We start from the raw sequence: 72,089 nt of genomic DNA, 5'->3' as shown, positions 1-72,089 counted from the left end.
TTAGTGTCTCTATCAACATACCAATGCTTTTGTTTGGTAAGTTACATCACCTTTGTTTTTAGATATATTTTTCCCACGTGGACTGTTTCCCTCTATTATATATATATTTAAAGTTACATAATGTATCAGAAAAACAGACCCCCTACTTTAAGGGGAAAAAAATGCATTTATGCTGAGTAACACTGTCTTTAGCAGTCTTGGCTAACAATTCACAAATATCAGTCACAACACAAATCCAGTCAACAGATGCTTGAGTACATTACCCAGCACCTTCTGATCTCTTGCAAATTGACTGGTCCAGCAGGGTACAGCCATACAGGAGTGTGGGGAGTGGACCTGCCATCATCTTTCAGCTTCCTCCTTAGAGTTCTCATGACACACTCCAGCAAATAGGTAACTTCCTGTCTAGCAATCACATCAAAGCCTGAAACATTGTTTTGAGTACTAAATATGCTGTTCAATACCTCCTTCACATCACACAAGATACATTCTCCTTAATGACTTTTCAAACTGAATCAAACAACTTTGTGACAGTCTTTTTGTTGTGCCTATCTCCAACTCAGCATCTTCACTATATGTTGAGTAGCAATTTTCCTTTTCACAATATTGTAACTTTTCAAACTCGCTTATATGGGATTTATGTCAGATGAAATTAAAAAGTGTTCAAATATGAAACATTAATAAAAAGAGTTAAAAGCAATTTAAAAAATGGACTATCAAGGTATTACACCCAGATATACTGAGATACTAGTCCTAGTTTCTGCAGTACAAATTATGAATATTGTTCCATGTCAAATTTGCAAAAGGATCTATTCATTAAGTCTCATGACATACATGTATCAAATTCGAAAACCCTGATATATTGCAGAACACAACTATGTAGTGTATCATAGACTTTGTCTCAGTCAATAGACGAGACAAGGCTTTAGAAATCACATCATCTTAAATCCTAAATTCCGGACAAACAAAACATAATTATCTAGTCTTATGCATGTGCAGATAGAGTTAAACTCAGTCAATGGATATGATAAAACTCTGGTAACTACATGGTCTTACATACTAAATTCATGACAATGGAAAAAGATAAAACAAACAAAAATTAGATACTTACAGATCATATCTACATGCTTTCAGTTTAGTGATACTGCGTAATTTAAACAACTTCGTAAATTTAGGATACAAAAGTCTGTATGCATTAGGATGTGGATTTTCAAGAATTTCAAATGGTGCAATATAAATATCTAAAACTTTCTTTATCTCTGATGTCAACACTTTAGATTTCTCTTTTACTTTCACCAACACAAGCTCTCTTACCTCAAACTTAGAAAATCTACCTTTGCCATCACGTCTCTGCTTTCTCCTATCACCCTGCTTTTTCATCATCCCCCTAACACATTCTTCTCTCTCTTGTGGCAACAGAATTTTACTTGGTGGAAACTCCACATTTTCATAAATAAAGTTAGCTGGTCTATGATTAAACATGATTTCAAATGATGAAAACCTCTTGAAGAATGTTGTAACCTGTTTATAATATCCTCAAAATCACTGACATAATCTATACAACTAGTATGATTCTTCCAACAAGACATTCTAAACAGTCTTCCAATCTCTCTCATATATCTTTCTGCTGAGTTGCTTGAAGGACAGTAGACTAAGGTTAGACTATGCCTTATTTTCATGCAATCAAGAAAATCTTTCCAAGCTTGAGGTGTAAACTGAGAACCATTATCAGATAAAATTGTTTTAGGAATACCCACCTGATGAAAGTATTTGTTCTCAAATTTAGAGATGATTTGCTTGCTGGTAGCTTTCTTTAGAGGAAACAGCTTTATGAACTTTGAAAATACATCAACCACCATGAAAACATAACAAAATCCCTTCTTAGACTTAGGTAACAATCCATAAATATCCACAGACATGAGATCTACATTACCATTAGGCAGTATGTTTTGCATGTGGCCTCTACTTGTTTGGTTACTTCCCTTCACTCTTTGACATCTGTTACACATGGCAATCTTCTTCTTGACTCTTCTTTCTATATTATAAAAGTAGATGTTTTCCTGAATCTTTTGTGTGCATTTGGTTGATCCACAATCCAAAAACTCTCATGTGTATAAGTAATTAAAGTGTCAATACATTGTTATGGCCAACAGTTTCCAATCCTCTGAGTCAGTCTTACGTCTCCTGAACAAAATACCTTTTTGTACCTTATAATACTATTCTGTCTTTTCTCCTCCTTTCTTACTCAACATGCTCCTAACTAATTTCCAATTTTTATCATGGTTTTGATACCTCTGGTTGTCTTCGCAAATTTTCAAGATCTCTCTTTCCTCTTTCACACCTCTCAAGTGCATAATTTTAAACACTTTTTCTCCTTCACGAAAGTCATTAGGTGATTCACTTAGTAAAGGTAGCCTAGACAAAGTATCAGCAACTACACTGTCTGTGCCCTTAATGTATCTGATTTCCTAATTGAACTATTGTGTAAACAAAGCCCAATGAGTAATTCTGTTATATCACAGTTTACACACCTGAATATAACATAATTATTTGTGATCAACATAGATGATGACGTGGTGAATAATTTTTAAATTTGTGGAATGCCCAATGTACAACCAAAAGTTCTTTTTCAATTACAGTGTATGTCTTTTCACGTTTCTGCAATATTCTACTAGCAAATGCAAAAGATCTTTGGTCAATAACACCATCAGCTTCAACTGCCTGAAATAAATGAGCACCCAATCTAACATCACCACTATCATAACACAAAAAGGAAGAAACAAATCTGGTTTGAACAATATCTGTCTTTCACACAACTGTCTTTGATCTCATCAAAAGCATCCTGACACTCTTGATTCCAAACCCCAACGGTATTCTCCTTCCAAAGTCCACAAAAGCATGGAGCATTCAAAGCTTGACTGCTACAAAATTTTCTATAAAATCCAGTTAACCCAGAAAAAATGATGTAAGCTGTTTTTTATTATGAGGTGGAGGAAAATTACCAATAGTATCAACTTTCTCTTTATCAGGTGCAATTCCTTTTCAGATATAACATGCCCTAAAACTTTAACTTCTTCCACACCAAATTTACACTTACCTATTTTCAAAAGTCATGCCTCCTGATTCTAATTTTGGAAACACATATCTTAACAGATTCAAATGTTGTTCCCAAGTCTTTTGAGTGTCCAGAAGGTCATCAACATACACAATTAATTTTGAACTCACTTCATTTCCTAAGACAGAATCAAGAGCTCTTATGAATTCATCTACAGATACATTTGGCCCAAATGGCACTACACAATATTGAAAACACTTATCTCCATACAAAAATGCTGTACACTTCATAGAATTAATTTCAAGTGGGATCTGGTGAAATCCAGAAGTCAAGTCCAAACTACTCATGTATTTTACATAACCAAATTTGTGTAACAGCTCATCCACGATCTCAGGATGATCAGTCTCTCTAATAAGAAATTTATGAAGATGTGTAGAGTCCAAAACGATTCTTACTCCACCATTTCTCTTACCTACCACAACTAAAGATTATTGTAAGTACTCCCACTTCTCTCAATTACACCCCATGTTTCCACCTTCTGAATTTCTTTCTCTACATCTTTTATTTTTAAAAATGGTATATTATATGGCTTGAGAAAGACAGGTTGATGACCTACCACAACTAAAGATTATTGTAAGTACTCCCACTTCTCTCAATTACACCCCATGTTTCCACCTTCTGAATTTCTTTCTCTACATCTTTTATTTTTAAAAATGGTATATTATATGGCTTGAGAAAGACAGGTTGATGACCTCTAAGTAAAGTATGCACTGATGGCCTTTCACTTTTCCTGGTTTTTCATTAAACACATTTCTAAACTCTGATAAATTCCTACGCTGTAGCTTTTGTAGGTCATTAAGAGTGTAGCTTCCATTGCTTTAGAATCTACTACACTTCTAAAATCTTGATCCTCACTCTAATCAACATCTATATCATCTGGTACTTGCTTTGGTTCACAATGTATTGCAAATAGTTACAACTTTTCCCACAGTTTAAGATACAGAACTTAGTTTTCACATAAGTATTACTTTTAGGTTCAAAAATAAACAATTCTTTAGCATTAGATACAAAACAAGCCTCAACTTTCACTATCCAATGCATGCCAAGAATTATATTTTCTTCCAGACTAGAGATCACTAAGAATCCATGTTCAACGGTTTTGCCTTCTGTACTGAATGTTAAAAGTACCTGAGCTTTTATCAGTTTGCTTTGCTTACCTGTATCTCCTCTTATCTTTACACCTACAATGGGCATTTCCACCAAATTCTTACTGTACTGGATTTTGTCTGTAAACTGTTCAGATATATCACAAATAAGCCTATCAGTATCAATAAAACAGTTTCATTCCCACTGATAAATCTTAATCTTAATCTAAGGACATCCAAAATCTCAATCATCATCTCAGTTATTAGACACTTCATGTAAGAAATCACCTTCAATTTCATCAAATGCTACATCTACACTGTTTTTGTGGGGTTTTATCAACTTTACTGGTATCATAGCATTACTCTGGTTATTCATATTGTCAGGTAAAGATTGAACACAGTGAACGGATTAAATAACACAACTAACATCAGTTATTATAGGAGGAACACAAAGTATATTACTGTCAAAATTACATTACCTACTTAGATATTCTTTCACTTCATCCCATCAATTTGGATACAAATTTTGAATAACCACAGCTAACTTTCTCCAGAAAGCACATTTATCTTTGTTATCATCAGTCTGGCTCCAAACAAATCTCAAAAAGTTTTCATCTTTATTCTCTAAGCTTACACATAAATCACCTTTACTATTTGGATCATTACTCTGCATGACATTAATGAAAAAATGCTTTGACTGTGCTAGAATTCCATAACTCTCACTTACATCATCACAAACATCACTTACCTTACCTGTATTCACAAATAACTCTGAAACTTCATTATTCTTAAACTTTACGAAAACTTGATACTCATCATTATCATCATCATCCTCATATTCTTCCAAAATTACTTTATCAATAACATCATTAACAGCACAAGTCTCATCACTTCAAAGTCACACACCTTATCTACATTCATTTGCAACAAGCAGTCTTGGGCTTACCAGCCTCAGTTATTTCACAGTTCTCATTCAAATCTACATCAAAAGTATCACATAATTCAGATTCAAACAATAACCACCTGTTTTGCATATATCAATAATGCAATTGTCTGACCAAGAGTAGAAATTATTAGTATACACTACATCAAAATGCTCATTACTCTCACATTCTGGTTTGTGATTAGTATCTACATTATCACAATTAAACATAGTATTCCAAAACTTTTGATCTAAACATACTTGAGAAATCTGACATTCCATCTGTTCAACCTCAGGTACCTATACCACATTATTAATACTGTTATTATTGTGTGTAAATTGGGGGTCCTGTACTTGTTCTGTTTCCTTGCCCCAAAACTGCAGACTTTCATTGAGGTGGACCACCATTTCCTGAATGGTCACCCCTATGATTGTTTCCTTTATTAAACTACCCATGGCTATCACCATTATTCCTATTCTGCTGATGTTCAAAGTTTCTGTCTCTATTACCACTCTGATTGTGATAGAAGTTACCATTATCTATGTTTCTGTAGTTATCACTATGATCTCTTTCATTATTATTGTTATGGTATATGTTTCTTTCTGCTGTCCGATCCAGCCTGTCAAAATAAAGTAAAAATTGTTCAAGGGAATCATCAGGTCTGTGTACTAAATCTCACTGCAAGCTTTCTGGTAATCTCCTTTTTAGTGCATCAATCAATGTCATTTTGTCAAATGGCCTGTCAAAGTGTGTTAATTTCTTATGTTGATTCTTACAAAACTCTTTCAGTGTACAGTCCCTATTCTTATTATTTGGACCATTCAGAAATTCACTTTTAATTCTCCCTTGTTCAGCTTCTGACAAAAATTTATTTAAAAAAGTGCTTTAAAAAATATAATATGTTTCCCACTGACTTAAATTTATGTTTGTCCACGACAGAGCTTCACCTTCAAGACATACTTTAATGAACTTAATTTTTTTATCATCACTCATGCCCAGCACAAAACTTTCTCTGCAGTGGTGCAGAAAATCCACTGGATGTAAATTCTCTGATGGAAAACTTTTGATTTGAATATTGGACCACACAATACTGTTATTTGAATACACATTGTTGTGAATGCAATTTTTCTGAACTACTGAAATTTTTTTGATCTAAAACATTTACATCAGTTAGCATACTGTTTTTAACATTTAAGATTTTTTGATATAAACTACTGAAATTCTGTTCCAGTTTTTCCTCTGCAGCCTTCTGTTGAACTCTGACATCATTAACATTCTTCTCCTGATTTGTGGATTGAGCAACTAACTCGTTTTCTGAAACACTAAATTTGCTTTTTAATACACTGACATTGTGATTCACACTTGTTAAACCATCTAACAACCATTTTTTAGCTTTGAAACCTGATCACTAAGTTGGTCGATTTGGTATTGTACTCTGTCCAATTTATCTTTGGTTTCAGTTAATATTTCCATTAACGGATCAGTAACTGCACTCAATTTTGCCAAAATCAACTGAATAATGTCAGTTTTAACTGTTTCTCTGCTGCCTACATTTTTATTTGGTTTAAACATGTCTAGGTTACGTCCAACAGCTTTCACTTCGTCAATACTACCCTCGTCTCTATTCATTTTCCTAACAATCACATGAATTCTAATGGAACTGACAAATAGACCTCATTTTGGTATATTACACAGTAATTAAAGTTGTGTTGAAAAGCATTTACTTAATATGATTTTAGGGTAGGTGTTGCTATCAATAATCAACACAGAAATTGTTTGTTCTTTGTTGCTATGACTGTGATCATTGGTGAGCAATGGGATTTCAGCCTCTTGAGTTTTGGCCGCTGTTGACAAACAGCTCAAACTGTGGAATCCTGTATCATGATTTCATTAATCTAGTGATAATAAAATACCTGTGCCTTTTCTTGTTCCCAGAGCAACAAAGGAATCATTGCCTAGACAATGAGAATCCACATAGACAATGCAGACTCAGCTGTGTCAAGATGGGGCTCTATGAAGTAATATACACACATCAAAAATTTTTGATTCACCCCAGTTACCAGAACTCCTGAAAATAGACGTTGACCCCGGATATTGTATCACAGTCAGAGTCCCTTTGACTGTTAAGATATGTCACTAAACCAAAAGATGTAAACAACAATGTATGAGCAGCACCTATTAGACAGAGGGAGTCCAACTGCCAATCAGTTCCAGTCATTCCACCATGAAGGAGATACACAGCTCATGTTGTCTGTAGTTCAACTATGCCTAAACAGTCACTACCACGATTTGATCACATCCACATTATTACTTTGTGTTAGGAAGGGTTCTCAACAAGCGTAGTGCCCAGGCATCTCGGAGTGAACCAAAGTGATGTTGTTCAGAGATGGAGAAGATACAGAGAGACAGGAAATGTCAATGACATGCCTCGCTCAGGCTGCCCAAGGGCTAATACTTCAGTGGATGACTGCTACCTATGGATTATGACTCAGAGGAACCCTGACAACAATGCCATCATGTTGAATAATGCTTTTTGTGCAGGCACAGGACGTCATGTTACAACTCAAACTGCGTGCAATAGGCTGCATGATGCACAACTTCACTCTCGATGTCCATGGCGAGGTCCAGCTTTGCAGCCACAACACTATGCAGCATGGTACAGATGGGCCCAACAACATGCCAAATTGACCACTCAGGTTCCTGGCAATACTAAATCATATTGAAAATTTCAAGTCATCAGGAGAAAATCAGATAACAGCCAAATTATGGAAGTATACTAGCAAAAATACAATTGTCTTACTCCAGAAACGTTTTAGGAGATATGGAAGAAATGAATCATTCCATAAGAATGGAAAATGGCCCTGGTACACCCTCTTCACAACAAAGGTCCTCAATCTGATCCCAACAACAATAGAGGGATTTACCTGGTCGATGTGACCTACAAGATATTGTACAGATCTTTACCAGAAAGAGCAGAATCTCAGCTGGATTGCCAAATTGGGGAGTATCAAGCAGGGTTTAGGAAAGGAAGATCCTACCCTAAACAGATCTTAAACCTCAGAAGCATTTTAGCATATCAGAAGCAGAGGGTGAAACCATATATAGTGATTTTTGTAGACTTTCAAAAAGATTACAATTCCATAGACAGAGAATGGGTATTCAGTATTTTGGAGGAGTTTAACTTCGATGGGAAAACTCATGAATACGTCCTCTAAAGTCAGATTCATGGGTGAACTATTGGAGCCTTTTGAGATCAAAACACAGGTCTGACAAGGGTACAGTCTCTCACCCCTGCTGTTTAACTGTGCACTCAAAAAAGTTGTCAGGGAATGGAATGCAAGAATGAGAGGGGGAATAAGACTTAGAACAAAAAAGAAAGGAATCATGATTAAGTGTTCGGTATTTTCTGATGACATGGCACTGCTCACGGAAACATGGAAGGAAGATGAAGAAAAAATTGCCAAGTTACAAGAGCAGGCAGACAAGATAGGACTTGAGATTTCCTACAAAAAAATGAAGATTATGACAAGTATACTAGGCACTCCTAAGAAAATTAAAGTTGTTGTTGTTGTTGTGGTCTTCAGTCCAGAGACTGGTTTGATGCAGAATTAAAGTAGGAACTCAAAAAACAGAAGTGGTTAGGAGTTTCAAGTACCTAGCAGAATGGATTGAATGGGACAACCCTGAAGTGAAAGCAATGGAAGCAAGAAGGACCAAAATGGAACAACCTTTCCAGGAAACCAAAAGCACAAACAATAAGAAAGACCTCTCTTGGAAGACCAAAATAAGGCATTATAACACAGTCATTAAGTTGGAAGCATTCTATGCAGCAGAGACACTAGTCATAGGAAGGAAAGGGCAAATGGAGAAACTGGAAATCAAGGAGAGGAAAATTTTGAGGAAGGTCATGGGTCCCACATTCCAAACTAACAAACAAGTGTTCTATAGAGACAAAGCCCTCTATCCAAAGTTGAACAGATTCTCGGAAACCATGAGGAAAAGGTGGATTGATTTCTATTTCTGTGTACACATACTCCAAATGAATCCCAACAGACTAACTAAACAAATATTTGACTTCTTTTATAAAAAGAAAAGACTAAACCCTACTGGTTTAAGGAAGTGAAAAAGAATTAGAGAGAACTCCAGAACCGAAGTCATGTTAAAGAATGCTACAACCAAGACCGTGACCAAAGACAAAACTAAGAGGTTCCAAGTTAAGATCAACACCAGGAAACCGATTCAAATATCAGAGGAGGAAAGAAACAAGAGATCAGATAGAATGAAGAACTATTGGGAGGAAAAGAGAGCACAAGTATCTAAGAAGTGATTGATCTGACGTACCCCAAAGACAGGTGATTTGAAGTGAAAAAAAAAGTACTAAATTTCTTCAGGTTCTGGTTTTCTTTCTTCCTTTTATGTCAACCAGCACAGAAATTATAAATGATGTCTCCATTTATAAACACAGGCACACTGTGTCACCATTCTACATTTTCTGTTCAACTTCAAAAACCTAGCTGGCATCATGTCATGTGTGGTAGCACTTCTAAAATATCACAACATCTAAGGACAATTAAGCCCTGTATTTTCATTTGAAAGTTGCGTGTATTTCTTTGATAGGCATCTAACAGTTTTTAATTATAGATGAAGTTCACTTAGGGATGATAAATTTGTACTTAAACTGTAACTGAACACATTTATGGGAATCTGGTATTAATATTCATGTTACTCCACAACACTTTTCTTTCCTGAGTACAGTGTTGAATGACGTCTGCTTACAACAGAATAAGTAATTAAAGAATAGATTCTTGGGATCCAACAATATAGAATACAGTAATAGAATCTAAAAGGTAGTACAGATTTTGTATTTTGAATAAATAGTTTTCACCTGAATCATTCTACTGACCATGGACTGATCAGATAGATGGTGGGGTGCTGGGGGGGGGGGGGGGGGAGAGGGGGGGGGGCACATACATGCGATGAATTTTTTTTTTTTTTTTTTTTTTTTACAACCACCAGGGGTACTTTCATAATAAAGGAATTTGAGAAGTCAGCTAGCGATTTTTATGGTAATTTATCTCAGAAGAATTAAATATCTGAAAAGTGTTTAAAGGTATGCAAACTTAATGCAGCATATATAAATATTTTTATGCATGTGCCCTGGTCAGTTCTCAGAGATAAAATATCAATAGTGTCATTCAGCCAAAAGAGTTACAACAAGTAGACATCACCCGACAGCTGAAAGCCAGTTAGGTGAAAATGAGATTACTAGGAATGGGGAGCCAGTGTACTATAAGTAATCATCAAAGAATAATACTATTCACTTGCTTTTTCTCTCTTTTGTAATGGATTTGCATAAAAAATGTAGATCAATAGCAGCTCTTACCTTTTATCAGGGTAAGAAAAATGTGAACTGTGATTATATGTATAAATTGTTTGTTAATTTTGCTTGCAATGAAACATTTAACAATGACTTAGTCACATTATGTAAGTGAGAAATTTAAGCTTATATATGAAGGAGAGTGTAACATTGCATTTCTTCATCTAATAACATTCAGAAATATTTGTTCAATAGCTATTACATCAAAACTGGTTGCTTTTACAAGCCATAATATAGTTAAAAGAGAAATCTCGAATCCTCCTCAGGGGATACCACCTTAATATAGCACTGTCCGTGCGGGAAAGGAGGTTTGCATGCTCTGGATCTGGAGGACTATGGCGGCAGTAGTGTCAGCAGGGTCACCCATGCCAGACAGGCTGAAGGGGAGGAATTAGACCAAGTGTGTCCCACAACGACCTATCAAAAACCTGTCTCCTATCCTTTTCCTATCCCCAGCCCATCCTTTTTCTTTTCCTTTCAAATTCCCCCAATTATCCAATGCTGGCAGTTTAACCACATATAGGGGTGCGGAGGAAATGCCAAGACCATATGCTGAACATCTGGTAAATCATCAGTGCCTGGGTGATAATATGGCAGCCCCACCAAGGCAATCAGAAGTGGTGGGCCAATCACTCGCCCTTCTTAAATAACCTGATTACTGAAACTGAGACGAGAATACAAAACCTATGAATGAACTGGTGACAACCTTTGGCATGAAAGGGAAAACAAAAATTGGTTTTTGGAATATACGAACCTTGAGGGAGAGTAGCAAGCTGAAACAAGTTATAATGGTACAGCCTCCCCCAGGACTCATATGAAATGTCCAATACTACCTTTTTTTATATGCATCCAGATAGTTATCAGACAATTCAGTGCTTCCTAAGGCATTGTATGTGTGTCTATATATATATATATATATATATATATATATATATATATATATGACTTACCAAACAAAAGCGCTGGCAGGTCGATAGACACACAAATAAACACAAACATACACACAAAACTCTAGCTTTCGCAACCAACGGTTGCCTCGTCAGGAAAGAGGGAAGGAGAAGGAAAGACAAAAGGATTGGGTTTTAAGGGAGAGGGTAAGGAGTCATTCCAATCCCGGGAGCGGAAAGACTTACCTTAGGGGGAAAAAAGGACAGGTTTACACTCGCACACACACACATATCCATCCACACATACACAGACACAAGCAGACATTTGTAAAGGCAGAGATGTCAGTCGGGACGGAAGTACAGAGGCAAAGATGATGTTGAAAGACAGGTGAGGTATGAGCGGCGGCAGATTGAAATTAGGAATTAGCGGAGATTGAGGCCTGGCGGATAGCGAGAAGAGAGGATATGCTGAAGGGCAAGTTCCCATCTCCGGAGTTCTGACAGGTTGGTGTTAGTGGGAAGTATCCAGATAACCCGGACGGTGTAACACTGTGCCAAGATGTGCTGGCCGTGCACCAAGGCATGTTTAGCCACAGGGTGATCCTCATTACCAACAAACACTGTCTGCCTGTGTCCATTCATGCGAATGGACAGTTTCTTGCTGGTCATTCCCACATAGAACGCTTCACAGTGTAGGCAGGTCAGTTGGTAAATCACGTGGGTGCTTTCACACGTGGCTCTGCCTTTGATCGTGTACACCTTCCGGGTTACAGGACTGGAATAGGTGGTGGTGGGAGGGTGCATGGGACAGGTTTTACACCGGGGACGGTTACAGGGGTAGGAGCCAGAGGGTAGGGAAGGTGGTTTGGGGATTTCATAGGGATGAACTAAGAGGTTACGAAGGTTGGGTGGACGGCGGAAAGACACTCTTGGTGGAGTGGGGAGGATTTCATGAAGGATGGATCTCATTTCAGGGCAGGATTTGAGGAAGTCGTATCCCTGCTGGAGAGCCACATTCAGAATCTGATCCAGTCCTGGAAAGTATCCTGTCACAAGTGGGGCACTTTTGGGGTTCTTCTGTGGAGGGTTCCGGGTTTGAGGAGATGAGGAAGTGGCTCTGGTTATTTGCTTCTGTACCAGGTCGGGAGGGTAGTTACGGGATGCAAAAGCTGTTTTCAGGTTGTTGGTGTAATGGTTCAGGGATTCCGGACTGGAGCAGATTCGTTTGCCACGAAGACCTAGGCTGTAGGGAAGGGACCGTTTGATGTGGAATGGGTGGCAGCTGTCATAATGGAGGTACTGTTGCTTGTTGGTGGGTTTGATGTGGACGGACGTGTGAAGCTGGCCATTGGACAGGTGGAGGTCAACGTCAAGGAAAGTGGCATGGGATTTAGAGTAGGACCAGGTGAATCCGATGTCTGCTTGTTAACATTCAACATATATATATCATTCTATCCTATTTGATAAAAACTTGATATTCATTGCAAAGGTATGTGGAATATTCTAGAGGGACGTGCGTTGTAATTATCAGTGAATTGTTGTCATTGATAAAATTATGTACATATACTTTATTTTGGAAGCTATTGTTAAAATTCTATATAAAGTAATGTAGCAAGGCTGTGAGTGAGTTGTTGTTTTGTCAGTCAGTTTTAAAGTTACTTTTGGAAGTCAAAGAGATCAGTGAATTCTGTCAGTGTTTTGTTAACATGACGAGTGTGCAGTTTGGATGTTAATTAATGTGAATAACATTTGTAAAGCATGAAAAATATCTCATTCATTCTTCAAAGGACCAGGCAGAAGAAACTCAAGAAACATTCAACATGAGTTGTTACGTTTGGTAGAGTTGAGCTGGGATTGATGTTGAAATGTGGAAATATGTTTAACAAGTGACTGTTTCAGGTGAATGTAAAATGAATCCAATGCATAAAATGTTTTGAAAAATGCTGTGTTGTGGACAAGTAAAATGAATGGATGTTGCCACATGGGAAGAGTTGGTGTGGATAAAAAAGGACCAAATTCTCAGACAGCACCATCAACCATCAGATGAGTAACAGTTTATTTTCTTAATTAGTGTTTTTGTGAAAGTGACAAACATATGTGTGGGAAGTTTTATATTTTATAATTTACTATCACTGATAAAGACTACGTAAAAATGAGCAAGAAAAGAGTTAGTAGTGAATCTATAGAAAACACTTCGGACCTAGGAACAAGTATCAGTGAACTATTGCCCAATAGTAATCAAAGTGTAGGTCAAAGGTTTAATGGAGAGGATTCCAGTGAAAATGTCACTATGAGTACTCCAATTGCACAGGGAAGAGTAGGCGGAGATGATTTGTTAATGTTATTAATGCAGCATATGAAAGAAGCAAAGGAACAGATGGGAGAGATTAGACAGGATATCGGTCAGCAAAGCCAACACTTGAGTCAGCAATTAAGTGGAAATACTAATCAGATAAGGGAAATCCAGGAGGGTTAGGCAGCACTAAAAATTACTGTTGAGACAAGGCAGGGTGAACTCAGTACTTGTGTAGGAGCAGTAGAAGGAAGGTTAGAGATATTAGAAATTAACTTCACACAAGAGTTATCCAAAAATGAGGAGAGATTCAAAAAATTAGATAAACATTCTAAATTTAAAGTAGAGGTTGTCCAGACTAGGAGAGTTTTAGAAGAAAAAGTAGAATCTTACAAGAGGAACTATGAGTCAAAACTTACAGACACTACTAATCAAATGAGTAGTGTAGAACTGAAGTGTGATGAGAAAATAGATTTGTGTAAAAATAATGTTGTAGAATTAAGTAGGAAAGTTGTAGAACTAAAGAGGGTGTAGCTCAAAGAAATTTTGTTAGCAATAATAACTGTGTATGGGGTGGCATAACCTTAAAATGCTTTCCAGGAGATAGTAAATTACATCCTGTTGATTTTTTACAGCACTGTGAAGATAATTTTAGTAATGACATGACAGACAATGCTAAAATTGAATTTGTTAAGAGATTTTTGGATGGAGAAGCAATCTCATGGGCCAATCAGAATGTTAATTGTACTATAATGAATTTGAAAGAAAGTTCATAAATAAGTTTGGCTCAGAATCTGAGCAAGCTAGGGTTAAGAGTGAGTTTTTGAATGATCAAATGTATAGGGAAGGTGATGGTAGCTTGAAGTGTTTTTGTGAAAACCAATTGAGGAAATTAGTACACTTAGACAAATCTTTTGACAAACTAATACAAATAGATGCCTTAAAAAGGAGATTACCAAAAAGAGTACAGTGGGAGTTGATTTATGGACAAGACAACTCCGTAGATCAGTTCTTGAGGTATGTAGATAAGTTGGATAGAGTCTTTGAGAGAAATGAGAGGTTAAGTAATGGTAGATTTGGAGGCCAACCATCTAGGGGTGGAATCGGAGCAGTAATCAAGGTAGGAGTGACAATGAAAATCAGAATAATAATACTGGTTACAATAAAGTGATATTAGATGGATCAACCATGGAAATGGGAATGGAAACAGAGGGTAGGACAACAGGGAGAGACTTTGGGAGAATAATAACAGACAACTGGAGAATCACCAATCAAGACCAGGCAATTTAAATGGACAGATGCCTCATTGGGAGCCTGTCAGTTTGGGGCAAGAAATAAGCACCACTGGGCTGTGTGGACGAGCGGTTCTAGGCGCTTCAGTCTGGAACCGCGGGACCGCTACGGTCACAGGTTCGATCCTGCCTCGGGCATGGATGTGTGTGATGTCCTTAGGTTAGTTAGGTTTAAGTAGTTCTAAGTTCTAGGGGACTGATGACCTCAGATGTTGAGTCACATAGTGCTCAGAGCCATTTGAACCATTTTGAAATAAGTACCGAAATCAGGCTAAACACCTCTGGCCTAGAGATATCGAAAATAATTACAGAAGACAGAGTAATTAAATATATTGGAGTGGAAATGACAGAACTAATGTAAGAAGAGCACATCAGAATAGCAAATTACAGTTTGACAGTAAATTCCGGAAAAGTATGAATGAAAGTGTTGAATATAGAAGTAATAGCATCTGTAAGAATGTTGAAGAAGTTCTGTTAGAGGAGGACACTATTTCAAGTCTATATAAACAGTGTGACGAAGAAGTTTGCGAAGAAAATGTTGGTTCTGATGGTAATCTTGATGAGTTTGGATGAAGTAAATTAATGGAGGAAGAATCTATTACTGTTAAGCACTTAAGTGATGGTACTTGTACTGGTGTACTTGTCAACAATTCTGATGATAATTGTAAAGATATTGTAGAAGTGCCTAGTATTGGAGATGATATCATGTGTGACGATGTTGATAGTGAAAGTGACAGTAGAAATGTTGAATGGGAGGAAGAATTAGATGGTATGGTGTATATGAGGGTTAAAGAAGATTTAATTAATGGTGAAGAAGATAATGTCGGTAGTATTTGTGAAGAATATGAGAACCAGATTGTACCAATGGAAACTGGGAAGGTATCATCAGATAAGGAACATGTGGACAGACATTATGATTTAAATGTGATGCTAGAAACTTTATGGGATACTGACAAGGGATACAGAGACAGCGACAGAGTAAAATGGTCCATCAAGATTATGTTTGAAGAATTGCATTCCAACTGGGAAGGTAGAACCAATCAGTAGGCTTACAATGAGATCAGTTCTGAGAAAAGTAGACAGTGTGTAAAAGAGGGACAAGACATCAAGCAGTCATCTGATGTAGCTCTAAGTAAAATTCAGACAAGTATGAGAAATTTTGCAGAAAAAAATGATATAAATGACTAGGACAAAGATGAGGAAAGCAGGAAGGAAAATGTTTTGGGTTGCCCTTATGTATGTATAAAAGTTGCAAATTATGAAGGAGTTTGCCTATTAGACATAGGTAGTCCTATCTGTGCCATTTCTGAAAAATTTAGAGACCAGATAAGACATAGTGCTGACTTTGAAGAATATCCTGTTATTGGAATCAAAATTAAGAAAGCAACTGGTAGGCACAGCAAAGTTGTAAACAGGCAAGCCTTAATATCTTTCACCATTAATGATGTACAGTATAACCAATGATGTTTTGTAGTACCTGACCTCAGTGAAAACATTTTGTTCAGAATGAATTGGATACAAGGAGTAAATGCAGATTTTGACTGGAATAACAAAAAGTTAAGGCTTACCAACCCAAAGACAGATGTAACACATTTGACTGAACTAATCATCCAAAATTGCCTAGAGAACAATTTTCAAATTAGAAGAGTGATTTGTGCAAATGAAAAGATTAACGTTAACAAAGAAGACAATGAAGAAGAATGCAGTGAAGACAAGTATGCTGAATTAGTGGCCACCAAACTGAAAGAAGCTGGAAGTCTAGATGAAGAACAGACAGATCAGTTGTTGTGGTAATAAAAAGATGTGTTTAGCGAGAAACCTGGAAAAGTGAAAAACTATGAATGCAGACTTAAACTAAAACCTCATGAATCATTTTTCATCAAACGATATGGGGTACCCATCTCAAAAAGAAAAGCTGTGGATGAAGAACTACAAAAGACGGAAGAGTGGGAAGTAATTGAAAGGTGCAATAGTGCATACAATAACTCATTGTGAAACATGAAAATTTCCCATTCATTCATCAGTGAATCAGGCAGAAGAAACTTGAGTTAAGGAACATTCAACATGAGTCATTACAAAGTGACCAAGGAAATGAGTAACTATGAGCTTCATATCCTGGGATTGAGTGAAGTGAAGTGGCCAGAGTTTGGTGAAATGCAGACATCGGATGGAATTACATTCTTATACTCAGGATGTGAAGAGGAAGAGGAACACTGGAATGGAGTCGGGCTATTGTTGAACAAGGCACCAAAGAAAACCCTTCTAGAATGGAGACCTGTGTCCAGTAGGATCATGTCTGCCAGATTTAAGGCGAAGATCTGAAATGTGATGCTCATCCAACGCTATGCCCCCACAGAGACATCAGAGATTGAGAAGAAGGAGGAGTTCTATTACCTGCTGCAAGAAACTGTAAGGAAAGTGAGGAAGAAAATTATTCTCATTGTTATGGGAGATACCATGGTGGGAGATATCAGTGATGGGTTTGAACAGATAATGAGGGTTCATGGCTTGGGTGAAATGAATGATAATGGGGAAAGATTTAGTGACTTCTGCACAAGCCATGACCTTGTAATAGGAGGGACCTGGCTTCCTCATCAGAGATGTCATAAGATAACATAGGTATCCCCAGATCATATTACAGAAAATCAAATTGACCACATTGCAGTATCCAGGAAGTTCAGGAGGAGCCTGGAAGATGTGCAGAATAGAAGAGGAGCAGATGCAAGTAGTGACCACCATCTTGTTACTGCCAGTTTCTGAATGAAGATTGTGGCTTCCAGAAAGGAATTCAAGCCAAGGAATAGAAGATTCAATGTAGGTAAACTGAAAGATCCACAGATAGCTGAGGGGCTACAGCTGGAATTCCGGAATAGATTCCAGGCACTGAAACTGGAGAGACTGAGTATAAACATGGAGGAAATGTGGACAGAAATTAAGAATACTTTTGTGCAAGTGAGTCAGAGACAACTTGGCTTTAAAAATCACCTGCAGAGAGATTGGAGGTCTGAACATACCTGGAGGAAGATCACCCATAGAAAGGAGGCCAAGGGAAGAGTAACCCAGAACAGGCCCAGGCTACAGAAAGCACAGGCACAAGCTGATTATAGAACAGCAGATCGGAAGTGAAAAGGAGTGTGAGAAGAGACCACAGGAGATGGATAGATGAACAGGCTGATAGAGCAGAACAGGCAGCGTGGAGGGAGGCTGTGAAAGAACTATATATCACTAAGATGCTCTCAAAGAAAAGCTTCCAGAGGAACCAACCAGTAGGGAATAAGAAAGGTGAGATACTAACTACACATGAAGAACAATCACATAGGTGGAAGGAACACTTTAACGAAGTTCTAAACAGAGACTTTGGTAGTGAGGTAGAAGAACAAGAACAAATGGAATACAATGATCTGAGTCCCAGCATTGGTGTAAAAGTACCCACAAAAGCAGAAATTCAGATAGCCCCGAAGCAGATCAAGAATGGGAAGGTACCAGGACCAGATAACATAACATCTGAGATGCTGAAAACAGACTTGGACACCACTGCCGAGCTATTGTACATCCTCTTAGAGAAGCAATGGAGAGAGAAGAAATTGCCAACAGATTGGAAATGAGGCACTATCATGAAAATACCCAAAGAAGGAGATGTTACTAACTGCAACAACTGGTGGGAATTACCCTATTGTCAGTACCAAGTAAGGTACTTTCGAGGATCATTTTAAACCACATTAAGGATTCTGTGGAAGCAAAACTGAGGAGAGAGCAGGTGGGTTTTAGAAAACATCAAAGCTGTGTGGACCTTATCAATATTTTCAGAATTATTCTGGAACAAAGTGTGGAGTGGCAACACACCTTCTATCTCACATTAATTGCCTTTGAAAAGGATTTTGTCTCTGTCAGTCAAAGAGTCATGTGGGATACACTTGCAAAATATAGCATTCCAATGAAGATTATTAACATCATAAAGGAAATGTATGAAGACTATGAATACCAAGTACTACATAATGGGGAACTAACAGAGCCTTTCCAAGTTAATTCAGGAGTATGACAAGGGTGTATTCTTTCACCAACACTATTTCTTTTGGTGCTGGACCATGTGATGAAGAGAGTGATGGGGGGACAGAAGAGAGGTGTGCAATGGGGAATGCAGGATAGGCTCGAAGATCTAGATTTCACAGATGACATCTGCTTATGGCACAATGAAATTGAGACATCGAAGAGATACTGGTCAGGTTACAGAGAGAGGCCGAAGTTTCAGGCCCCAAGATAATGTTCGCAAAACCAAAGAAATGCGGATAAATTCGACCATCAAAAATAGGCTGGCCATTAATGGAGAGGAAGTAGACCAGGCCCAATCTTTCCTTTATCTTGGAAGTATTGTCACGACTAGAGGAGGCACTGAGGAGGACATCCGCGTACTCACATCTGCAGAGCTAATGGTGCGTTTGTTCAACTGTACCCTGTTTGGAGAAATAGGAACATCTCAAAGAAGACCAAATTCTGGCTTTTCAATAGCAATGTTTTGTATCACTGCAAAACTTGGAAGATGACTAACCACATCAAAAAACAGCTCCAAGTTTTTATCAACCACTGTCTCCAGCTTATTTTAAATGTGAGATAGCCAGATACAATGACAAATGAAGAACTTCGGAGGGAGACAAATCAGCAACCAATCAATGTACAAATCAAGGAACAAGAATGGAACTGGATTGGGCATACATTGAAGAAACTAGCTGGAGCTCTTGAAAGGGTGGCATTGGACTCGAACCGTCAAGGAGTTAGGAAACGTGGTCATCCCAACAGACTTGGAAAAGGATGAATGAGAGATAAGCTACAGGGGATGGGAAAACTGGAATGAAGTGAAGAGACTCGTTAGAAATCATACCAGATAGAGGAATTTTGTCATGGACCTATGTTCCAGAGGGAACGACAGGAACTAAGACAAGTCAAGTCAGCCAGAATTCTTGAATAATTTGTCGTAAGGTGATCACAATATTTGGCAAAAAACAATCCATCACTGCCACATGTAGGAAAACCAGTAGTGGAGCCACCAGACTGTTCCATCAACCCTCACAGATTCTCATAAGTCAGTAGGAACAGCAGTAGAATCACTGGAAGCAGAAAACTCAAAGCCTTAAGGATTTTTGATATTCTGCCTCAACAAGAATCCAAATTTAGCATAAGTAGGAGTACAGACCAGTCCCTCTCCCAATGATTTAAAATTTGTTAGCTACTCATTCCTCATTCTAAGAATGAATATTAATTCTCAGCTAAATTGATGTAGAAAAAACAAAGTTACTCAGCATGTTATGGTTTTAGAGGCCTGTCATCAATGTGTAATAGCCATTGTCTTTTAGTTGCATACAATTCATATGTACACTCAATTCTTAGTTATGACATTCTTTCCAGGGTTGTGCTCAGGAGGGTGCAAATACCAACCTTCATCCAGCCATACTGATTTAAGTCCTCCATGGTTCCCCTAAATTACTTCACCCAAATGTCAGGATGGTTGCTACTATAAGGGCATGGCTGACTACCTGTCCCATCCTTGCCATTCTAGCCCTATAAGTCTGTAAATGTCTGAATACGTGAATTTATTTTGTTGTTCTTAAATTATAATACCAAGACCTGCCGAGTATTCTTGTAAAAGAGATCTATAGATAAATAAAACTACTAATACTCCTATGAAATAAAACTACTGCTACTCCTATATTAAAAGTGATTGCATGCAGGAGAAACATCAACTATCAGCAAGACACACAAACAAAAAATAAGAAATACTGTTTTCTTCCAGAAGCTGCAATGGATAATAAAAGGTTTAAACCTACAATCTTTCTCATTGAACTATGCAGAAACTGTATATTTTCTTTGTGTAGCTGAGCATTTACTCAATAATGATGAAGTTGACTGTTTGTCCTTCTAGTCTATCACAGTGTTAATCATTTCTGCAGAAGTGACAAAAATGTGATGTCACTGTCTGTTTTTTGCCATAAACAGTGTACAGTGCAATCCCATACTTAAAACCAAGAAACTCAAATTATGATTTTTTTTAATATATAGCAGTAGAGATTAAATTCATCAAGCTTTTAATTATACATTGCTACTGATCATAAGATGGTAGCATACAAATACTAACTTTCACAACTTGACACAGTGCTACAACTCTATACAATTCAAAGTATCTTAATATTTAGATATGTGATGACCTTAATGCATTGTGTTTTAAAAGAGTCCTTACATAAGTAAAAACTAGTGAATGTGTTAAAATGCTATATATGAAAAACAAACCACAGACCTACAAGAACAAATTTTATACCTACACAACACCAATGTAATAAATATAGCAAGAAAGTTATCTTTAGAAATACAAATCTCCTGCAAAAGTAAAAAACAGTTGATTATATATAGTACAACTATTGACAATAAGTTACTATATGAATATTTAGAATGTATACAAAAATTCTCAAGAAGATTATTAGCAAAGCCAAGAAGCTGTATAACCAGGAATTTATGGTCAACTCTAGGAATAAACTGAAAACCATGTGGGTAGTTATCAATGAGACAGTCAGTAAGAAAGGAAAGATTAACACACTAACATCCATTAATAATGAGGAAAGTGATATACCTAACCCTAAAGAAATATATGAAGTATTCAATAACATCTTCCTAAACATTAGCAACAAACTTTCTTTTCAAATTAGTGCTCTTGTGCCCTATTCCTGATCAGACATGGACCTGTTCTCCAAAACCTTGTTTCTCAATCCAGTCACACCAGTTGAATTCTGTACTACTATAAGAAAGAAATAAAACTCACACTCATGTGGTATTTATTGCATATTGAATTACGTTTCAAAACCATCTGTCACCATGTGTCTTGCACCCTGTGAAATATAATAAACTGCTCCTTTGTGTTGGATCAGTTATCTAAAATTTTCAAAGCAGCAAACGCCATTTGTCTCTTATTAAAAAAAGAAGAAGAAGCAGAAAGAATAGATGTTAATAGCTAAAGACCCATTTCAATCCCATCAAGCATATCCCAAGTTCTTGAGAAAGCTGTACATGACTGTTTTACTCAGTTCCTGCAAAGCAACTGCTTATGAAACCATCATCACTTTGGTTCTTGAAAAGAGAGATCAATAAATGAGGTCTTATGTTCATTTTAAATGAAGTTTAGGGTGCACTTAATGACAGAAAGCAGACAAACTCAGTGACAGAAAGCATACAAGAAGAGAATTCCTTGATCTCACAAAAACATTTGCTTTTGTCAATGGTAAATTAGGCCCCCTTACATTATGGAAATAGGGGGAATTACAATGACTGGTATAGATTACACATCTCTCAGAAAAACTACAAAAAGTTGTAACTACCTCATAAAATGTTGGAAGCATACAGTCGAAGGAACAAATCATTAGACAAGGCATTTCTCAAGGTATCATACCTCACCCACTGATGTTTATTACATTTATCAACAATCTTTCTTGAAGCTGTTGAAAAGATCTACCAGTAATATTTGTTGCTGACACCACATACTGTGTTCAAATCACTGTGTTAATGAATTCCAGCTGGTAAATTGGTTAAACACAAACAAAGTGTTTCCAAAGAAGGACAAACCCATGTATATAGATTTTTGGTTTTTACATATAGTTTCAGCAAAGATAGATTATGTCAGATTTGACAATGTACCTATAAACTGAGAGGTAATCATTAAATTCCTTATAGTGTGGATAGATGACACTCTCTTGTGGGACATACATAAAAGAAGTTAGTAAACAGTTTGAGTAATCTGTGCAATGCATTTAATGTCCTGAGTAAAATCTGCGACAAAAAATATTAAAATGTGCATGCTTCGTACTTGTACGCTCTGAACTCATGCACTGCATTTCATTTCGGTTGTCTCACACAGACAGATATTTATTACACAGAAGAGAGTAATTAAGATAAAGAGACAAGTGCATCTCATCCCCATCACCAAACAACTATTTCTGTAGTTCAGTATTCTGCCAATACCTCATCTTTATATTCAAAATACAACATGTTTCATTCATGAAAAATTACATATTTATAAGAAAAATAAAGACATCCATCATTATCAGACCAATCTAATCCAAATGGTAATTTTTCTGAACAACAAGCTACTTGGAAGCTTAACATCTATATCCATATTCAGCAAACCATTGTGATGTGCATGGTAGAGGGTATGTCCCATTGTATCAGTTGTTAGATCTTTTCCCCATTACATTCATATATGGCACACAAAAGAATGACTGTTTGAGTGCCTCTGGGCATATTCTAATTAATCTAATCTTGTCCTCACCATCCTTGTGGGAGTGATATGTAGTGGGTTGTAGTATATTTTAAGACGTCAGTTAATGCCAGTATTTGAAACTTTGTAAGTACTCATAGGAATTCTCATGATAGTTTACATCTGTCTTCAACAGTTTGCCAGTTCAGTTATTTCAACATCTCTGAGACACACTCACAGTTCAAACAAACCTGTGACCATTCATGCTGCCTTTCTGTATATATATTCAATACCCTGTGTTAGTCATATTTGGCATGGATCCTACACAGTTGAGCAATATTATAAGACAGATCACATGAGTGTTTTTTAAGCAATCTCCTTTCTAAACTGATTGCATTTCCCTGTTATTCTACCAATAAGGCAAAGTCTGCTGCTGCCTGATTACCCCTCTACTGGGGTTATGTGATTGTTCCATTTCATGTCCCTATGGAGTGTTACATCATTTATTTTATGAGTTTGTCAATTCCAGCTGCAATTTACTGATTTTATAGTCATAGGATACTATTTTTTTCCATTTTATGAAAAACAAAATTTCACATTTTTGAACATCTAAAGTACGTAGCCAATCTTTCCACTACTTTGAAATCTTATCAAGGTCAGACTGTATATTTATGCATCTTCTTCTAGACTGTATTTCATTGTAAATCACTGCATCATCTGCAAAAAGTCTGATGTTACTATTAATGATGGTGCCTGTTTTGAAATTGAGTAAAACAAACAATGTATCAAATGCAACACATAATGAACAAGATGGAACACAGTCAAGAAATACCAAGAGAAGAAACAACACACATCAGAATCTACTCTGATGGTTTTGGAATAGGAAAGGCTGCAAAAACAAAGACTCTGACAACTCAAAAAAATATTAAAATTGATAGCATAATGAAACCTGGAGCAAGATTCAACCACATCCTCACCAGCACTGAAGATTGCAATAATCTGTCAAAGAGTGACTCTGCAGTTCCTATAGGTGGTTTCAGTGACGTGTACCATAATGACAGCTCTAAAGACAACACTGGGCAAGTTAATGAATGCAAATGTTATATTAACTAAAATACCTCACTGCTAAGATTTAATTGAATCATCATGTGTAAACAGAGAAATAACCAAAGCTAACAAGTATTTTGAAACAGTTTGCGAACATTTAAAAATGTAACACTTTTAGATATTAAGGAATGTCTCGGCTGTAACCATCAAACCTCTGACAATTGTAAGTGCTCGAGAGCTTATCATACAAGAAATGGTCAAGGCCTAAGTGAATTAGGAAAGACACTTCTGGCCCAGAAAATACTTACTATGGTAAATAATAAATTATCCCGTATCAGCAATTTAGAACATATATCTCAAAACTCAAAACCAGATCAGGGAAACTTATAAGGCTGACCAAGCCTGAAATGTGTCAAATTTGGTCAAAACTAGGAGCTCCATAACACAATACAAGAAACACACTTAAAGTGAATAATCAAACTAACCCCAATATAAGCAATGTACCATCTTGCACCAAAAAATGAGCTACTTCTGTTACATATAAGTGTACAATCCCTAAGAAACAAAGCCAGTGAACTACAGTACAGGCTGGAGGAAATTAATTGTGGCATTCTCTGTGTGAATCAACATTAGATTAAAAGTGCAGAAATGAGCTTATTTGTACCATTTGGCTACTGACTGGCAACAAGCTAATGTAGACCAAACAATGACCATAGTGAAGTGTCCATTTATACAAACAAAAATTTTAACCTAAAACATTCAGTTGTAGACCTTACAAGCTTGTCTGTTAGAGTACTTTTTGAAGCATCTGCCTTGGTTATACACATTCAGAAACTCATTATTGTAACACTTTACCAACTACCAGCTTCTGAGGAGGAAATATTCACAGAAAAACTCACTGCATTAATTTTACTGACTGCCAAATATAAGCAATATGAAACATTTATCACAGCAGACATTAATATAGATGTAAGAGTAAGGAGAAAAACTGTGGTTCAGAACCCTAAATATCTTAAGATCAATGAATTATTACTCCTTAAATTAAAAAAAAACTGATTATAATGGAAGTATTCCTTGATAATATAGTTAGCAACATGTGTAGGAATCAATTAGAGTGGGATACCATTAAATTAGAACTATCTGTCCATGATGGCATATGCCTCAAAATTGGATATTTGACACTTAATGATACTAGGTTGCTAACCACATACAGAGCTCTCAAGGAAGAGAACATTGAAATAATAAGAAATGAACTGAGTAGCATAGAATGGGCTAGAATAATAACCATCAACAAAGATATAAATGAAAGCTTTTCTGCATTCATATTCAACATAAAAATACATTAGTATGAGAAGTAACCTAGCAATATGCATAATCCACAACATAAAAAAGTGGTACACCCCACACCTCAATAAAATCAGAATCCTTTTACTCATGCTGAAGGAAAAAGATTGAAAGCAGTTAAGAAAACAAGAATAGATACATAAACTTAAGAAAAATATACAAATCTGAAATTAAAGCAGTAAAAATGAAAGCAAGTGATGAGTATATTTTACATTCTAAAAACAAATGTAGAGTTGCTTGGATCATAGTTAAAAGTGAGATAAACATGGGAAAGTAAAAAATCAGTAACCAAATTAATTGTAACACTCTAAACGCACACTTCATAAATTCAGTAAATGCCCATGCACCACCAAGTGGCAATTTAACTGATGCTGTAGTTATTCTTTTGCAGTCACAGAATAAAACAGATAAAAGATTTAACTGGCATTATATGGGGCCAACATATGCCACTAGTGGTCATGGAAGCGCGGTAACAGCTATACAATATGTGAATGCCGTCATCTGACCGATAGTGCAACTATATCCGCAGCATATTGGGGAGGCATTCGTCTTCATGGGTGACAATTCACACTCCCATTGTGCACATCTTGTGAATGACTTACTTTAAGATAATAAAATCACTCGACTAGAGTGGCCAGCATGTTCTCCAGACAGGGATGGATTGAAAAAGGCTATTTATGGACGTCGTGACCCCCACCAACACTCTGAGGGACCTACACCGAATCGACGTGTAGGAGTGGGACAGTCTGGACCAACACTGCCGTGATGAACCTGTGGATAATATGCCACAATGAATACAGGCATGCATCAATGCAAGAAGATGTGCTACTGGGTGTTAGAGGTACCGATGTGTACAGCAATCTGGACCACCACCTCTGAAGGCCTCGCTGTACAGTGGTACAACATACAATGTGTTGTTTCCATGAGCAATAAAAAGGGCAGAAATGATGTTTATGTTGATCTCTATACCGATTTTCTGTAGAGGCTCTGGAACTCCTGGGACTGAGGTGATGCAAAACTTTTTTGATTTGTGTGTATATCATTAATGTATTCTCTCTGCACTTCCTACTTTGAGGACCTGAATGCTTCCCCAAGGACTGCTGAGGATCGTTTTCCTGATGAAAAAACTTGCCTGAACACTTCTTCAACTTTGAATTTGTCATTCTCTTGGTGAGTCAGTGCAGAATCTTATGGAAATATGTAATTTTCAGTATAGGCTACTTATATACCCAAAAACAAAGCCATATTTCTTAAAGGGCTGTTAGTAGGCTACAGATTTTGTTAAAAGTAACTCAAAAGCTTTCTCAAGATCCTTTAACCTCAGACCCAGTGGTAACCCATATTCAGTGTCCATTTTCTGTAATTTCATTCATGATTTTCACCAGTTGTCCATGATGCTACAGTCACATTTAAGGCCATCTTGATCTTCAAATTTTCATTGACAATAAACTGGTTCACCCTTGTCTCCTACCTTCCAAACCACACAGAAGTTTTCCTGTAAAACTTGTGGGACAAGCACTCCTGGAAGAAAGGATATTTTGGAGACATGACTTAGCCACAGCCTCAGGAATGTTTCCAGACTGAAATTTTCACTCTGTAGTGGAGTGTGCACTGGTATGAAACTTCCTGGCAGATTAAAACTGTGCTGGACCGAGACTCAAAAGGCAAAGTTCCTTAGCTAGAGGCTCTGGCTAGATGTTTCATATCAGTACACACTCCACTGCAGAGAGAAAAATTAATTGTGGATGACTGTGAGTTGTTTTACATGCTCCACTGTTATTTGTTAGGAAATGCAAGCAGTTTACATGTGCATGACAAGCATTGCTTCAGTGACCTCCTGAAACATCCAGTTCCAGTAGTTGGTGATATACCATACTCACTGTATAATGTTGTATCATCTGTGTTACCTTTTGGTTTTGGACTGTCTCTACAACAGTTTCATTTACAGTGTGACGCCTGGTGTCTCCTTACAAGATTTATAAATCATCATTGTTCGTTTGAAATTACATCGTGAGAGAGGTCTATCAGTGTAAGATGTGAACCATTAAGTTCAAATGTTAGTTACCTGTATTATTACTGCAGTAAATAGTATGATCAGGTTTTTGTCCTTGATATCCAGATTAATATTATGAGTCAATAACAGCAAGTTTTCACTAATTAACTTGAAATATTTGCTATTTTCAATAGAGAAAGTGGAAAACTATTTATAAAATTCTTCATTTTCCAAATAACCTGCTGCACAAATACACAAAATGAGACAATCTTCAACTGTAATGATCTCACACAACATTTGTCTCAAAATATTTATATTAGTAAGTATACTTTATTCTTTGTCATCACAAGACTAACAGTAAGACTTTGGGTTATACTGCCTAGATGGATAGCCGTTGTGAGCAACATTTTTGAAATTTATATAAAATCAAATGCTGAGTTGGTGGCACAAAGGTCCAATAACAGGAATTAGTTAGCATTTTGAGGAGGAGACTTCCATCATTGCAACATTTAGGGCTGCACAATAAGGTGCACTGAATGAGGTAGCTCAAAAAACAGCACAGGAGTTCCAGCCTGGCTATCACAGCACACAGCAATTTTTGTTTGTTTGTTCAGCAATAATATACCAACATGAATTTATTTAATTCTCTATAAGGAAGAAGTGAAAGTTGAATAAACGCACACATACAATTGAGGTAATACTGAGTTTTGTGAAGAGAAAAAGCAGTTAGTGACTGGAATACCTTCTGAGACACAAGGCCACTGAGAAGAGTGCTAACAATATTATGAATGTTTTACTACAAGTTATTGACAGAGACATTCACTCACAAGTCTAGATTTCTTATAGACATTCACTGGAGATTTAAAAATTGTCTTAGAAAGTTTTCTCTAACAGAGAAATGTTGTCCAATGAAAAAGTAGCATTCAATATACCTCAAGGGATGTATGACTGGATTGATATACATAAGTCCTGGCAAATAATGCCTGTAAATTTCTGAGGCTGTTAGAGGCTGACACAGTTCTGTACAGGGGTGCACATCATTAGGAAATTATTATCAAGTACAGAGACACATGAATCTGGTGTACTGATTGACAAATGACACTTAATGTAAATAAATGTAAACTTATGTGCACAAGTAGATGAAAATACTTGGTACTGTCTGTGTGAGAAATAGTCTATCTCTAGACTCATTCACAGCCATCACGTATATAGCAAAATCCAGGCAGAAAAATTTGTGGTGGAATGACAACTTAAATTCTAGCTTCATACATGAAGGAGATGATTTTCATCTTTCAAGTAATTCTTGAATACTGTTTACTGATATGGCACCCTTTCCAAGTTGGACTAATGAAGAAGATTCAAAGAACTATGAACCTTATCATGGCTTCATTTGTGCAGGATGGGGGTGTCGCAGACATTATCAGTAAATACTGTGGGAGACATTACAAGGAAAGCATGGCGCATGATGGAGTACCTCGCTCACTAAACTCCATGGGAAGATAGATGGATAGGGAGAGAGAGGGAGAGAGAGGGAGAGAGAGAGAGAGAGAGAGAGAGAGAGAGAGAGAGAGAGAGAGAGAGAGAACTTCCTCTGACAAATAACTTATACAATAAACATAAAGTTAAAACTGAATAATTTGGGATTATTCTGAGGAGCGTCAACAATTCCTTTTCCCATGTGCCATATGTGAATGGGACACGAAAGGGGTTGGCTGCACGTGGTGGAGGGTGGGGTTGGGGGAAGGAGTAGAGGGAGTTGTGGGGAAGGAAAGGTCTTATGAATCTGGTAGTTGGCAGAATATGTATTCCCTTTAAGAATCTGCAAGATGGGTAAGAGGGAGGACTTGTGTCCCCCCACCCATGGAATATGGGGTAATGACTTTTTATTCATTACAGAAGTCTCATACATGCCTAGAAGCAAATGGCTAACCTTCAGTTCTCTGAGATATAATTTTTTTTTGTCACCTATAAAATTTAGTTCTTTTAGCATGATGAAATGTCTGAAAACGACTAGCTCATTTATATCAAAACGACAATTTTACAATCTTAACCCTCCCCCCATTTCATCTCGTTTTAACTTCTGCAAACATCCATGGCACTCTCCATAAGAAACTGCATAGTGTCTTGTGGATAACAGATGATTATTTAGATCCAACTACTCTAGATACAAAGGAACAGGAATTAAAAGCAGAATATTTGATCTCATATGAAAAGCAAACAAATTTATTCTGTGATGTATTTGCAGAAATAGGGTCTTATTCTGATAAGGAGGGAAAAGATCTCTATGAAGATTTACAGAAATTGATAAATGACAACTCCCACCAATAGGTGATAATGGGGGACTTTTTAAATGCAAAAGCAGGGCAGAAACTAAATATAATTTTTTAGTGGGAAATTCCAAATATGATGCCAGATATGTTACCAGAATTTACTGAGAAGAGTAATATGTATTTCTTTAACACAGCCTTTCAGAAAAACAAAAATAAGAAATGGAATTGTCATGGACCAAATTAAACTAAAAATGAGCTTGGCTATATGTTAAGGAAAACAAGAAAGCCTACCAAACATGTGTATAGTACATGATGTGATGATCCTTTCAAGTTGAGAGTAATCACACTCATGAGATGGAAAATGAAAATACATACAAAGGTAATAAGAACCAGTTTAATCAAGTTAGAAGTCTGGAATGTAGATTCTGAGAATTTGTTTAAGAACAAGGAGGTGCATCAGACTAAGCACGCAAGAAGTGCATCATCCTCAATGAATTCTGGACAGACATAGATGAAATGGCTAATTATTTAACAAAGATACTTATTTCCAGAATGAATCTTTCACTCTACAGCATAGTGTGCACTATTAAATAAATGGATAACCAAGGTGAAGTATGCTATGAAGTGATTAAATAGCAAAAATGGGAATATCCATAGTGCCTTAACAAATAAATATATTCACATTTTTAAAAGTTCATTCATATGTCTCAAATCCAATGCACTGCTTTCAGCACCACTGGTATGAGAACACAAGTATTTGAATGTAATTCAAACTGTGCGAGAGGTGGTTATAATCTGTTCCGCCAAACATGTATTATGGGTTAAGGAATTCAATCTACCAAAATTAACAGAAGATTCAAGTGTCTCAGTTCACAAGGTGGGTGGTTTATATGGAGACAAGAAAGACCATCAAAAGCTCTGCAAGCTTCCATATATTCAGCTTTATTTTCTAGTGTCATGACATTAGATGCTTCAATGCAAATGACGTCAGTGGATACTAGCATTCCATATCTGCTGAAACTGTGCCTATAAATGCACTGCTGAAGCTGTTGATGCTCAGTGCGCCAAAACAGCAGTTAATAGTGTTATATATCTCATAAATTCAGACACAAAGAAAAGCCTGTAAACAAAATACATCCATCTACATCCTTGTTATCCCCTCCATAGAAGAGAAAATATGTAAATGAAAAGAGTAGACAAGAGATCTAACCATTTGATCATGAGACTCTAATGATATATGGTAGGAAATATCCTACAGCTGAATTAGAAACATGTCAAGGCAAACCCCAAACTCTGTTTACATTTCCTGCTAACATCTCAAACTGCACTACTATTTAGACTGTGAACAAAAATGTCAATCTTAAGCAAGCTTCCTTCTTTCAGTATAATTTGAACTGTTACAGGGCATATGTGAAGGAATTGATTTTTTTAGCATAGGAAAATCATTGTGAATCTACATTCAGGATGGTCCTATGTTGAAAGATTATACTCTTTGCAAGAAAGACAACCTACATGATGAATGGGAAAGCGGGCTTTCAGAGTGTGTCAGAGAAATGTTTCATTATTAACTCCTCACCACTGCCACTGACTCATAAGTGGCTGCAATTTTATAATTTGCAGCATTTCAACTAATAGTAAACTTTATTTACGTTCCATTAGCAGAATCTATGGACCATAACACTCAAATTTCAAATATAGCTTCAGAGATGATGTCTCCACAAATTACTTATTAGACACACTCATCATCTATCCCACAGGATTGGGGATTGACTGTTACTGGCACAAGATACACTCTCGGGGGGGAAAAAAATAAATAAATAAATAAAATAAAAAAAAGTGGCACATCATGCAGGAATTATCTCAATGGGCTGGAAATCAGTAGATGTTATGTACATGTATAGACAAACAAATTATCACAATTTAAAAAAAAAATTGAAGATTTATCCTAGAGAAAGAGCTTCCCCAATTGAGGAAGTCAATAACACATCAGTCCATCTCTGGCCATTTTGCAAGCAGTTATTTGATTTGGCATTGATTGATAGAGTTGCTGGATGTCGTCCTGAGGTATATCATGCAAAATTCTGTCCAATTGGTACATTACATCATCAAAATTCCGAGATGATTGAGGGGGTGGGGGAGGGGGGGGGGGAACTTGCCAAAAATGCTCTGAATATTCTCAGTTATGGAAACATCTGGTGACCTTGCTGGCAATAGTAGGATTTGGCAAGCATGAAAATGGTCATGGCTTGCCATGAAGGTCAACAGAAAGGACATAGAATATCCTTAGTCTATCATGGTGCTACAGGGTCCCACGGATGACAACCAAAGGGCTCTTGCTATGTAAAGAAATGGTGCCCCAGACCATCAACCCTGGTTGGTGACAGTCATGTTGGTATCCCATTGCTGTCCAAGGAGTCTCCAGACACATCTTTCGCCTGAAATCTGATTGACTGGAGTAGAATTGTGTTCAATGATGAGTCCCATTTCAAACTGAGCCCCAACACCCAGCAAAGGCTTGTCTGGAGACAATAGTCTCTTCATATTTTATGTAACCTTCACTGTATGAGTAATAGTTGTATAGTGTATGGCACTTGCTATGGCACTTTTTTCCCTCTGCCCTTGAAACTGCTACCCTTACTGTCTGCTACCTCCTCATTGGAACCATATTAGTGGGTGATTGCACTCAGACTTAGAGACAAAACATCACAGTCCCACGTCCTGTTACTCCTTGTTTAGCATACTAACCCTTTTTGGAGAAGTGACAATAGAACTTTTAGTGTCACCATTCAAGTGCAGGTGTGGTGGGCATCTGCTTCTGTATAGTGTACCAGTCACCACTATCCTTAATTTCAGTATCTTATGTTCAACCTACAATGAGCTAAAATGTTGTGGTGACATACTGTTCTTATGTACACATACGTCTTAGCTATGGAAATCTTTCTGGGGATCTAAGGCACAAAACACTGACACAATTTTTAAACTGCATGAAAATGCTGTAAGAATAATAACTACAAGTAGTAGCTGGCTCACTGTAAAGAAGAATTTAATCCTTTTACTGTCTGTGGAGGCTACTCTTTTCAGTAACTGCATCTGTAGTCGAGATGGCATAAGAAGACCCCTGACAGTTTTCAGTGCCTTTGCAGTGTTAACTGTGAAGCGCTAACAGCTGCTGGTGAAAATAGTAACCATTTTCATATCAGTGACAACATTGTGACATTGCCAAAGAGATGTTTACAGAATCTCATTACCTTACTGGTTGAGGTAGCCTGGCGAAGATGCTACACGCAGTCCACTACAAAAGTCATGGATCAGCTTACACAGATTCAGCTATTATGTTATTCTGCTGCAGCAGTGGTAGTTTACATTTGTTGTGTGATATAGCTTTTAGGGCTGTGGAATGTACACATCCTAGTAGACAACATTGTTTGGTCATGAGGAAGCATATTGACTTCAGCTTAGGTGCATCCCAAAGCTTTAGGAAAATGCCTTACCACCTTTGGATGTTCCTGACATCTTGTGGTAGTACACTGCACAAGGTGTATAAAAACTGCTACAACAGTTAATTTCTGTTGGTCATGGGATCACTAACATTGTCAGAACACTTTGCTGTGTTTCTACTGTATATATTTTTCTAACTTGCACTAGCTCATATCTTCATTGGTGACAAACAAAGTTGCTGAAATTGTTTTCAGATTGTCTTATACAAACTTTAGAACTGGTAACAAATAGAATTTGAAAATTATTTTATCATTTTTTGTTCATATCGCAATCATTCATTATGTTTTGCAGCAAAAATGTCAAAGGAGCAAGCCTATACAGAGGAATACATGCCAAAAAAAGCACTGGAGTTACTATTTTCAACAGCTAATGATCCTGAAGATTCAGAAACAGAAAGTGATGAAGTTATAGAAGACATATTTCATTTCACACATTGTACAGGACACTGGTCTGTGTTGGGTACCACACTCTAATATCAACAGTACTGTTAACATTTCGTGTACTATAGACATTGAGATTTCCAGTACTGGTCCCACAAGTGAAGAACAGCCATCAGCAGAAGAGAAACTGATGATGCTGTCATTTTTGACTTGCTTCACATTGATACACAAGAAGAACAAGTTGTCAACAACACACTGAAAAATTATGGCCCAATAGAGATTACTTCCTTTTGTTACCACTGGGATACTAGAGCATGTGGTTCACAAACAAATCTGTATGCACATCAGTTTAAGCAAAGATGGTAATCTGGTCAGATTGCAAGTGAACTGACAAACAAATGGACAAATTTTTTATGTAGATGAGTTACAGATGCAGATTGGTATGAATATCTTGATGGATATCACTATATTTCTTAGAGTAGTGTTCTACTGGAGTTCATAAGCTACTATAGGTCAGCTTTATATATCAAAGCCTATGAGTTGCAAAATTTTCAAAAAGATACATGAAACTGTTCACACAAATTACAATAGACTGAAACCTTCAAGAGGGCATCCAAATCATGGTAAACCTGGTAAGATCAAACCTCTTCTAATCTTTCTGAATGACACAATTCATAAGCTGTACACTGTCAGTAAGGTATTGGCTGTGGATGAAAGCATGAACCTATCAAGGGGAAGACATGGCTCAAGCAGTATATGTCTTTGAAGCCAATCAAATGAGGATACAAAATGTGGTGTTTGGCAGACACAATGACAGGTTATGTCACAAAATTTGGTATTTACACAGAAAAATTGGATGGTGCATCTACAGAACATTCTCTGGCAGAGCAAGTAGTCATTAGCCTGACCAAAGGCCTAAAACACAGTGACAATGAGGTAACATTGGACAACTCCTCCACTACTTTGAATCTAATTCAAATGCTGTATCTATTCTATAGGCACCACGAGAACAAACTGGAAAGGACTTCCTTCAGTGATGAAAGAAAGATGTACCTTGAAAAGAGGAGTATTTTAGTTCAAATGCAAACATAGTACTGAAGTTATAAAATGGATGGCTAACAAATCTGTCACTATTTTGCTGACTTCAGACAATCCTTGAGAAACCAAGAAGAAGAGTTTATGAAATAATGTTTAGACTGACAAAAGGAAGAGAACATATACCTGTTCTAGGAAAACACATACACGCACGCACACACGCATGCACGCAGGCGCGCGCGCGCACACACACATACTCACACACACACACACAGGCATTGTGAAAAGTGTTCTACAAAGCTTGAGGCGAGAGAACAAAATATGTGCATTGCTTCTGCAGAATGCCACTCTGCATAGTTTTACACAAAATGAAAAGATCTGTGACAGTCATTTGAAGATTTGTTTGGGACAGAAATATTACTTGTTTACAGACGCTGAATGTGTAAAACTGAATGTAAACCAGAGTCGCAGATAAGCAGAACAAATAACTGTCATGGAATAAGATTTCAGCCAACAAGGCCTTTGTCAAAAATAGACAAAACACACACACACACACACACACACACACACACACACACACACACACACACACACACACATGTGACCAGAGTCTCTGGCAGCTGAAGCTAGCTTGGATTTCCCATTGTTTAAATTTTAGTATCTTTTACACAAAGTAAAACAAAAACACAGAAAGCTGTTTTTATTTCACTGAACAAAAACTACCTCTTATCTCAAATCAGTATAGAAAACTTCAATGTAGATAACTGGTTTTGATAAACTGAATTACCATCTTCATATCAGCAATAAACTTGCAAGAAATGCTACAAACTGTTATACAAATAATGCAGCATCAACTCACAGAGGAAACAAATGATGACATACCTTCATAAAGGTAATTGCAAGCATCTTGTGCCACCTACACACCAAGTCTCTCCATTGAGTTTCCAGGTATATGAACATCAAATGACCGATGCATTGGCACATCAAAATTAAAGTTAGTATGTAGATCACAATTCACCAAATCATCGTTCCTATAATGTACCACATCATGCCTAACAGGGTGCCCAAAGACTAAGCCAATGTATGAGTAGAACTGACTACTACAAGCACAACAGCATTGATAATTAGCCTTGTGGCACCCTGGCAGGTGTGACATGTTATGTTATGGGAACAATGTTTTGGCAAAATGTGATGTACATAGTAACTTTAATTTTGATGTGCCAAAGCATTTCTATGTACCTGGAAATTCAATGGAAAGATTTTTGTGTAGCTGGCACAAGATGTTTGTAATAAGCTTTACAAAAGGTATGTTGTTAATTTAGTTTTTCTATGTGTTAATGTTGCATTTTTTGTATAACAGATTGTAGCATTTCTTGTAATGTAAGCTCAAGATGAATAGACCAATTTTATTTATTTATTTTTTACATGTAATGGCAACACATAATAACTCACAAACGGGAGGTGGGAAATCCATTTACCACTAGTAAACTACCCGACAAAGGTGCAGTTGTGGTTATATACTACTATAGCTTTAGGTCTTAAATCACAAATATAAAATTATCAAAGATTATAGTCAATTGATCACAGTTCTAATACGATATGAAAAAATTAACTTTGCTGGGTTGCTACAAAAAACTGAACAAAAGTGTTAAACACTTCATGGGGTGAGTACTTTTACCAATCGGCAATGCATATCAGAGAAAACATGACTAAGAATTTCACTAATAGTACTTACCGCAATCATGGAACAAGAGCGCATTTGGACTTATGAAAAACAGACAAACAAGAACCTCAAATCATTATTTTTGATCAGGAAATAAAATTTTATAATAAATTGTCCAAGGAGATACAGAAAGGGTACTAAAATACGTCTGTTTAAAAAGGCAGCTAGAACATTCTTCATGGATACTGCATACTACACAGTTAAAGAGTACTTACAGTACTCAGTGCCTAAAGGGGATAACTATCGTTCCCTGCCACATTACAATACATTATCACAGTTTAATGCTTTCAGAAAAAATCGACAGTGCTTGACAGTAAGGTCTTGTCATTCTCCTGAGCCCAACATCTCACTCATCTTGAGGCAAGCTGACTAAGTTTATCGGGTGGGCTGAGGGGAAGACATCAAGAAATTTATGGGGCATAGTTGCATGCTTACAGGCCAGAAGTCACTTTTCTGAATAGATTGTAGTTAGTGTAAGGGGCATAGCAGCACATGTGTTAGTCTGTAGGCCAGTTGTCACCAGTGGGGGTTGTTAGTCTGTGTACCAATGAAGTGCAAAACTATGTTTTATATTATAAAACTATGTTTTATATTATCAGTCATCTGGCGCAAATTGTGTGTAAATAAATGAATATTGTACAATAGGGATCTAACGAATGAGGCAGTGTAGTTGTTTAGGCACTGACTGAATATTCAGGAGAATGGAGTTGACTCTGTCCAGCCATCTGTGTTTAGATTTTCTCTGGTTTCTCAATTTATTTCTGGCAGATGCTGTGACGGTTCCATCAAGGTCAGACTGACCACGTGTCCTATCCTCATAAAAGCATACTTACATATTCTCTCTCTCTCTCTCTCTCTCTCTCTCTCTCTCTCTCTCTCTGTGTGTGTGTGTGTGTGTGTGTGTGTGTGTGTGTGTGTGTGTGTATATATATTTTTTTTCACTGTATTATGATGAATAATCCTATATGATTGGGAGATGATTCATGGATGAATAAATAAATAAAAGGTAATGAGAGTGGTCTCAGTGTTTTACTGTTTCCCTTCATTAGATTCTGCATACAAAGTAATTTCTCACATTGCATTTGATTCTACACAAAACACATACATAAGGAATATTGGTCCTATGAGATAGGATTCATGACTCTATAGCAAGGACAACACAACATATGACTCTTTATGGGATAGAATCATTAGATGAAGCTCTGTGAGACCTTCTACAGATAATACTGTTGTTTACAGGAACAACACCATAAGGTTGTAACAAAATGCAGGAACACCTGCAAAGGATTGATACCTTGTGCAGGAACTATCAGTTGACCTTCAGCATAAACACTATAATATACCTTGTATAAATAGGCAACAATATTCATAATAGTTTTATTATACATTTTGATCAGTCACTGGTAACACCCACTTTCAATATATGAAAATTCCACTCACAGAGATGCACTGCAACAAGAACTGATGGTCATCAAACAGGTGGCAGCAGCAAATAGATATAGGACACAAGATGTCACATATATGTGTAAGATAATGAAAAGCAAGATTACTGTCACAAATGAGGCAAGAAATAAATTAAAAGTTAAGAAGAAATATGTCACTTTGATATATTTAGAATGAGTAAGAATTGCAAAATTATTTGGAGACACCAGAACAGTAGTTTATAAGAATGGAGGGAAAATTTCATACAAACTGCTGCACAAACCCAGCATTGCTAAGAATAAACTATATAATAATCACATAGTTCATAAAACAAAACTTTAGATTTGATGATGAACTGATGCGTAGCACTGTCCATGGTCTGGGTTAGATCGAAAGGTGTCAATTTGCGCGTGAGTTGTGAACTCACCAAATAATGGATGAAAACATGAAATAAGTGTTGTGGTAACAGATAGTTCTGTAATGTAACTCTTTAAGTCTATGGATGTCATTGGCAATATTTGCTTCATTGAACATAATTCTTGTGTGTCTTGTTGGCAAATATTGTGGTGAATAGGGAAGAGGTCCCACTCGACCAGTGTTTTGGAGAGGTGCAGTGGTGTTAATCCTGGCATCATGGTGTGAGGGGCCATTGGGTACAACTTCAGGTCATAGCTGGTAACGATTGAGGAAAGTCTGGTGGCACAATGATATGTCAAGAACATCCTGCATCCTCATGCATTACTTGCCATGTGACACTACTGTATGCAATTTATCAACAGAATAGTGATTGTCCACCATACGTGTGTTTATTTGAACTGTTTGCATATTATAGTGGTAGTACTGTGGGCAGCAACAACCCTGTATCTGTCGCCAACAAAACACGTGTAGGACCCGCTTGGACATCAGCTTAGACATCAACTCAAGACCAGCAAACAGGACATCAAGGAGCAGTTACAATAGTTGTGGGTCATTTTGACTCAGGAAAGTATAGATGTATATTGAGGCCAAGCCTATGACTGAATTTTTACTTGTGAAATATGAACTGAAAAGATGTATATACCAAATATACTTGACATAAATGAAAAAATGTAATATATTCTTTTACATAGACATAGGCTACCTAATTTGAAAGGAGTTGTGCCAGAACACAAACTTGCACAAGTAAATTACATGCCACTGAATCACAGGATACTAGTAGAATCACAATATATGCGGAATAAGCACCAAGAGAATTTGATACTCACATGGTAAAATCACATTACATGTGAAACACTAGTTAAAATCATCATCAGTGAGGTGGTGCAGTGGTTAGTACACTGGACTCACATTTGGGAGGAATAGGGTTCACACCCGTGTTCGGCCATCCTGCCTTAGATTTTCCGCGATTTCCCTAAATCACTTCAGGTAAACGCCAAGATATTCCCTTTGAAAGGTCCAATGGGACCAATGACCGCGCTGTTTGGCCTCCTCCCCCCAATCAGCCAACCAACCAATTAAAGTCATCATAGAATCAAAATATATGCATTTTTAAAGAAGGAATGAATGTAGTGGTTTAAAGTCCTGCAATGACTGGGTTATTTGAGAGAGAGAGAACAAATTTGGATAGGGGAAAGTTAGGGATGGAAATCACCCGTGCTCTTTCAAAGGAATCGTCCCAGCATCCATCTTAAGTGTTTTATGGAAATCACAGAAAACCTAAATGTGGATGGCAGGCCAGCTGTCCACCTGAATATGATTCCATTGTATGTACATCGCCTGACAACAAAGTGAGACACTCCAAAGGGGAGGAGGAAAGGGAATAAAACTTCACATGTTGAGATGGTCTGCGACATTATTGCACTTATTACAAACTCGTGTCATATCTACAAAGAACTTGGCAGTATGAGCCCACTTATTGGTATGATGTTTCACCCACTTTTGACCTGGATACAAGCACTGATTCATTTGGGAAGGACTTCATAAAGCTAATGTATACCCTCCTGAGGCAAGATGGCCCACAACTGCTGTACCCATTCTTTGATGTCCTCGATACTGACACTGGAATGGATCTGACAGCCGAGCTGGTTCCATACATGCTCTATCACAGACAGATCCCGGCATGTTGCCGGCCATTGGATTACCTCTACAACACTACAACATGCAGACAGCTCATAGAAACATGTGGTATATGTGGATGAGCATTGTTCTGTTGAAAAATGGCATACAGTACTGTTGCATGAGAGGTAGCCATGAGGATGCAGGATGTCCTCATTGTATTGTCGTGCTGTCACACTTCTCTCAATCACTACCAGCTTGACCTGAAGTCATACCTGATAGCTCTGCACACAATTACACCAAGAGTAACAACACTGGTATGTTTCTCCAAACAATCATAAGAACTGGAACTCTCCCTAGAGAGCCATCATACTAACAGTCGTCATCAGGTGTAATGCAGAAACATGATTCACAACACAATGCGATGTCATTCGTCAGCAGTCCATGCTTCCTGGTAAAGGCACCATCCAAAAAGCAGCTAATTATGTTTTGATGTTAACAGCAGCCTATGCAGGGGGCAGTAATTCCCTAAACAGCTGCTGCTTGTCTCTGACCAATGGTGCAGGATGACACTGAATATTGTCAGGAGTCCATTACTTGCTCTCAGATGGTAGGCGCAGTTACCTTCACGTTCCAGTACAGTCCATCATCGTGCCACTGTCCCATCCGAATACCCGACAAAAAGTTTGACCAAACTGTCAAATGGAGACCCTCAATAACACCCCTTTTAAACTCTAATCAAATGCTGACAATGGTGTTTCACAAGATTACTCAGCACCCCTCTGTCCTTCACAGTGATCACACACATCTGACGCTGCTCCTGCCCTTTATACACTATGTGATCAAAAGTATCTGGATACCAAGCTGAAAATCACTTACAAGTTTGTGACGCCCTCCATCAGTAATGCTGGAATTCAATATGGTGTTGGCTCACACTTAGCCTTGATGACAGCTTCCATTCTGGCAGGCATACGTTCAATCAGGTGCTGGAAGGTTTCTTGGGGAATGGCAGCACATTCTTCACGGAGTCCTGCACTGAGAAGAGGTATCAATGTCAGTCACTGAGGCCTGGCACAAGGTCAGCGTTTCAAAACATCCCAAAGGTGTTCTATAGGATTCAGGTCAGGACTCTGTGCAGGCCAGTCCATTACAGGGATATTCCTGTCGTGTAACCACTCCGCCACATGCCATACATTATGAACAGTTGCTCGATCGTGTTGAAAGATGCAATCGTCATCCCCGAAATGCTCTTCAACAGTGGGAAACAAGAAGGTGCTTAAAACAATGTAGGCCTTTGCTGTGATAGTGCCACGCAAAACAAGAGGTGCAAGCCACCCGCCATGAAAAACACGACCACACCATAACACCACTGCCTCCGAATTTTACTGTTGGCACTACACACACTGGCAGATGACGTTCACCTGGCATTCGCCATAAACTGTTTATCAGTGACAGCTCCTTTGTGAGGCCGTTAATGACTCGTCACATATTAGGTTACAAACGTAAGAAGTCGTGTACAGATTAATTTACTTCTGTAAATTAATAATCACTGAAATGATGTACAGCGTTAAGCAATTACAGCTACAGCACAGTCTGTGGCTACAGTGTCAGGCATACTGAGGACTGTACTGTTTGATTGCCAAAGTTAGTAGCGAGAAGAATCAAACCAGAAGCAACAAGGATTCTAGTGACTTCTACCGATTCAGTACTAAGCCAAGAAAATGCTATAAATGTACGCATTGCACTGGAACTGGCACAAAGACTACAGATAGCCCGTATTATTTAATTATACGTAACCAGAAACAACAACTTAAAATCGTGTTTAATTCCGTTGATAAGACCCCTACGATTTAAAAAGTAAATTAATTTTCTGACAAAGATACAGCTTAATACACAGCTGTCTATAACGCATTAGAAATTCTTAGACAGATGTATTATTTCTTGCGACAAGACAGATGTATTACTTCTTGTGATGACGCGTATGAAAAACGTGTTTCCAGACACCAAGGTGATGCACTCGACTCTCAAACATTTTACGTAGCAACCAATGCTGAGAGCACTTGCCGCGGAAACCTCGTGGGAAAATGTACAATTTGTAATATTTCGATTTGCTGTAATTACAAAATTTATGAAATACATGCTTCTCCAACACGAACTGTCGCAGAGAAACCCTCCTAAACAATCTAGATGACTGATTTTCAAATCAAATTGTCTTGAATATAAATGCCGTGTTGTAGGTCTCCATACTAATTTAATATAAACGCCTCTGCAGAAAGAAGCAGTCTATTAGATGCCAGTGCTTTAGATGTAACATTTGGCAAAATTTAGAAGTTTGTTAATGGCTTACCTTCTGGCTGCTATCGCTGCTCCGTGCTCTTACTGCAGTGAGATTTTGCTGAATGGGGCCGGAAACATTCATCAGGTTACCTTCCATTGAAAAGGCTTTTGCACTCAGCGACTGTTATATTGACTTGTAAATAATAGATTTCAGCTATCAGTCGTCCTCTTTAAATTTTATTGGCAGATCTAATTTCAGCTAGAAACTAGCCATTCTCAATGCACTATCATTTTTGATCAATACATGTGTTGGTCGGGCTTCATCCACAGTTCATTGAGTACTACTGTTAAAACAGTGCATGTCACATGCATTGATCAAAAATGATAGTGCATTGAGAATGGCTGTTTCCAGCTGAAATCTAGATCTGCCATTAAAATTTAAAAAGGGCGACTGATAGCTGAAATCTATTATTTACAAGGAAGCATTCATGCTGTTCGCTACTCGACTCATCTGGAACTGATGCCAGGCAACTGCGTCGGCAGCTCTTGGGACTCCTTAATTGTTGGGAACTGCGTTTCGCCGTGATTTGTTGTTTACTCTAAGAGAATATGATAAAGATAATCACCACGCAATCAACGAAAATATTCACCAATGGTAACAGTAACGTAACAAGGCTGGACCGAACGGTACAGTTCCTCCGAAGATAAGGTACACCAGACACCCGAAAGATAGATAGGAGAAAAAAAGGCAAAAAATTAAATCTGAAGAAAAAGTGGAATCAGTAGTAACAATGATTATTCATAAACGGTCTTTCACCGTATTAAAATAATTGAAGTCAGTTCGGGATACCCTTCATGCAAATCATTTTCCATCTTTACCCAGGTCAAAGATGAATCAGCGTTAACGAATAGACGGTGTTTATAAATTAATTATACAAAAGTAACCTTTAATCGTGAAAAGGGTAAAATAAGCTGTATAAATGTTTGGCAAGCTCTGAATGTTTTATTCCGTCCTAACACAGTTCACGACTTTCGCGCTATGCGAATTTGGATTATTCAAACAGCCGTCACGCAGTCAATAATGGTGCCGAACGTGTGCAGAGTTGTTAATGTTTTCATGAATCCAGATTCATATTACAGTTCACGGACAATTCTGGAATAAATATCGCAAGCCACCACCTCAAAGACAAACTGTTGTTAACTAATACAATCATTTCACCAAAACTGGCCGCATATCACATGAGACGCCGAGTCATGGTCGGCCAGCAATCTCTGACGCAGCAGTTGCACAAGTTCAGTCTTACATTTTCAGTCCGGGTAAATCAAGGAGACATGCCATCTGACAACAGAATATGCCTGGTGTTACAATTTGGAAGGTATTTTGGGAGCACATGTCATTCAAGCACTAGAAGTTGGAACTGTTGCAAGCTTTAAGAGAAAGTGATAAAGAAAAACGAGCTGAGTTTTGCACAGAAATGTTAACAAAATGCAGACTGAAGATGATTTATTTAATGGAATTGTGTTCAGTGACGAAGCCACCATCCATACTTCTGGTAAAGTGAATCGGCACAATGCTCGGATATGGTGTGGGCAGGAACCACCTCACCTAATCGAACATGTAAGGGACTCGCCTAAATTAAATGTTTTTTGTACTCTGAGTTATAACATAATTTTCAGTCCTTTCTTTCTTTGCCGAGCCAACTGTAACTGACATATCGTGACTGGACATGCCTGAACATTATTATCTAATGCCTCAATTACAACAGGATATAAGCTTGACTGTCACGAAAAAGTTTCCAGTGACCCAGGAAAATATTTGCTTTATTATAAATTCCAGTCGTGGAGTACAATTTTTAGTTGTAATTAGGTTGTTAATTTCGGTCGGTAAGGATCATCTACAGACCTGAGTAAAACCGCGTTTCATGACGTATGTCAGGCCATTACGTGCGGAGGTGCGGTCAAAAGCATTAACAATTTCGGCTTGTCAAACAAGTTGGGCTGGCAGATAAGACACCATGTATACACTGAAAGAATGATGTTCTTCAGCCTCTGATAAACATAACTGCCTCGAGAATGAAGTAATAACGGAGGAAGTGCACCAATACATCTAAAAAAAGTTTTATTTCTTCAGTTTTGTTAGCATTTTAAAATCCGTTTAAAGTTCTACAAATGATCAGTATAGCACCTAAGGCCTTGCAGTTTGAGAATATGGACGCTGCAGCTGCATGTGACCTCTTAGGAATGGCCCTGTCAGGAATAAAGGAAGGAAGATTGAAGTGTAACATCCCGTTGACAGCGTGGCTATTAGGGACTGAATGCAAACTCTGGTACGGAGATGATGATGAAGGAAATCGGTCGTGTTTTCCTCAGAGGAGCCATTCACTCTTAAAGTCACTTGGTCGCCAGGAGATATGAAACGCTGTCCTCCCAAATACAGTGGGTGCACAAAAACCTGGAAATACCAATACCACAACACATTACTATGTCTAATACGCGTACGAAATATGTTATCATTCGAAACAGCTTCCAGTCATTTCGGAATGTATAAATACAGGCCCTGCAGGGTTTTCACAGGAATTTTACACCAGTCTTCCTACTAAATAGTAGTTAGTTCAGAAAAAGATAATGGAGGTGGACAAAGATCGCGCACGTTTCGCTCCATAGCAGACCACATAGGTTCAATACTTTTGACATCTGGTGATTATGGTAGCCAGGGAAGGTGCGACAATTGAGGAACGTGAGCAGTGGCCCTGTGGTCTTGCACCACAGCATCACCGTTGGGAAACAAACATTGTACCGTGGGATGGGTCTAATCAGATAAAATGGCATTGTCCTTAGGTGTAATGCGACGTTGCAGAGTAACCGTGGGACCCATGGAATACGGCGGTAAGGCTGTCCAAATCGTCACCGAACGCTTGCCATGTTTCACCCGTGGGATGTAAACTTAGCCAGAAGTTGGAAACAGTATGCAGCAAGTCTCATCCAACCAAATGACTCTCTTGCAATGCTCCATAGCCCAGATTTTATGGCCTCGGCATCACGTTTTCCTGTTACAAGCATTTGCATCACTGATGAGTGGTTTTGGAATTCCAGTTCGTACTTCCCATCTCATGGCACTCCCTTCATGTTGTTTTGGCGCTGACAGGTTTCACGAGTGCGACATTCAGTCAGGCAGTCCTCTTATTTTTCATCACAATCGTCTTCATTAACCGTCTGTCACGATCACTTATGACACGCTTTCGTCCGCGGTGTAACTTATGCGGTTTAAATCTTCGATATGGCGCATCTTGAAACATCAAACATTTCAACTGCCTTCATTACGAAAGCACCTGCCATAATAGCACCAACAATTTTCCGACGTTTAAATCCACTTAACATCCGACATGAAGCACTCACAAGTAAACCGAATAATGTTCTGAACACAAGGGACACTTGCAACGTATTGAGGACACTGCAAAGGTGCCGTCCGTGGTCAAACACAACAGAGAAAACTGCATGCTTGGCTAGCATCAGCCTTTATGGTCACGCATACATTTTTCGCGTTTTTTCTGTATATTTGTACAACAACTGTACGTGTCCACTGTCTTGTCAGTTCGCCATATCGGTAGGCTGCTGACGTAAATTTGAAGAATTACTTGACGACACGTTCAACAACGGTGAAAGATGGCAGCATCCGGTGTAAATCATCTAACGCATTAAGTTAGAGAGGAAGCGATGTCTCCCATACTCAATGACAATAATAATAGTAATAATAATAATAATGTATTGTATGACTCAACGGCCTGATGCAACTCTTCCAATTGGAAACCACTTCGGCGACTTTTGCGTCCCTGAGCCAATGACACTCGGTGTTCCCAGACGGTTACCCATACAAGAACTAAACAGGTCCCACTTTACTTAATTTTGGTGATCGGGCGACAACCGCTGAATGACAACAAGTGCTACCATCTAAAAGTTTGGTTTTCAGCAATGACGCAAGTTACAGTTGCATAAGTAGCAATATAGTGTTTTTCATACCTGTCACCTGCGATGAAGAGCTTAAAAATGAAGCATCTAAGTGAATCAATGGCATTTCCTTATTGTATTCCTCAATGTTTCCAGCACAGCTACTGTTGATGAGAATCTCATTTAAAGTAGAAATATAAAAAATGTTTGATATTCGAGAATGCTGATATCATGTCAGTTAGTTAGTTAGTTACATGTTCCATATCCCGTTTTAAAGGTTCTTTTATCTAAATGGTTTGGAATAAGCCAGTTTACTGAACTTGTATAAATGATTAGTGTTAATAATAATGGACAAATTGTTTTTCGTTCCTACTCACGCATTACACTTAAAAACAAGTTTTTCTTCAGGCTACCAGTTTTTAAACAGGAACTCGTCTGTGGAACAGAAGGAGAAATTGTTTTGGGTTAGATTTAAAATTTTCTTTACTTCCTCTCAGGCGTTTATGTTATTGGGCAAGTGATCAAAGATTTTTGTTGCTGCATATTGATCTCCTCTCTGATCCGCTAACAGCTGCTACAATGGCCAATGAAGATCATATTTTCACCTAATGTTGTAGGTGTGGACTTTATTGTTCTTCCCAAATTGTGATGGATTACTGATAGCGAATTACATTAGCGAAATATGTACTGTGAAGGAACAGGTAAAATGCCTAGCTCCTTGAAGAGGAACCTACATGACGTCCGTCAGTGAACACCGCGTATTATTAATTTTGTTTCTCTTTTCTGCAATCGATAATTTCTTTTTATATGGAGAGTTACCGCAGGAAATTATTCCGTACGACATTATTGAGTGGAAATATGCAAAATACGTCAGCAGGTTGATAGTTTGTTTCCTAGAACAGCAATTATACGAAGAGCAAATGTACCTGAACTTAAACGTTTGAGAAGCTCAATAATATGCTTTGTCCAGTTCAAGTTTTCATCAGTACTTACATCCAGAAATTTGGTGCATTCTACTCTGCGAATTTTATCCATAGTGGATATTGTGTTTGGTGACTTGACTCCTCCTCCAGTACTACATTAATTGTTGGTATGACTACTTGTCGTATAGATCTTAATATAGTGTTCTTTCAAAATTTGCGGACATCCATTTTCAAGAGCCACTTAATAACTCTTTGTAAAATATAATTTATAAGATTCTCTGCTGTTCCTTTCTCTCTCTTTCGTTTTCTTATAACACTAGTATTGCCTCAAAAAAGTTGCGTTCATGTGTATCCAGTCATTCTGTACATAAAATGAAAAGAGCACATATAATATACCTAAAGATCTATACAATAAAAAATGCCTATCCAAAAATGCAAAAAATAAGGATTCACGATATATTTGTGAACGAGAATGTCTAAATGCAAGCGAATGTCTAGCATGATACTGTAATTTAGATAAATCAGAATAACTTGAAAGGCGAGTCATTAGAAAAAAATATTAAGCTTACAAAAAGCTATCGAAGCTTAGAAATTGCTAACTAATAATAGTATTGACGGAAACATATCTGAAGTAATGAGAGAAAGAAGGCTAGTATTTATTGGACATTTATATCTGTTGCAAGACAGCAAATTAGCCAAGAACATCTTCTGGTATTTTTGGGCTTTTTGGTCAGTGACGAAGTAAAAAAGAATTTAGAAAAAAGTAATATAATAGCTGAAGAAACAACTGACAGTGGAGTGTTTGGGGAAAAAGTATTTATGGAGGAACCCAAGGCAGAAGAGTGAAAAAACTGCTCTGAAGTGATCAGGATAACGAATAAAGAATAGAAACTGGCATGTGGTCCTTAATTGGCCCATCCGAGAAGAAAAAATAGTTTAGAATAATAGTATTGTAAATTCATCATTGTAAAGGTCAATATTCTCAGAATCAAAGACTACGTTTCACTGGCAGAACACTTAGAAAATGCAACAGGTGTACCAAAACGATTGCCTACACTATGCTCGTCCGTACTCTTCTGGAGTATTGCTGCACGATATGGGGTCTTTAACAGACAGGATTGACGGAGTACACTGAAATAGTTCAAAGAAGGGCAGCTCGTTTTGTATTATTGCGAAATAGGGGAGAGAGTGTCACGTATATGATACGAGCACGGATGTGATACGCGCGTTTGAGTGCCAGTGCTTTTCATTGCGGCAAGATCTGTTCACGAACTTACAATTAGCAACTTCCTCTTCCGAATTTGAAAATATTTTGCTGACAACCACCTATATAGAGAGAAATGGCCATCGTAATAAAATAAAAGAAATGAAAACTCGCACGGAAATACTTAAATGCTCGTTTTTCACAAGCGCAGTTTGAGAATGGAATGGTCGAGAAATAGTTTGAAGGTGGCTGGATCAAACTTCTGGCAGGCACTTAAGTGTGAATTTCCGAGTAGTCATGTAGATGTAGATGCAAATGCAGTTCTGTCCACAAAATACAATTCCTGACCAAAAGAATGAAGCACCGATAAGACATGGTCGGATGTGAAAATAACTTCGTTCACGCACTCGCCATGCACGGGGATTGCGACGATCAGAATTGCAGATCTCAGTTACAGGTAAAATGGCCACCAGTGTGCGCGAGTGTCGTTCGTGTTTGGTGTTGTTACCATGCATAATATGGTATGTAAGGGGCATGAACGGCGTCAGACGTTGAGTGACCACTCTGAAGGCTGTGTTCTCGTATCAGACAGCGTTATCAACAGCTGACAGAATTTTAAAGGGTCCTGATTGTGAGTCTCCATTTGGTCGACTGGTCGAATCGTGCAATACCCATAGTTTTGAGGCATTCGGATCTGACACTGGCCTAACGCTGTACTGTGTGGGAAATTGAGGGCAGGCGTACTCACCGTTGAGTTTCTGGTTGATCATATACAGGGTGTTACAAAAAGTTACAGCAAAACCTTCAGGAAACATTCCTCACACACAAATAAAGAAAAGATGTTATGTGGACATGTGTCCGGAAAAGCTTAATTTCCATGTTACAGCTCATTTTTCTTTGTTCTTCCACCTACGCTCAATGGAGCACGTTATCATGATTTCATACGGGATACTCTACCTGTGCTGCTAGAACATGTGCCTTTACAAGTACGCCAAAACATGTGGTTCGTGCACGATGGAGCTCCTGCACATTTCAGTCGAAGTGATCGTACGCTTCTCAACAACAGATTTGGTGACCGATGGATTGGTAGAGGCGGACCAATTCCATGGCCTCCACGCTCTCCTGACCTCAATCCTCTTGACTTTCATTTATGGGGGCATTTGAAAGCTCTTGTCTACGCAATCCCGGTATCAAATGTAGAGACTCTTCGTGCTCGAATTGTGGACGGCTGTGATACAATACGCCATTCTCCAGGGCTGCATCAGTGCATCAGGGATTCCATGCGACGGAGGGTGGATGCATGTATCCTCGCTAACGGAGGACATTTTGAACATTTCCTGAACAGAGTGTTTGAAGTCACGCTGGTACGTTCTGTTGCTGTGTGTTTCCATTCCATGATTAATGTGATTTGAAGAGAAGTAATAAAATGAGCTCTAACATGGAAAGTAAGCGTTTCCGGACACATGTCCACATAACATATTTTCTTTCTTTGTGTGTGAGGAATGTTTCCTGAAAGGTTGGCCGTACCTTTTTGTAACACCCTGTATGACCACACCGCAAGTGAGTATCATCGTATTGTACACCTACATCTACATCTACACGGATACTCTGCAAATCACATTTAAGTGCCTGGCAGGGGGTTCATCGAACCACCTTCAAAACTCTCTATTATTCCAATCACGTATAGCTCGCGGAAAGAATGAACACCTGTATCTTTCCGTACGAGCTCTGATTTCCCTTATTTTATCGCTGTGATCGTTCCGCCCTATTTAGGTCGGTGTCAACAAAGTATTTTCGCATTCGGAGAAGAAGGTTGGTGATTGGAATTTCGTGGGATGATTCCGTCGCAACGAGAAACGCCCTTCTTTGAATGATTTCCAGCCCAAATCCTGTATCATTTCTGTGACACTCTCTCCCATATTTCGCGATAGTACAAAACGTGCTGCCTGTCTTTGAACTTTTTCGATGTACTACGTCAGTCCTACCTGGTAAGGATCCCACACCGCGCAGCAGTATTTTAAAAGACGACGGACTAGCGTAGTGTAGGCAGTCTCCTTAGTAGGTCTGTTACATTTTCTATGTGTTCTTTCCAATTTAAGTTGTTTGTAATTGTAATACCTAGGTATTTAGTTGAATTTACGGCTTTTAGATTAGACTGATTTATTGTGTAACCGAAGTTTAACGAGTTCCTTTTAGCACTCATGTGGATGACCTCACACTTTTCGTTATTCAGGGTCAACTGGGACTTTTCGCAGCATTCAGATATCGTTATCGTTAATCGTTTTTCAGTTTGTTTTGATCTTCTGATGACTTTAGTCGGTAAACGACAGCGTCAGCTGCAAACAACAGAAGACGGCTGATCAGATTGTTTCCCAAATCGTTTATATAGATGAGGAACAGCAAAGGGCCAATAACACTACCTTGGGGAACGCCTGAAGTCACTTCTGTTTTACTCGATGACTTTCCGTCAATTACTACGAACTGCGACCTCTCTGACAGGAAATCGAACTGAGACGATATTCCATAAGCACGCAATTTTACTACGAGCCGTTTGTGCGGTACAATGTCAAAAGCCTTCCGGAAATCCAGGACTACGGAATCGATCTGAAATCCCTTGTCAATAGCATTCAGCATTGCATGTGAATAAAGAGCTAGTTGTGTTTCACAGGAACGATGTTTTATAAACCCATGTTGACTGTATGTCAATAGACAGTTTCCTTCAAGATAATTCATAATGTTCTAACACAATATACGTTCTAAAATCCTGCTGCATATCGACGTTAACGATATGGGCCTGTAATTTAGTGGATTACTCCGACTACCTTCATTGAATATTGGTGTGACTTGTGCAACTTTCCAGTGTTTGGGTACGAATCTTTCGTCGAGCGAACGGTTGTATATGATTGTTAAGTATGGAGCTAATGCATCAGCATTCTCCGAAAGGAACCTAATTGGTATACAGTCTGGAACAGAAAACTTGCTTTTATTAAGTGATTTGAGTTGCTTCACTACTCCGAGGATATTTACTTCTACGTTACTCATGTTGGCAGCTGTTCTCGATTCGAATTCTGGAATATTTATTTCGTCTTCTTTTGTGAAGGCATTTCGGAAGGCTGTGTTTAGTAAATCTGCTTTGGCAGCACTGTCTTCGATAGTATCTCCATTGTTATCGCTCAGAGAAGGCATTGATTGTTTCTTGCCGCTAACATACTTCACGTACGACCAGAATCTCTTTGGATTTTCTGCCAGGTTTCGAAAGAAAGTTTCGTTGTGGAAATTGTTACAGTCGTCTCGCATTGAACTCCGCGCCAAGTTTCGAGCTTCTGTAAAGGATCGTTCCCGGGTTCGATTCCCGGCGGGGTCAGGGATTTTCTCTGCCTCGTGATGGCTGGGTGTTGTGTGCTGTCCTTAGGTTAGTTAGGTTTAAGTAGTTCTAAGTTCTAGGGGACTTATGACCACAGCAGTTGAGTCCCATAGTGCTCAGAGCCATTTGAACCATTTGTAAAGGATCGCCAATCTTGGGGATTTTGCGTCTGTTTAAATTTGGCATGTTTGTTTCGTGTTTCTGCAACAGTGTTCTAATCCGTTTTGTGCACCAAGGAGGATCAGCTCCGTCGTTTGTTAGTTTATTTGGTATAAACCTCTCAATTGCCGCCGATACTATTTCTTAGAATTTAAGCCACATCTGGTCTACACTTATATTATTAATTTGGAATGAGTGGAGATTGTCTCTCAGGAAGGCGTCAAGTTAATTTTTATCTGCCTTTTTGAATAGGTATATTTTTCGCTTATTTTTCGAGGATTTGGGGATTACAATATTCAATCTCGCTACGACAATCATATGTTCACTAATCCCTATATCGGTTTTGATAAAAAAAAAGCACTCCGTCGTCAGGCCACAAGTGGCCCATCGGGACCATCCGACTGCCGTGTCATCTTCAGCTGAGGATGCGGATAGGAGGGGCGTGTGGTCAGCACACCGCTCTCCCAGTCGTTATGATGGTTTTCTTTGACCGGAGCCGCTACTATTCGGTCGAGTAGCTCCTCAACTGGCATCACGAGGCTGAGTGCACCCCGAAAAATGGCAACAGCGCATGACGGCCCGGATGGTCACCCATCCAAGTGCTGGCCACGCCCGACAGCGCTTAACTTCGTTGATCTGACGGGAACCGGTGTATCCACTGCGGCAAGACCGTTGCCATATCGGTTTTGATGCTGGTTATTAACTCAGGATTAATTGTTGCTAAGAGGACAAGCGTGTTTTCACAATCGTCTACTATTCGCGTGGGCTCATGAACTCGAAATAATTTTTAGAGAATGCGTTTAGCACAATTTCGGATGATATTTTGTGCGTACCTCCGGAATTAAACATGTATTTTCGCCAACATATCGAGGGTAAATTAAAGTCACCACCAACTATTATCGTATGAGTCGGGTACGTGTTTGAAATCAAACTCAAGTTTTCTTTGAACCTTTCAGCAACTATATCATCTGAACTGGGAGGTCGGTAAAAGGATCCAATTATTATTTTGTTCCGGTTGCCAACAATGACCTCTGCCATACTAATTTACAGGAAGTATCTACTTCAATTTCGCGACAAGTTAAACTACTTCTAACAGCAACAAATACGCCACCGCCAACCGTGCTTAGCCTATCTTTTCGGAACACCGTTAGGTTCTTCGAAAAATTTCGGCTCAGCTTATATCCGGCCTTAGCCAGCTTTCAGTGCCTATAACGATTTGAGCATCGGTGCTTTCTATTAGCGCTTGGAGCTCTGGTACTTTCCCAACACAGCTACGACAATTTACAACTGTTATACCAATGGTTCCTGTATCTATGTTTTTCTTGTGTTCAGCATGCACCGTTTGTGACTGAAGCCCGTCTTGTGTTTTCCCGAGACCCTCTAACCTAAAAAACCGCCCAGTCCACGCCACACAGCCCCTGCTACCCGTGTAGCCGCCTCCTGCGTATAGTGGGCACCTGACCTATTCAGCGGAACCCGAAACCCAATCACCCTTTGATGCAAGTCGAGGAATCTGCAGCCTACACGGTCGCTGAACCGTCTGAGCCTCTGATTCAGACCCTACACTCGACTCTGTACCAGAGGTCCGCAATCGGTCCTGTCGACTGTGCTGCAAATGGTCAGCTCTGCTTTCATCTTGCAAGCAAGACTGGCAGCCTTTACCACTTCTGTTAGCCGCTCGAAACCAGAGGGAATCTCTTCTGATCCAAAGCGACATCAACCACATCGTAACCCCTTCACATCTGTGCCTGCCGTCCGAGAACAAGTAATGAACTCGCACCATTGGTCGGAGACCAGCAGCAACTAGACTAGAGAAATACCGTCAGGCGCGTAGACTGCCGTTAAAGCCACAACACAAACGGCTTCGTTTGGAGAGGTACCATGACTAGGAAGCATGGGCGGCTGGAAAATGGCGTCGCACTGTATTTAGGGACGAATCACGGATCTCCACTGCCCTGGATGACCATGGACGGTAAATACAGTGACGATCTCACAGATGTAGTGGTAAGAGGGTCCACTGGATAGCCCACCAAAAACTGAAAATAGATCGACCATGGAAACAGGAAGAAAGTGTGTGAAAAAGCAAAACAGAAACAGTGAACGATCCAAGCAGTGCAACACAGAACAGTGTGGAAGAGTCTCAGCGTCGTGGTTAACCACTTTAACAGAATGTGAGGCAAAATGTTCAGCCCTTATAATGAAAAATCTCATACGTGCGCCTCAAATTACCAGCTAGTCAATCGGACTTACTAAAGGCGGGCTTGCGTACCTTGACAAAAAATAGAGATGATAGAAGGATGCCAGCTTATATAATTGGGTGCCTTGGACACTGCAACGTATGTTTTAGAGAAGACTCAAAAATGTAAGAATCTATACGACAAAGAAAATAATCGGAACTATTGGGAAAAAATTCCACGTGCCACAGCAAAGCAGATGAAACACAAGAATTTAAACAGGAAGATGGACAAGGCAGCGCTCAACAGCTTACAAGTTTATAAATGATTTGTTCCCGACAGCTTCGCGACGCCACAGAATAAAACTATAGTCATCCGTACTACCAGTACTGTGGAACGATTGACGCTGCCATACACCGAACAGTAGGTTGCTCCAGAATTGCATGTTAAATCCCATAGTGCTCAGAGCCATTTATGAGGATAAATTTACAAGCTTTGTTTACCATGTAGAAAGGAAAAGATGCAAGCACTATCGCATTCTTCAGAATGAATTTGATTTCTCCGTAGAATTCATGCTAAATTAGCTTCTAGTCGTTTGCTTGCCCTTCGTATTCCTTGGTTAAAAATGTTGCTCAAATGCAGTCTCTGGATATCGGAATGTACAAGAATGGACCCGAATTTTGATTAACATCTTTGGCGTTACTATTTACAGTCTGAAGTTCAGAGATCGGTTTAGCCGCGTAGTCCATAGGTAAGTAAACTACAGATTTTATTCTTATTTGATACGTAGTATATTTCGAAAATTTTCCACGGAATGCTTTTCCATTTTTTATTTGAATTTTGAAAGGAAACATTAAAAATTCATGCGAATTGCAGTGTAGCTGCAACATGAACCCGGTGTACAAGAAAAGAATATTTGAAAGGCACAAAATGTAAATTTTACACACCGGTACATCAGCAATTGCTCTTACGTCTTGAGAGCGTATAAGTTTGATGATTACGACATCTTTCCAGAAAACTCTTACTTCTCTAACTAAGTTCGTATCATTTTCGAGAAAAACGTTGAAGAATGCGTAGAATAAATCCAAGAATAAAGATATGTAACAGGAAATTCTTTGGGATGGGTCTGAATATTACCAACAAAGATCAACCAGAGTGTTATGTAATTAGCTGTTCAGTTGATTATATTGGACTCACAGGAAATGCAGAGCGGAGGTGTCGTACAAAATTGGAGATACGAAAGAAGTGATCTTATTAAATTTTAGATACGGGTATAGCTGTTCATATGCCCCGTGTATTACTTGCATTTATTAGGTTAGTAGATTGAGGAATATTAGACTTGGCCACTGTTTCTAGGTTTCGATACAGTGTATCGATACGTGGAACTGTTTCAGTGTTTCGGAACGGCTGTGGGTCACTGTTTCGAAACAGTGGTGTTTCATTCCGCCCCTGTCTCGGATAACCGGACCAGATTCGATCTCGAGCCAGACACAGAAACTGTATCGTTGATTCAAAATAAGGCTGTTTTAGTCCACCTGTGCTTGGAACGGACTAATTGTATCGAAACAGTGATGTTTCATTCCTCTCTGTGTCGGACGAGATTCGGGCAGGCACAGGTACTGAAGCACAACATACCACTTCATGAAACACTTTCAAGAGTGTCGAAATCTTTTTGACAGGCAATAGCATGAAGCTTAAGATATCCGAAAATAAAGCTTCGTTTCTAGCTGACTGTCCTATTCCGAAATGGCGTAACATCTGCTTTATAAACACTAACCAAACAATAAAACAACGAATACTATTCACATTCAAAATAATAAATATGTGAAAATCATTCAGTTAAATTACACTTTTTTTATAACATACGCTTCTCTGTTCATGTACAGTAATCATATTAAGAAACACAAGTAAACCTACAACATATTGAATAAAGAAGGCGTAGAGTGACAGTTATTAGACACACACATAAATTTGAGGGTCTAGTGCAGCAGGGGATACAACCCGTCGGCTTTGAACAATGACGTCATTCCTTAGTCATAGATCGTAATGTCTTCACTTCGAGGCATAGATAATAAAGCAGTTCTGTGTTCTAAGAAGCACTACCATTAAAGTAATTGAATGTAAATCTAAAAGCGATCGCTTGATATTGGGTGCATCTGATTGCTTAATGAAGTAGGATCAGTTTATTCTATCTCGTGAGATTTTTTTTTTTTAAAAAGCCAAAAAACTCTTATTTATTACGTACTGAAGGGAGCTAGAACACTAAGAAGAATCGCTTCTCGGCTTTTGACAACATATTGCTTAATAAAGTAGGATCAGTTTATTCTATCTCGTGAGATTTTTTTTTTTTAAAAAGTCAAAAAACACTTATTAGGTACAGAAGGGAGCTGCTTAATAAAGTAGGATCAGTTTATTCTATCTCGTGAGATTTTTTTTTAAAGTCAAAAAATCGTTTCTTTACTGATTGCTTAATGAAGTAGGATCAGTTTATTCTATCTCGTGAGATTTTTTTAAAAAAAGCCAAAAAACTCTTATTACGTACTGAAGGGAGCTAGAACACTAAGAAGAATCGCTTCTCGGCTTTTGACAAGATATTGCTTAATAAAGTAGGATCAGTTTATTCTATCTCGTGAGATTTTTTTTTAAAAAGCCAAAAAACACTTATTACGTACTGAAGGGAGCTGCTTAATAAAGTAGGATCAGTTTATTCTATCTCGTGAGATTTTTTTTTAAAGCCAAAAAACACTTATTAGGTTCTGAAGGGAGCTGCTTAATAAAGTAGGATCAGTTTATTCTATCTCGTGAGATTTTTTTTTAAGTCAAAAAACACTTATTACGTACTGAAGGGAGCTAGAACATTAAGAACAATCGCTTCTCGGCTTTTGACAAGATATTGCTTAATAAAGTAGGATCAGTTTATTCTATCTCGTGAGATTTTTTTTTAAAAAGCCAAAAAACACTTATTAGGTACTGAAGGGAGCTGCTTAATAAAGTAGGATCAGTTTATTCTATCTCGTGAGATTTAAAAAAAAAAAAGCCAGAAAACACTTATTAGGTACTGAAGGGAGCTGCTTAATAAAGTAGGATCAGTTTATTCTATCTCGTGAGATGTTTTTTTTTAAAAAAGTCAAAAAACACTTACGCTTTTGACAAGATCAATGTTTATCTCTCTCGCATTCCTTTGTTTCTCAACATTCTCCTCAGCTCTTTCATCTCTGTAATACATGCTCTCTGGCGACTTGTGACGTCATTGTTCAAAGCCGACGGGTTGTATCCCCTGCTGCACTAGTCCCAAATTTGATGTAGGTATAATTGCAAGCAATCTGTTTGATATATCACTTGTAGTGTTATGGTGAACGGGAACACCTTGAAAGACAAAATTTTTTTCTGTTATATTTTGTTATTTATTCGAATTATCTGTGAGTCTATAGTCAATGTGCCTATTATCCACAATGATTCCCTTTGTGTGCATGGAAATTAGCAGGATGGGTATATTACCCGTACTAACGGAATGTGGGAATCCCAGTAGCACATCCGTAGTTTCTGCAGTTTGCTCCCACCTCCAGTTCCGTTCGTGGTGGTTCTTCTGTCTTCAGCTATGGCTGTCCTCAGCCAATTGAATAGTATGAAAGTCACACGACACAAAAGCAGTGCATTTGCTGCAGGAAATACGAAATGCCTATACGCCTAAGTGATAGCTTCATACTTTCTGCAATATGATTAGCGCTCTCGCTCCTCATTTGTGTTTATATGGACATATTTATACAGTAGACATTCATAACACCCACGGGACGGGACTACAAGTCCCACCGCCACACCTGCACCTGCCCATGTTAGGCAATAAATTCTGCCTGACTCATGTAGTACTATCACCGTAAGAGGGTGGTACGGGACTACAAGTCCCACCGCCACACCTCCAAAGTGAATTGCAGTGACAAAGTCACTGCACAGTGGAAATTTACTGGCCCACCAACACAGTTAGACCGCAACAGACCGGTGATGCTGTATTGTAACCTATCACCTCGGACTACAAGTCCATTAAAAAAAAAAAAAAAAAAAAAAAAAAAAAAACAAGGTGATAAAATGTGTAGGTTTATTAGATTACTAAACACAAACTGTTTCACTGCTTCGAAACAGCGTATCGAAATATTACATTGTACTGTTTCATTTGTTTCGAAACAGTTACGTGTTTCAGTTTGCCCATCTCTAAAGGTGCGTTTACACTGCCATTTGTATCGGCACATGTATGAGATACATGTATATGCGACTTTGCGACATATATCGCGACTTGTATGAGTTGACAAGTATCAACCTCATACATGTATGAGCGTGCGTTTACACTGGTTGATATGTATCACTGTGCGATAGCTTTCGACGACGATTTGGAAGATTTAACATTTTTATTTGCTGGTACACTTGCTCTTTTGGAAGATGATAGGAAGAAAAGGCAGAGGAAGCGTAGATGGTGGCAGAGAGAGTTTCTCGCGAATTAACGCTAAAGGATGGCGCATATTTTAGAAATTATGTTAGGATGAGTATGGAGGATTTCCGCGGTTTGTTATCACTTGTGGCTCCTCTTGTGTCCAAAACCAACACAAACTTTCGGGAAGCGATTCTACCAGAGGATCAGTTGGCAGTAACACTCCGTTTTTTGGCCACTGGGGATTCCTCTTGAAACGAAGATTTCATTACAAAACGTTTGCATTGTCGCGCGATTGCTAACGCCAACGTCTCACACACGATTGTCGGCATCCGTTGTCAACATTACCACGCGAGGCCGCCGGAATAATAGCAAAAAATTGATATACGTGCCAGATGCATGAAAAAATTATAGAATGTATTACATACTCTGATATATATAAAACTTGCACAATGGCCTCGCAAACAGGAAGAATAATGTTGCATATGGCACTTTTTGATGTTCTATGCAGATACATTAACGTCGAAACGATAGTCGGCACCTCCAAAACTCCAGCCGCCAAAGAGCCTGGTACTACGCATGCGCTAATCGTCAAAATAAGCGGCAGGCGACAAGACGACAGGAAATGATAGTACTGCGCATGCGCGAGTTCAAATGTCGCTCATACATGTCGCGTATATGGCCAAAAAGCGATATACAAAATGTATACGCGACATGTATGAGCTCGAGGGTCCGCATACAAGTTCCGTGAATTTTTGTATGAGGTGATGTATCGCGACATGTCAAATTGACATGTCGCTCATACATGTCGCGATACATGTATCCCAGTGTAAACGTACCTTAAGGCATATTAATAGCATCCATTGTTGCGCCCTGTGTTTGTATTTCCGATAGCAGAGATGACACTGTTAAAAATATTGTCGACAAAATATTTATACCGATGTCTGCAACCAGCACATACTACCTTCCCAAATTTGTCAGCACCATCAAGCCGTTCTGCTAAATCTGAAATAGTGCGTCATCATAGAATATTATGTTATTATTGTGGTCTTCACCGGAAGAATGCTTTGATGCAGTTCTCCATGTTAGCTTATGCTCTTCATCTCTGCATACCTACCGCAACATACATCCATTTGAATCACCTTACTGTATTAAAGTATTGGTATATCTCTACAATTTTTACCCCTCCCTAACCTCTACACACACACACTCCTTTAATGGCTCAGTATGTCATAACAATTGATTCCTTCTTTTAGACAAGTTGTGCCGTAAATTTCTATTTTTCACAGTTCGATTGAGTACCTCCTCCTTTGTTGTTCGATGTACACACCTTCTACCAACTTTCAGCATTCTTCTATAGCACCGCATTTCAAAAGCATTTATTCTGTTCTTTTCTGAACTGCTTATCGTTCACGTTGCACTTCCGGATAAGGTTACACTTTGAACAAATACCTTGACGAAAGACCTAAGATTTAAATTTATGTTAGGTGTTAACAAATTCCTCTCTTGCAAAAAGGTTTCATGCTAGACAGCTTTTTATATAGTTTATTTGTAGAAAAAAGAATGTAATTTGGAAATGTCTGTCCGCGGGAGGAACAGTGTTCAGTTTTATTTGAGGTACTTTATATCTGAAAGTACTAAATCGACAGATTACAAATTGCAGAGGCTGCAGAAGACAAAATTAACTCGATCGATATATGTTGAGTCATACAGTGGAGGAAGCCAAGGGTATTTGCACATGAATGAAATTATTTATGACGATAAGTTCACAAACAATTCAAACTTCAGTTAGTTTGTCTGTGGTCGTCTTTATTCTTTCTAGAGTGTATTGGTTTGGTTATTCTTTTTGAAGATAAACGTAACAGTTCTTATACAAGCATCTACATCTATATCTACGTGATTACTCTGCTATTCACAATAAAGTACCTGGCAGAGGGTTCTTTTATGAAAGCTTCAATATCGTCAACAATGACGACGAAGAACGCGAGAACGAAAGAAAAGCTTAGAAATGCAAATATACAGTTCCTATAAAAATTAAACGATTACATTACTGCCTTCATTTTTTATATAAAACTCAGTCACAGTACAATGCAATTCGTTGACAGTGATGTCTTAAAACAACAGCATCATCAATTAGGCGGTATACAGAGGAAAGTTTTATACGAGTCGTCGACATAAACAATGTGGCGACGATAACGTGATGTTGTTGGCGATATTTTCAGATGGGCTAAGCTACAGGTCAGTCCGTCACCACAACTACTTCTTTTAGTATCACATTCATTGATTTCGCCATATAAGACGCAAACTGATACTGTCCAACCCAACCTACATCTCGGTGTAAATCATAGATCAATCTTTCACCACAACCAGTTTTTTCAACATTCGTTGGCTTCGCCAACTTGCAACAAAACTGAGAGTATGTGCATGAAAATCTGACGTTAGAGCAGCTATTAACATTATGTCACTGGGCAAAGCTGATGACTCGTACCGAAACATCGTCTTCACCCAGTTAGGCGTGGGTGCAGTTCAACAGCCATGTTATAATATTACATTTTCCTTGCGGCCTGCAATTGAACACCGTTACTGGCTAACCATTATTCTTATAAGTTGCTATAAGGTCATTAATTTCTGTTTGGTTCTAAGGTCATCGTCTCTATCCCTCAGATTTTGTTACCCCACTAACTCCTCTTCGAGGGTGCTCCAGTGATCAATACATACAGTTTCTATCACAGCAAGAAAATCTGACTGAATGATGATGAGTATAAAATATGTTTTACCATGGACACTATTTTTTTCACTTCTCCAGGCGAAAGCAAATAACGTTTTACGATATAGTACTACCAAAAGACGTTGGTACTTGTCTGAAAGTTATTAGTTATTTGTCATATGATCTAAAAATGTCATTCAGTCAGATTTTCTGTGGTTGGCGCGCTAGATGGCGCTACCATAGGTCAAACGGATATCAGCTGAGTTTTTTTTAAACATATTCGTGTAGTACGTAAAGAAATATGAATGTTTTAGTTGGACCACCTTTTTCGCTTTGTGATAGATGGCGCTGTAATAGGCACAAACGTGTAAGTACGTGGTATCACGTAACATTCCGCCAGTGCGGACGGTATTTGCTTCGTGATACAATACCCGTGTTAAAATTGACCGTTTACCAATTGCGGAAAAGGTCGGTATAGTGTTGATGTAAGGCTATTGTGATCAAAATGCCCAATGGGCGTGTGCTACGTATGCTGCTCGGTATCCTGGACGACATCATCCAAGTGTCCGGACCGTTCGCCGGATACTTACGTTATTTAAGGAAACAGAAAGTGTTCAGCCACACGTGAAACGTCAACCACGACCTGCAACAAATGATGATGCCCAAGTAGATGTTTTAGCTACTGTCGCGGCTAATCCGCACATCAGTAGCAGACAAATTAGGCTAGAATCGGGAATCTCAAAAACGTCGGTGTTGAGAATGCTACATCAACATCGATTGCACCCGTACCATATTTCTATGCACCAGGAATTGCATGGCAATGACTTTGAACGTCGTGTGCAGTTCTGCCACCGGGCACAAGAGAAATTACGGGACGATGACAGATTTTTTGCACACGTTCTATTTAGCGACGAAGCGTCATTCACCAACAGCGGTAACTAAAACCGGCATAATATGCACTATTGGGCAACGGAAAATCCACGATGGCTGCGACAAGTGGAACATCAGTGACCTTTGCAAGTTAACGTATCGTGCAGCATTATGGGAGGAAGGTTAATTGGACCCCATTTTAAATGGCGCAATGTATGCTGATTTCCTACGTAATGTACTACTGATGTTACTACAAGATGTTTCACCGCATGGCAGAATGGCGATGTACTTCCAACATGATGGATGACCGGCACATAGCTCGCGTGCGGTTGAAGCGGTATAGAATAGCATATTTCATGACAGGTGGATTGGTCGTCGAAGCACCATACCATGACCCGCATGTTCACCGGATCTGACGTCCACGGATTTCTTTCTGTGGGGAAAGTTGAAGCATATTTATATCGTGATCCACCGACAACGCCTGACAACATGAGTCAGCGTATTGTCAGTGCATGTGCGAACATTACGGAACGCGAACTACTCGCTGTTGAGAGGAATGTCGTTACACGTGTTGCCAAATGCATTGAGGTTAACGGTCATCATTTTGAGTATTTATTGCATTACTGTGGTATTTACAGGTAATCACGTTGTTACAGCATGCGTTCTCAGAAATGATAAGTTCACAAACGTACATGTATCACATTGGAACAACCGAAATAAAATGTTCAAATGTACCTACGTTCAGTATTTTATTTTAAAAAACTTGTTACCAACTGTTCGTCTTAAATTGCGAGCCATACGCTTTTGACTATTACAGCGCCATCTATCACAAAGCGAAGTAAGTAGTCCAACTAAAACATTCATATTTCTTCACGTACTACACGAATATGTAATAAAAAATGGGGGTTCCTATTTAAAAAAAAACGCAGTTGATATCCGTTTGACCTATGGCAGCGCCGTCTAGCGGGCCAACCATAGCGCCATCTGGTTTCCCCCTTCAAGCTAGACAAATTTCGTTGTTTGTAGTTTTTTCGTCTGACGCTTGTTTCGTGATATATTTGGCCCGGTCACGATCAATGCCGTTTATTTCTGAACTGTACACGATTCTGAGAGCAAGGTTAGGTAAGAGCTTCAGAGCAGAAGTTTAATTGCTGGGAGTGTAACGTTTAATAATTATAAATATTATCTTGTATCTTACAATTATTGGCTATTTTTGTAAATAACAAGCTTTTTTCAGGGCGTGGGTAGCCAGAAACCGAAGTTTTTTGCTCATATGTTCGTGAGTGAAATGAGTTGTAATGGTACTTATAATTTTGTTTTTTTCGAATGTGACATCATTGAGGAGTTGCGAAAATATTAAATCAGTTGTGTACAGTTGCGGGCCCGATATACGGTTTGCAAGTGATCTTATAAATTACCACTTTTTCGTTTGCTGTTTTCTTTTTTTGGGGGGTGGGGTGTCCCTATTACCGGTGCCTTTGATTGAGATGTATAGGTTTACCGTACATTGAGAGTATCCTTGTGCGTTGTTTTTATATTTTCATGTGCTTTTGTTTGGAATAATTCGTGTGTGCTATCATTTGATTTTTTCGTTGCTTTGAGGAAGTGTGTCTAGTATCCCTGTCGTCGTTGGAGCTATATAGGTTAAGCGAAAATGATTCAAATGGCTCTAACCACTATGGGACTTAACATCTGAGGTCATCAGTCCCCCAGATTTAGAACTACTTAAACCTAACTAACCTAAGGACACCATACACATTCACGCCCGAGGCAAGATTAGAACCTGCGATCGTAGCAACAGGGTGGTTCCGGACTGAAGCGCCTAGAACCGCTCGGTCACAACATCCGGCTAAGCGAAATTTTTGATTGTAATTGCTGCATTTTTTGCTTATTCTGGGGGAACTGTGTGTGTTTCATCTTTCGATTATGTGATTCCTTTGCTCTGAAAATGCCGTCTTTGTGTGAGCTACATAGCTTCAGAGTATGTTGAGATCCTATTCGTGTCGTTTTCGTAAATTTTTGTTCGGTTTCGTGTGTATGTATTTGTTTTTCTTGTTGCTCGAATATATGAATCTTATGTGGCTCTGTGGTCGGTATCACTTTCGTCCTTTGAGCCAAACGAAAAAATTCGATTCCAATTATGCCATTTTTGTGTTTTGTTGTTGTCGACAAATTAGTGCATGTAATTTCTCGATTATCTTGCTCTGCCCATCTTCCCTCCCCCCTTTCTCTCCCCCCCCTCCCCACCTCCCCCTGCCTTTGCCCACCTCCTCCTCTCCCCTCTCGATCTGTCCGTCTGCCCCTTTGCCTCTGCACTTTACCACTCCCATCCCAATAGGAGGACTAGTATTTCGTTACAGATCGTAACTGTGTACGAAATTTGGTAGAAATCCTTCCAGGAATTTAGGATGAGCTTTTGACCCGAAGCTTTCTCCGCGTAGGCACATGTCCAATGCATTTTACATGTATTTGTACAAATATTTCACCTGAAAATGAAGTAAGTGATAAACTGTTTCCCTGACATCATTTTGTGCGTTTCTCAGCGAGGAAATGTATCGGAAAGCTTTGAATTTTTGTGAAAAGTTTGTTGCAAGTAGCTAAGTGTTCTCATTTTCAAATACTGAAAGAATAAAGTATGGGTATTCGTGTGTTGGGACTACACTTCTTTTGACCCCTAATCTTTTGATCGGTAGGTATAGCAAGGTAGCCTGAGTGTTAATTCTGATTCATTGCTAGATTCAGCCAAATGAGGTGTATGTACTGAAAAATAAATGTTACAATTTCAGACAAACTGGATGATTTATTGAAGAGAAAGAGCTTCACAGACTGGTCAAGTCAATAACGCTTCGGTCCACCTCTGGCCCTTATACAAACAGTTGTTCGTCTTGGTATTGATTGATGGAGCTGCTGAACTGGGGAGAGATTCGGCGACCTTGCTGGCTAAGGTACATTGGCAAGCAGGAAGACAAGCAGTAGAAACTCTCGCTGTGTGCAGGCGCGCATTATCTTGCTGAAATATAAGCCCAGGACGGCTTGCCATAAAGGGCAACATAATGGGGCGTAGAATATCGTCGACGTTCCGCTGTGCTGTAACGGTCCCGTGGATGACAACCGAAGGGCTACTGCTATGTAAAGAAATTGCATCCATCATCACTCCCGGTTGTCGGGCCGTATGGAGGGCGACAGCCAGATTGGTATTCTACTGCCGTACGTGGAATCTTCAGACACATCTTCGCTGGTCGTCGGGGCTCTACTCGAAGCAGGGTTCAGCAGTGAAGAGAATTCTACTCTTGTCAACGAGATTCCAGATCGCAGCCGTGCAAGGAGACGCCCCGGACAGCAGGTTCCTTTTCGATCATCACGAGCGGCACCTTTAGAAAACAGCGTTACGTCGACGATATTATACGTGCCTTTTTGTTGCCCTTCATTGCGAACCATTCCGGCCTTGCATTTCAATAAGCTAACGCCCGCCCACACACACCGAGAATTTCTACTGCTTGTCTTTGTGCTTGTCAAATCCTACCTTCGCCAGGAAGGTCGCCGAATCTCTCCCCAGTTGAGAACATTTAGAGCATTATGGGCAAGGCTCTTTAACTAGCACGAGATTTTGACGATCTAATGCGCCAATTGGACAGAGTCTGGTACCGATATCCCTCAGGAGAACGTCCAGCAACTTTGGAAATCAGTGTCATTGCAAATAGCTACTTGCATGAGGACCAGACGCGTTATTGACTTGCTCAAAAATAAATAAATAAATAAATAAGTCCGCAGCTCGTGGTCGTGCGGTAGCGTTCTTGCTTCCCGCGCCCGGGTTCCCGGGTTCGAATCCCGGCGGGGTCAGGGATTTTCTCTGCCTCGTGAGGACTGGGTGTTGTGTGTGATGTCCTTAGGTTAGTTAGGTTTAAGTAGTTCTAAGTTCTAGGGGACTGATGACCATAGATGTTAAGTCCCATAGTGCTCAGAGCCATTTAAACCATTTTAAATAAATAAAAAATGGCTCTAAGCACTATGGGACTTAACATCTGAGGTCAGCAGTCGCCTAGACTTAGAACTACTTAAACCTAACCAACCTAAGGGCATCACACACATCCATGCCCGAGGCAGTATTCGAACCTGCGACCGCAGCAGCAGCGCGGTTCCGGACTGAAGAGCCTAGAACCGCTCGGCCACAAATGGCCGGCTATTGACTTGCTCAATCCGTGAAGTTCTTTCTCTTGAATAAATCGTCAAATTATTCTGAAATTGTAATCATTTCTTTGTGTGTGCTTGTACATCAAATGGCCGGCCGGAGTGGCCGAGTGGTTCTAGGCGCTACAGTCTGGAACCGCGCGATCCCAACGGTCGCAGGTTCGAATCCTGCCTCGGGCATGGATGTGTGTGATGTTCTTAGGTTAGTTAAGTTTAAGTAGTTCTAAGTTCTAGGGGACTGATGGCCTCAGAAGTTAAGTCCCGTAGTGCTCAGAGCCATTTGAACCATTTTTGTACATCACATGTATTGATATTCATCCCATTCCCTCGTGGTGCATCTTTTTTTGTCGCGATGTATAGAAGATGAAATGGCGTGTCCTATCTTTCCAATTCTTAGCTGCTCTGGAATGATCATATCATTATTAACTTTTTATAGATCTGTACCCACACAGTCGCCCCCCCCCCCCCCAATTCCCGCGGTTATCCCGTTAATTTCCTGTTCATTGAAGTACTTTGCGTGTTTTTACGTTAGTTTATGAAATAATGGTCTATCTTGTTGTCTTCGTCTTGAAAATGTAAGCGGCTTGCTATTGAATGCTATCTGTGGTTGTCTTAATAGCTAAGGTAAACAATCGACTTCACGCATATTATATCAGGGCTCCAAGCAAGCGGGTGGAAGCGGACCTTACTGTGTTCCAGAAAATGAGTTTATTTGGTCAATCGCTAGTAGAATACTCAGAGATTCTGATTTTATAAAAGGATGCGCAGCAGTAGACCTTTTCAAATAATAATGACGAAGTTATCTACTGGAGGTGAATAACCTAAAACTTGCACCACAAATATTGCGGAAATGGAAAGTGCTATTGATGTGTGGTTTTTAGAGAATGGATTGTTAGTCAAGGGCTCGTATAGTTCGCCAATAAACAGATTTTAATAATACTTAGAAAGTGTACTTTTTGTGCAAACATACACTTTTTTAAATGGCACAATACCCATGGACATGAATAGACTAAAAGTCTGGTAAATTAGAATGTCAGTTGCGTTTGTTGCAGGATTCTAGAGCGAGTCATTTATTAGATATGGCATTTTGAAAAGTTTCGACACCGACACTCGTTTGTGCCATTCAACACCCTTAGCTGCTAGGTGCGATGTAATGTTTGCTTTCGGTTGCTTGTGTATTCCTTGACTCGTTAGCTAGTTGGTGCATGGCAGTCCAAACAGCATGTCGTGAGTGGGCTGTGGGCTTCACCACTGCAGAAAAAGCCTACATGCTCAAGGTGTATGGAGAGTGTAGAAAAAATGCAGTTTCGTTCTTGTATCGTGTATACGGCGAGATATCTCAACAGAAGTCAACCATCTTGGCAATTCTTTACCTACTTCTTCAACCAGTTACGTGAAAGTGGTAGTGTAACACCTAGGCAATGTAACAGAAGGAGACAACTGACAGCAGAAGAGGGGAAAATTAATTGTTCTTGCTGCTATGCAGTTTATACGCACGTTAGCTCTCGCGCAATCGCACGAGCTAGCGGCATGAGTCTGACAAGTGTCCGAAGCAATTTCCATCGACATAAGTTTCATCTCCATCACATCTCTCTCAATCAAGAGCAGCATGGGAACGTTGATGAGAATCTTGTTAACTTCCATACGTGGGCATTAAGGCAGGATATTCCAGATGTATCATGGAACTTGTTTAGTGGTAAAGCCAGATTTACCAATCATGACCATACTAAACTGCCCAAATTTGCACTATTGTTCTATTGATAATCCCTGTTGACTGAGTGAGGTGGAACGTCAGCGTCCATGGAGTGTAACCGTGTGGTGTACGTTACTTAACCATCAGCTCATAGGCCAATTTTTCTTAGAAAACTGAACGCGCACCAGTATCACAGCCTCCTAACAGACCGTCTTCCACGGATTCTAGACTTTCCTCTGCAGATTAGGAGGAACCTGTAGTACCAATATTGTGGGTGTTCCGCCCATAGTGCGCGGAGTACTACAGCATGTCTTCACTAATTAATTCCAAATCGCTGGCTTGGACGCGGAGGACCTGTACCGTAGTCGGCCCGTTCCCCGGATTTCACGCCTGTAATTTTCTTTCCGTGGGGAAAGTTGAAACACACTGTTTACAAGGACATACCAACTGCACTTGATGTTGCGCAACAACGTATTACTGGAGCCTGCTCGGACATCTCCGCTAAAATGCTAGCACATGTGCAGCAGTCGTTCCTTACCGGACTAGAAGCATGTATTGCCGCTGCAAGTGGTAATTTTGAACACGGCGTGTCATGGTCATTTGTTTCGTTACTGGTCAGAATCCACAAAAATAGAGGATGCACTTGCGTTCTTCTTTAGTGCGTGCTACCACAAGTATTGCACAAGTGTCGATGTGGGAACTTTCCAAAATATATCTCGGCCGTAAACGATATGAACTAGAATCCTGCAACAAATCCCCCTGATGTTCTAGTTTATCCTACTTCTAGTCTGTTAACGTCAATAGGCATTGTTGCATTTAAAAAAGTGTCACAAAAATACACTTTCTGAGTATTATTGTAATATGTTTATTGACTAACAATACGAGCCCCTGACTGCCAGTTCATTTTGTGAAAACCGCATATCAATAACACTTTCCATTTGCGCAATATTCGCGGTACAAGTTGTAGGTGATACACCCTATGCATGTGTTGTCGTGTCGATGTTAGGATGAATTACTGCATCGGTGCTTCTGTGAGTCAGGAAGAAGATGTTAACCGAGGTCTGACGACCAGCTATAGGTAGTCAGGCGAATGGGATGGGATCAAACGTAGGTGGCGACTTGATGCATCTGGAGTGGAAATGGAGCACACGGCAGGACCATGGGGGAACAGACAACGGTATCTAGATGGGAGAAGGTCAAATGGGATTGGTTTTGGGAGTGTGTGGCTGTGACATTTAGGTGAAATGGAGATGGATTATAAGTATGATTTCATGAAAAGACGGGTATTTTGGAGGACGTTTGTGACAGTTCAGATTATATTTTCTGTGGTAGAAAAGGATGAAAGAAAATTTTAGGATAGTTTATTATATGCATGAGCCAAAAGGCTAAGTCACTGAGGTTCTATAAGAGGGGATTTTGCTTTGAACTTGTATGAATATGGTGAGTGGGGTAAGTTAACAAGCGTTGTATTATGGGGTGTGTTAGGTTAGGGGACTGTTTTAGGAGGTGACTTGATTTACAATGGAGATAGGCTGGCGAGATATAGCGTTTTGGGGTTGGATGGTCATTATACATAAGGCATTATTCGACAAAAACATACTTGGTCTTGGGACTGGGGAAGCTCTTCATGATGAATACGGTGGTAAAGGGATATACTAACTATTCAGAGGCACTTTAATTAGGAAACCCAGTACCAATCGACCGCTATCTGATGTTTCTGCAGCTGTAATTGTTGTTTACTTTGCTAGCAGTTGTAAAAACTGTGCGTCGGCTGCTGTGGCCAATTGGTTCTAGGCGCTCCAGTACGGAACCGCGCTGCTGCTACGGTCGCAGGTTCGAATCCTGCCTCGGGCATGGATGTGTTTGATGTCCTTAGGTTAGTTAGGTTTAAAGTAGTTTTAAGTCAGGGGGACTGATGACCTCCGATGTTAAGTCCCATAGTGCTTAGAGCCATTTGAGCCATTTTTTGTAAAAACTGTAGCACAGAGAAAGAATAGCCCTAATGAATTAAGAGAATGCGTAGGACAGTACACCAGGAGTAAGTAATTAAGACTGCAGAGGGATGACGTATGAATAGACTCAGCAGTTTCTTGAGTGACTGGAGAAATTAGTGAGTGAATACGTCCTAGATGATGTGAATGGATGAAAGCTGGTGCCAGCACGCTTCATCGATAACGAAAACCGCTTGTTTCGAAGGAGCTGCGTTCGTTAGTAGATTAGGAAGTGAGACACTAAAAGTAGTAGACGAGTTTTGCTATTTGACCTGCTAAATAAATGGAGATGGTCGAAGTAGAGATGATATACCGGGTGATAAAGAAGTCAGTATAAATTTGAAAACGTAATGAACCACGGAATAATGTAGATAGAGAGGTAAAAATTGACACACTTGCTTGGAATGACGTGGGGTTTTATTACAACAACAAAAACAATTAAGTTCACAAAATGTCCGACAGATGCGCCTCATTTGGTGATGATCGTGTGCTCAGCCGCCACATTCGTCATGCTTGGCCTCCCAGGTCCCCATACTTCAGTCCGCGCGATTATTGGCTTTGGGGTTACCTGAAGTCACAAGTGCATCGTGATCGGCCGACATCTCTAGGGATGCTGAACGACAACATCCGACGCCAATGTCTCACCATAACTCCAGACATGCTTTACAGTGCTGTTCACAACATTATTCCTCGACTGCAGCTATTGTTGAGGAATGATGGTGGGCATATTGAGCATTTCCTGTCAAGAACATCATCTATCCTTTGTCTTACTTTGTTATGCTAATTATCGCTATTCTGATCAGATGAAGCGCCATCTGTCGGACATTTTTTGAACTTTTGTATTTTTTTTGTTCTAATAAAACCCCATGTCATTCCAAGCATGTGTGTCAATTTGTACCTCTCTATCTACATTATTCCGTGATTTATTCAGTTTTCAAATTTATACTGACGTTTTGATCACCCGGTAAAACGCCGGTTGGCGGTAGCAAGCAAAGCCTTTCTGAAAAAGAGAAATTTATCGCATATTAAGTGTTAGGAAGTGTTGTATGAAGGTGTTTGTCTAGAGGTTAGCCTTGTACGGAAATAAAAAATGGACGACAAACAGTTCGTACAAGAAGAGAACAGAAGCTTTTGAAATTTCCTGCTAAAGAAGAGTGCTGATGAGATGGGTAGACGTCATAAATAATTAGGAGGTAGTGAATAGCAATCGCGAAAACAGTAACTTGTGGCACAGTTTCACTACAAGAATGGATCGGTTAATGTGACTCATCGTGGGGCATCACGAAGTCGTGATGGAAATGGGAGTGGGGAGAGGGGGGGTTAACATTGTAGAGGAACACCAAGCCTTGACTACAGTAAGCGGGTTCAAACACATCAAGATATGTATGTTGCAGTAGTTATGCAGAGATGAAAAATCTTGCACAGACTAAAGAGGAAAGTTACATCAAACCAATATTCAGACTGAAGGTCAGAACGGTCGCAGGTTCGAATCTGCCTCGGGCATGGATGTGTGTGATGTCCTTAGGCTAGTTAGGTTCAAGTAGTTCTAAGTTCTAGGAGACTGATGACCTCAGATGTTAAGTCTCATAGTGCTCAGAGTCATTTGATTTATTTTGAAGATCATAACATAAACAATGTGTTTGATCCCGCTGAGCAACATACTTGTTACAAAGTGTTAGTATCACGCTAACTTCATTCCTGAACTCACATCATAGACAGTATATAGAAAGGAATGCAGTGGACGGTTCCTTTGATTTGTATGAAGCCAAACGTAGAAAGAAAGATCCCATATCACTTAGCTACAATATAGCAGGTCAGCAACTGGAAGCAGTTAATTCCATAAATTATCTGGGAGTACGCATTAGGAGTGATTTATAATGGAATGATCATATAAAGTTGATCGTCGGTAAAGCAGATGCCAGACTGAGATTCATTGGAAGAATCCTAAGGAAATGCAATCCGAAAACAAAGGTACAGTACATTTGTTCGCCCACTGCTTGAATATTGCTCACCAGTGTGGGATCCGTACAAGATAGGGTTGATAGAAGAGATAGAGAAGATCCAACGGAGAGCAGCGCGCTTCGTTACAGGATCATTTAGTAATCGCGAAAGCGTTACGGAGAAACTCCAGTGGAAGACTCTGCAGGACAGACGCTCAGTAGCTCGGTATGGGCTTTTGTTGAAGTTTCGACACATACCTTCACCGAGGAGTCAAGCAGTATA

General features: G+C 39.0%; 1 pseudogene; it reads right to left on the bottom strand.

Annotated features, from left to right (window-relative positions):
• Positions 1 to 52,382: 52,382 nt before the first annotated feature.
• LOC126104766 (5S ribosomal RNA) lies at positions 52,383 to 52,500 on the bottom strand (annotated as a pseudogene).
• Positions 52,501 to 72,089: the final 19,589 nt, after the last annotated feature.

This window comes from Schistocerca cancellata, chromosome 1 (genome assembly GCF_023864275.1).
Source record: "Schistocerca cancellata isolate TAMUIC-IGC-003103 chromosome 1, iqSchCanc2.1, whole genome shotgun sequence".
Taxonomy (NCBI): Eukaryota; Metazoa; Arthropoda; class Insecta; order Orthoptera; family Acrididae; genus Schistocerca; species Schistocerca cancellata.
This window is presented reverse-complemented; position numbering and strand designations above follow the sequence as displayed.